General features: G+C 44.9%; 1 protein-coding gene across 2 annotated transcripts; it reads left to right on the top strand.

The window, feature by feature from the left end:
- The first annotated feature begins 37,051 nt into the window (after positions 1-37,051).
- Positions 37,052-70,710, top strand: TMEM273 (transmembrane protein 273). 2 transcript variants are annotated; one of them, XM_032432444.1, is made up of 6 exons: positions 37,052-37,284; positions 57,195-57,248; positions 58,109-58,249; positions 59,471-59,501; positions 63,506-63,529; positions 68,595-70,710. In XM_032432444.1, the coding sequence occupies exons 1-6, from the start codon at positions 37,239-37,241 to the stop codon at positions 68,617-68,619; spliced, it is 321 nt and encodes a 106-aa protein (XP_032288335.1). In that variant the 5' UTR covers positions 37,052-37,238; the 3' UTR covers positions 68,620-70,710. The 2 variants fall into 2 exon arrangements, with proteins under 2 accessions (XP_032288335.1, XP_032288336.1); XM_032432445.1 differs by lacking the exon at positions 63,506-63,529.
- Positions 70,711-71,606: the final 896 nt, after the last annotated feature.

The following is a 71,606-nucleotide window of genomic DNA, read 5'->3' as shown; positions in this document are numbered from 1 at the left end:
CAGCCCCCCTTCTGCATCTAGCATCACAAAGTCATCTCCAGTCCTTTTCTCAAATTACTCGCCACATTTCTTGTCTCCGAGCCTCAGATGCTCAGCAGTGTGGTAGGACAGGGGCAGGTGACAGGTCTTGGGCCAGCAGCCTGAGCTCGCTCTTATTTAGGGCTCTATTTGTCCACGTGGTCCCCGTGTCCTTCAAGGCAGGGCTCTGAGTTCTCGCCACCAAACGTCCTCCCAGAAAAAAAAAAAAAAGCAACAGCATCATTCCCACGTAAAGCCAGAGGATGTTTTTCCTGCAGACGTCTGGGGGCCCAAAGCCAGAGACACCCTAGGAGGCGTAAGGAGCGTCTCTTGGAAGGCAGAGGCCACCCGAAGCTCAGGCTCCTGGCTCCAGTGCGCATGCGTCTCCTTCCAAACGCCCCGCCCCCTGCCGGCAGCCCCGGGGCCCCGGGCACTTAGCGCGAAGCCTTGGGAAAGCAAGTGCATTTGAGCGAGCGTCAGGAACGCCGTCACCTTCCGGAATGGACGACGTGGAATTTGCACATGGGTGGTTTTATTTTTACCCCGCATTTCTAGAGAAAGCCTAATGGCTTCGAGTGCTCCTCTCAGATCGTGAAATTTAAAAGGGGGAAAAAAGAGAGCACATAATTATGATCCCACAGCAGGGCAATTGGCTTGCCTCTGACTATTAGGTCCCATTAAAGATGTAATATCTGTGGCGTCTCAGGAGAAATTCCTACTTATTTATGCTTAGTATTAGGGCAAATATTAGTTAGCATCAAAACAGGATGCAGTTAAGTCTAATCTGATGTCACCAGCAGAGCCTGCCTTATAAACAAAATAAGTGGCAATTACTTTCAAGCTGAACTAATAATTTTTTCAAGTGATTCCATTTGGTGTTCATCAGAAATGTCCACCAAAGGAAGGTGTGTTTCAGGGAAATGTGCAGGGCATGCTTTTTAATCACACTTTATTTAAATGTACAAATGAAGGCCATGGGGCTGGCTGCTTCTCTCTCCTTCTCACTAGGTTTTCCTCTGGGACAATAATTAGGAAATATGACCCAATATAGGAAATGAGCATTGCTGCTTTTATGGGGATTTTAAACAAAATGGCTCTGCTCCTATAACTGAAGGAGTTGCTCCCTCAGAAGCCCCACAGGCCGCTCCAAGGTACCTGGTACTTCATGCCTTTTGGAAAATGACTCCTTGGCCTCCTGGAAAGGCATTTCCTGAGGGAAAGGTGGGAAGGCCCAGTAGAGGGCCTGGGGCAGGACCTCTGGGTTAGGAGCAGGTCCCAGCACTCAGCCTGGCTGCAGATGACCAGGCTGGCCCTCCAAGGCGGCAGTGTGAAGGTAAATCCTCTCCCTTCCTTTCCACATTGTGCTTTTCCCTGGCAGCCGATGGCTGCACACCCTACTTCTTTACCTCAGACTTCAGCAGCTGGGTTTCTAGCACTTTCTCCTCAGGCAGAGGGTCCTTAGCTCAGGCTCGTTTGCCAAGAACTTTCTCAGGTTCCTAATGCTGCCTCCACCCAGGACTGTGGCTTGTTGAATGTGCCCTTGTGGCCTGAGCACATGCACACAGCAGCCAGGGATGCCCACATGACAGGCAGGTGGGGGTCCCACAGGACAGCTCCCAGTCCCAGGGCTGGAGCTCTAGTCACTCTTGACAGATGGGGCCATAAGTCCTTCATCCTCCTGGGAGGGACGGCTGCTCCGACTCTGCGGTCCCACCCATGGACATTTTCTCTGGAGTGGAGAGATGGCCCCCAGCCTACACTGGCAGGCACGGGGGCCGTTCGCAGAGCTGTACGTGGAACTGAGCACTGTCTCCCATGGGACACTGATTCTGCATCCACACCTCTGCCCAGCACTGGCCATATCCTCTCCTCATGTCCCATCCTCTCTCCATGTACCCATTCTGTTACACCAACACGGGGCGTTTTCTGTTGCAGGCCTGGCGAGGCCCAGTGGCAGACTCAGAGAAGGAGCCCGGATTCTGCCTACAGAGAACCCGCAATTCTAGTTGAGAGAGTTTGTAAAAGATAATTTCCTGAGACCACCAGACTGAATGAGGGAAGTGCCCTATAGTAGGTAGGAGGGGGAATGGGAGGTATCATATCCATTTGGGAATATCAGGAAGACCTTCAGGAAGGGGGCAGAATTTGAGACCTTAAAGATTGGATACAATTCCCCCATGAGGAGTTGGCTTCCAGGGATGACGTTCCAAGCAGAGGCAGCCTCAGGGCGTGGGGAGTGGGGGGAGGGTGGGCACTTGGACAATGTCACGGTGATGGCTGAGTTAGTTAGGTTTTTTCATTCAAGCAGCAGAAACTCAGTCTGGTTGTGGAAGCTACTGACACAGATTAGCACATCAGCCATCATGGGCAAAGGGTGGGGGACAGCAGCGTAGGCATTGCAGGGGGACAGAGGTCTAGGTCATGGGGCTGCCCTCAGAGGTCAGACCTTCAGGGGAACTGCTGGGCGTGGCTCTGAGCTGTCAGGGGTACAAACAGTCATGAGCACATTAGCGTGTCAAGTCTCTCTTCTGCCCAAACCCACCAGTGGCTCTTCATTGCACCCAGGAAAAGTCCAAATGTCTTTGCTTGGTGTGCCCCGAAAGTCTATCCCTGAGCCACCCTTTTTACCTTCCCCTGCTACTACCCTCTAGAAATTATTTCCTTTGACTATAACAGACCCTTCCTGGGGACTGAGGTAGGCATGATCACCAAGCTTATTACAATTCCTCCTTCTCTAGGAACACAGAGCTGATACTCCAGAGCAAGCCTGTCTCTGTGGTCCATGGGTAGGCACCTGACCAAGTGTGCCTAATCATATTCTTTTAGGAACTCAGAGAAGGACTGAGGCTGCTGCTGGGCCCACAGCCGGGCTCCAGGGGGAAGGCCATCGAGGTCCTGCTGAGTCCGTTCATGCTGCTGCTCTCCCAGTTCTTGCCTTCTGAGTCCTAGTTGTCTGCATCTTTCTCAGATTCCCTGATTTATATACAAATATGTATTTTACCCCCTGTGTTGAAAATAAGCATTTAAATGCTAATCACGTCACCCTAAACACTCTGCGACGTGTCTTCTAAGAATAAGAGTCTAGAACAATCTCATATGGTGAAAAGGGGCTGGGATAGTTGTAAAGGCCTGGACTCAGAAGCCGACCCACTGCTTCCTTGGGCCAGTCGCTGAGCCTCTGCTTACTGACCTATGAAGTGGGCTCCATATGTCTCCCTTAACCCCCAGAGTGTCATGGAACCCTACTAACCCTACCCTAACCCTACTGTTAAGGTCATATGGAGCTGTGGGCTGCCAAGTCCAAGCCCCACCAACTTTCTTCTGCAGACCAGAGGAGGGAGGCAGAATGTCACCAAGAGGGTAGCATCCTCTGCCATCAAAGAAAGAGAGTGACCTGGTTAGGTTAAGGAATATGCCCAGAAAAAAAAATCTCAGGAGAAGTTCTCATGCGGTCATGCATGTTTGGAAATACTTTTCATGCCACATTGGGTTGGTGAAAAGAGAATGTCATGAAACAGCAGAAATCCGCGGATTTCCACGAACGCATCACGGTGAGCAGGAAGAGCATGTCTTGGTCAGCAAGAGAGCAGGAGATGCAGTGCTGATAAAGAGGAAGGGACTCTCCGGATCTGACGTTCTCCCAGCCTCTATGGAGGGGGGCCTGGCCGCCAGGTTGGTGAGAGCATTGTAGGAGACAGATGGGCTCCCTCGGGCAGGGCGTGGGCGTGCACCGAGGTGGCACCGGGCCTGCCAGCTGGAGACAGCCCCGAGCAGGTGACTGGCCGGGCCTCAGCCACTGCGTGGGCCTCCATCAGGTGTGCGCATTACCTTTGCTGCACGGGAGGGTCCTGGTCGGGGGCTGGCGGCTCTCATTTCCCTGCGGCTGCTAGGAGCTGCTTTTCTTGTGGGCTGCAGGGGCGGCCCGCTGCCTCTCCTTCTCCTGGCTGGTCCTTTCCCGACAGAGCAGGACACAGAAGGAGGCCCCTGGTTATCCGGCTGTGTCACTCTCTTTACCCTTTGCCTTGACATGTTCGAAAGTCACAGCATCTACTTGAGAACTATTTTAGGAGCCGTGTGGTGTTATCAGAAAGCAACAATAACATAGTGGGCTGCCTGGAATTTGTCCCCGTGTCTGTCTGGGTGCTGACCTAGGAAGCTTTCCAATTGTAGTCAATTTGTCATAGCTCACGGGCAGGAAAGAGGACAAGGAAGCAGGCGACAGCTTTTAGGTTTGGTGCTCAAAGCTCTTTGGCTAGAGGAATAGAAGCATGATGTTTTCAAGGTGATATTTCATTGGTCACTTAATCTTAAGACTGGAAAGGCTTTCTTTTAGAAATCGCCTAATCACCGTGGGATCGGAGAGGGGCATTAGTCTTCCTGGAGCCACTCAGCAGGCAGTGAGGGTTCTGATCCCAGTCCTGCTTCCTGTGACCCCAGTCCATTGCCCACCTATGAGTTCATGGGTCTGGTGCTCGTCACGTCTCTCCAGGAGAGAAGTGATAGGGTCTCAGGAGCAAACATTATGTCAGATGTGGCTGGAAGGTCTGGCAGGGCGAATTGGCCACCTACTCCATTTTACAAATGAGGAGGCAGGTAAAAGCAGACACGCAGCCTGTCAGGGAGTCATTGCCTTAATGACAAGCAGAGGACACTCTTCTCATGAGAAATGAGGAACAGCACCCTGGGCCCAGGAGGACAGGCACCAGGTTGGGGAGAAAATGAAGACCTGCCCATGCACTCCAGATTGTCCTGAGTTGGCCTCTCTCATCTCCCCCCACCTCTCCAGGTCTGCATTCCCTTGGGGGCCCTGACTGAACCACGTGCCTGACCTTGGCCGTGTTGGTCTGACCCTCAAGCTCCACCCTCATTGGCTGTCCGATGCTCACTCTCAGCCTCCTGGGCCTGGGTGTTATGTGAGACAGCAGACAGACATTCCTATGCTGGAGGAAGGGTGTGGAGCATTGGATCCAGAAGGCATTTTGTATCACTATACAGGTGTCATGGGAGTGACCTGCACCAACTGACAGGAGGGCCCATGCTAGCTCCATCAGGGAGGCGGACACAAGTCAGAACAGTGACTGGCTGCCTCAGGAGAGGGCTGGGAAATGATGACCTACTGCTTCGCCCAAGATACAGTGTTTTGCAGTAGCTATGGGATGCGAAACCCTGCACCATCAAGGTTCTGGTCCTGGCTTCCCACTGGATCTCCCTGTAGCTACTCCGATGGGGAAGTGGGTGTGCAGGTGGGAGCTGCAGCCCATCCTTGGGCCAGCTGAAACCCCCCACCCCCCAGTTTGGCCAGAGTCTGTCCACAGCACCAGTCCCTCTGCCCATCCTATACCCTCTCTTCCTCCTAGGGAACCAAGCTTGTTGCTTTTGAGGTCCCAAAGCTGTATTTGTGCGTGTGTGTGTGTGGAGGAGGGAGGATGTAGGGTGGGGGCATGACTCTGACTGTGGGTTATAGCGTCACAAGGCCCTGGGTTCAAATCCTGGCCTGACTGTGTACCACTGTTTGACTTGGGCAATCAGTAAACCCAGAGCCTTGGCCCCCGGTGCACAAATGGTGTAATTAGAGGACACACTGCCCACAGTGTACTACCGTGGGGACTGAGCGGGGTGATGAGTGTGAAGCCTGTGTCACTGTCTGCTATGGAGTGCAGAGCTCAGTGACTACACCCATCTCCACTACTGGCTCCAGCCGTGCACCCGCAGTCATGCGGCAAGGGGCAAAGAGGCTTTAGAGTCCAGAAGACCTGAGATTGTGTCCCAGCTCTGCCAGCACACATTAGCCATGTGTCCTTGGGCAAGGCACCTTCCTCAACTTTCCTCACCAGCCTCAACTTTCCAACATAACCTGTCATTTAATTGTTGTCTAATAAGTACCTTACCTACTGCTACTTAGGAAAAATTTGGAGGGTTGATGATGATGATGATGTAAATACATAGTTGAAAACACCCCCTTATCTTCAATTTTGTGAAACTTGATGCTGATGTTAATATTAAGTAAGGTTTGGTTGACTAAAATCCAAATGATGAAGTAGACTCATTTGCCTCTTGTGTTTGGAGATACTCATTCAAGCTCATCAATGAAGCTTTTTAAACTCAGATGCATCATGAGTATGTTGAGATTTATTTATTTGTTTATTTTTAGTTCCTGACGTATGATAAAACAGGAATTTAAGGTTTGACCACCATAGAAAAAGAAGTATTACAAAGAGCTGGTGTAGTGTTGTGGTCATCATTTTGCAATATATACGTGCATCAAATCATCATGCTCTACACCTTCCACTTCTGCAGTGTTGTATGTCAGTTATCTCTCAATAAATCTGGAAAAAAAATCAAGTTTGAATTGTATACTAAGTGGATCCCATTAAAGGATTTAATGTGGGAAAGGACATGAGATGTTTTACGTCTGTGATGTGTTTATGCATCACTGTGGTTGCTGGGTGGAGGAGAGTAGGAGCTGGAAGACCAGTTGAGGGTATTGAAACAGTCCCAGCAAGAGGTGGTGGTGACTTGGACCAGGTTGGTCACAATGGAGGCGAGTGATGATGGCTCTGGGATCTGTTAGGATGCTTGGAGATAGTATGTTATGGAGAGGGAATCGACATGCGTACCTCCCACATGGGGTGGGTGTAGGGGTGGAGAAGCTGCGGGGATGGATGAGTCTCAGAGGCAGTCTGCGGGGAAGGCCGTGCCGAGAGTTCTATTTCTACCTTGCTAAAATTCAGATGTCAGCTGGAATCACAAGTGGAGATGTCGGGAAGGCAGTTGGATAGGGGAGTCTGCTGGTTGGGAGGGGGGGGACTTGTTTGGAGAGTGAATATAAGAACAATCATAGAAGAAAGACCAAAAAGGTCCTAAGGTGAAAATGTCCATGGATTGGGTATGATGGAGAGAGAAGCCAATGAACCTGAGAAGGAGTGCTAATGGGGAGAACAAAGGAGTGTGGTATACAGAGACCAAGAGAGGCACATGTGCCAGGAAAGAGGTGTGGCCCCCTGTGCTGTTCAGGGTTAACAAGAAGAAGAGGGAGGTGCCATCTTGGGATTTGACTCTGGGCTGGTCTTTGGTAACCTTGACAAGAGTAATTTCAATAAGGCAATGAATATGGATGCACACTTGGAGTGAGTTGAAGAGTCCAGGGCAGGTGAAGAGGAGTAGAGAGCCAGTGTAGATGGTCTTTTTGAGAGGTCTTGCTAATAAGGGGAGTGGAGAAATAAGACAGTAGCTGGAGAATAGGAGGAAAGTCAAGGAATTTTGGTTGGTTTTAAACTAAGCATTTGTATGCTGTTGGATGATCCAGTGGTGAGGGAGAGGCTGATGCTGTAGGAGAGAAAAGGGATGGCAGAAATACAACTCTTCAGAAGGTGAGGGGGGTGAGATTGAGAACATAAGGAGGGGACTGACTCTTCACAGGAACCAGAAGTTCACAGGAACTTCTTTACTTGTGAGGGAAACTCTCATGAGATACTTGCCATCTTTTTTTTTTTTCTGCTCCATAACTATGAGATAAGGGGCTGCCTTGAACCCCAGTGGGGCTTGTCAAATTGATACTATACATATTTGGTCTAGCTTGGACTCTAGGTCCAAAGGCTAGCTATGAGTATAAGCTAAAAACCTTTGAAAGGAGGCAATATGCAGTCTTCTGATTCTCTAGTTCCTTCCCCAAGACTATTCAAAGACCCTCCAAACTGAGGTAAGGAAGAGAGTTTAGAGTGGAAGATAGCAGGGCATGTTGGGGATGCTCTACCTCCACATCCCCCTAAGTTTGGGGGTTGGAGCGTAGAGAGAACTTGTATTACACTCTTGTAGTGTAACCTCGGAGTGAGCTCGTGATATCACGTGTGCTGTCCTGGGGCAACAGAAGAGAAGTGTGGCATATCTCGGTATGAGAGGGTCAAGGATACTCCCCCTTTCCCAATACATTCCCTAGTTTCCCAAGCCTCTGTATAGCATTTCAGTTGCTCAATGGGTCCCTGGTGGGACATGGAAGTTAAACAGAGACATGGATGGATTATGGTGGGTCTATACAGAATCTGGTGGCTGAGATGAAAGAATGCACACAGAATAACGTAGCTGGGACAATCCCCACTGTCTGGAGACATGGTGATGGACCAGAAGCCTGCCATATCCAGGGAGCTGCATGGGCAGATGAGCTGTCACTGAAGAGAGCATCACTCACTGGCTATGCCACAGATCAAGTGGGAAGTGTCCTATTGAAAGCAAGAGGCCACCTCAGACCTAATAGAGATCAACACCAAGCACAGGGCACCTTCCTCCTTTCTTCTCCTCTGCCGTATATACCCCAAAGTTCAGTGTCAACTCCTGAAGCAACAAGAAACCACGAGAAAGGGGGAAATCATGAAAAGGGAAAAATCTTCATGTAAGGTATTTTAAACCTTAAGTGGTAAGAATTACATGTGCCCTATAAACATGAGTTTATAGGAAAGCAAAAAGATTAGATGTCTGTAAAAGATAGAATTGGGGTAAGGAGTCAAAAATTAAACTGAGTCGTATAAAGTGCAAGCTTCATTTTTGCATATCTGTGCTGGATGTGTTTCTTTGTCCCCACCCCCAGCTGTGCCACTAACCCTTGTCCACCCTGCTGTCTGCCCAGGGAGGCCGATCTGTAGGGACTATATCGATGGTCTTCAGTTGCACTTGAACAGTGGGGAGCACTGCGAGATCAGAGGGAAGAGAGTGAAGTTGGACTGTTTACTGCCTCAGATCCCTCCTTGCACTTGCCTAGGGTTGTGTGTCTTGACTGAGGGTCATGTCCTGTCTCTCAAAGTGATCCTCTCTACAGGACTATCTACTTCTAGATTCTTGGAAGTACTCTGTTATCTCCTCCCTTGTAGCTTACAGTGGGTAACAGCCTTGAAATACGGGTGCCGTATTCTATTTTAGCCAATTGAGCAATTTTTAAAATCTGTTGTTCAATCTCCTCCTCCTTCTTTTTACTGACTTCATTTTCTGCTTGTTTTGTCAGTTACTTGGGGAGATGTTTTAAAATCTCCCACTATGATTGTGAATTTTCCTGTTTCCATTTGAATTCTGTCAATTCTTCTTGCGTATATTTTGAGGCAATGTTGTTAGATGTAAAATTTTAGGATTATTATATCTTCCTGGTGAGATTTTTCTTATTATGAAATGTTCCTCTTTATTTCTAATACTGCTTCTTCCCTCAGAATCTGATGTTAATATAGCCACCTTGGCGTTCTTTTGTTGGTGCTTATATTATATATCTTTTTTTATCTTTCCACTTTCAACCGTTGTGGATCATACAAAGTGTGTATTTTGTAAGCACTGTAGACCTCTCCAGTCTGATGATCTGTGTCTTTTAGTTGAAGTATTTCTTATATTTACACTTATTGCACTTACAAATGTATTTAGATTTATAACTATCCTTTTGCCACTTCTTCCAGCTTGTTCTGCCTGTTCCATGCTCCTTTGTCCTCTCCTTTCTTGTCTTCTTTTGGATTAAGTATTTTTAAAAATATTTTGCTCTTTCCCCTTTATTAGGTGGCTGATTACATATCATTTTACTAACTTTGATGGTTACCTTAGAGCTTGCAACACGTATCACTGATTTATTAATGTCTACTATAGATTGAGACCATTATCACTTCTCAGATAATGGAAGGATGTTACTCCCCCTCCTGCCTTATGTGTTTGTTGTCATGCATTTCAAGTCTATACCTATTCAAATCCCATAGGCATTATTGTTACGCTTTCCATAGTCAAGAGTCATTTATGTTTACTAACATTTTTTTTCTTTTTGTTGCTCATTATTCTTTTTTTCTTTTGCATCTCTGCTTCTATCTGGAATCATTTTTTTCTCTGTCTAAAGGAAACTTATCAATACTTCCTTTAGTGGGTAGTCTGCTGTGATTAATTCCCTATTTTTGTTTGCCTGAAAATATCTTTATTTTGCTTTTATTTTTGAAGGATATTTTTGCTGGATATAGAATTCTAGTTCTGCAGCTGATTTTCCTTCAGAACTTTGAAGATATAATTCCATCATCCTCTGGTTTCCATCATTTCTGTTGAGAAGTCAATGCTTGGTCTTATTATTGTACCCCTGAAGGTAATGTGTCTTTTTCCTCCTCTGGCTTCTTTAAATATTTTCTCTTTGTCTTTGATTTACTATAGATTTACATTGATGTGGGAGGGTGTGAGTTTCTTGGTATTTATCCTGCTCAAATTAACCCCCCTTTTGAGTCTATCCCTTTTGTTCCACTTTAGAGGTTGGGAAATTGATCCAGAGCAAGAGTGAAGGATAGTTGATGGATGATAGTTGTGTGGTATTTGCCAACCCCTAACTGGCAGCATCACACCCTTCTCCACCCTGTCCCCCTCCCCCACCATCACACCCCAAGAACTTCAATCTAAAACCAGGGGTTTTAGTAGAGAATGTAAATAGTTTATCAGATTGTGAACAGTTTGGGCTGAGAAACAGTCTTCCAGGTCATCATGCTCAGGCTGGTGTGATGATATCGGATATGGCACTCAGCCATTTGTTGATACCCGTTTTTTAGAGACAGTCTGGAATAGCAATTAAGATCCACCTTCTAGATCAGACTGCCTGATTTTACATCCCAGCTCTGCCACTCTTTCCCCCACTAGCTCTGTGTTAGGAGAGTAACTTCTCTGTCCCTCAGTGTTTCATCTGTAATCTAGAGGGTGCTAATAGGCCAGCTCACAATGGTACTACCTTCATAGTGATTTTTTGTTTTCCACTGAAGAAGCAAATTAATAGCAAAAACGTATCAGAATAGTGTCTGGGACAAAAGCTCTCTGTAGTTGTTCCTTATTGTGTTTGTTATGTGCAAGGACTGGTCCGTGCCTTTGGGGTACACAATGCCATGTGAACATAGGGGCTGGTAAACACATATAATGACAGACAGCACCACAATGCAGGAAGCCTACAGTGGCAAAGGTTCAAACTGGAGCATCCCCAGGGTTCTCTGTGACCTGAGTTTGGCAAAATAGTCTGCACCCTCCAGGCCACATATGTGTGCAGCATGTGTGGAAGGCCAGGCTCCTAAACTAGCTTGTCCAACAGGTTGATGACATACTGCCAAGGAAATGGAGTTCTGCTTTGTCCAAATGAAATCATGGGACCAGAGGTGTGAGCTACTCACTGTCTCAGCACTAATAGAGTTTCAATAGCCATTTGGCTTCATTTCTACATCCAGCAGACACTACAACTCTTGTTTTCCCCTCCAGCAATTAATAGAAGAGACATCTAGAGCTATTTTGGGGAATGTGAAGAGCCACTCAAAGTGGCCAAATTGTTAGCAGCTATGCTTGGAAACACAACATAGAAATAATGTTTCATTCCAGGGCACCCACCCTTCCTGAAACACCAGGAAACAGACATTATCCTCAGGCTAACCCTTTTGCTAACTTTATTAATCATATTTTTCCTTTGGAGAACCATGGTGTTGTGAAAAGCACTGGTTTTCGAGACAGACATGCTGAGATTTAGACTCTGGTTCCCCTTTGGGTTAACAGTGACAAATCCTCCAGTTCTCCCCACCGCACCCCTGAAATCTTCAATTTGTGCCTCCCAACACCATCGGAAGGACTTCAACTGGGCCATGTGGTGAACAAGAGCTCATTCCCCAATTCTATCTGCCAAGAAAGTTTCACATGGTTCCCGATCCTCTCTTTAAACTTGCAATGTTTCAGGAGGGAAAAATGAACAGAAAGGAGGGTCAGGATTATGCACAGCAAGGCAGGAAAGAGAGAGGGACACCTTGCAACAAGGATCCTGAAGGACAGGAAGGATGGTAAAGGGCAAAACTGAGAGCTATTTTGCATTGGTCCTTTCAGATACCTGAAAGCTTCTGGGTGTGACATCTATAGGGTGAAGTTGTGGGGAACAGGCTGATCATATGGAGGTCATAGGTAAGATTCATTTAACCTCATCATCTTTCACTTGTGACTGTTTATCTAGTATTCTAGACTTGACCCTAGGTGAATGTTAGCTCTTTTTCCCAAATCAAATTCACTTCTGGAATTTGCACCCTTTGAAGAGAAGCAGAGGAAGTCACCCAGGTATGGGATCAATAAGATAGGAGGCTAAGAGAAGGGAGGTCTGAGCCAAGCCACCTGCCAACACTGTGACATGGGCGGGTCCTTTCACACATTCAGGCCTCACCTGCTCCAGGTGGGTGGACTTATAATGATGTTTCTGCAAGGTACCTCCTGACTGATCAGTCCGTGCATCCTCACCTTGGAGGGTTTGCATGAATATGAATTGCCTGGGGGTTACACAGCCCATGGGCAATGTATCACAAGGAAGACACTCAAGGTGTGGTGACATGGTGGAAACCAAATCCTAGCAAGAAATACTTTTGGGGGCGCCTGGGGGGGCGCCTGGGTGGCGTTAAGTGTTGGCCTTTGGCTCAGGTCATGATCCCAGGGTCCTGGGATGGAGCCCCACATGGGGCTCCCTGCTCGGCGGGAGGCCTGCTTCTCCCTCTTCCACTACCCCCTGCTTGTGTTCCTTCCCTCGCTGTGTCTCTGTCAAATAAATAAATAAAATCTTAAAAAAAAAAAAAGAAATACTTTTGAAAGTGAAGGATGGAACACATATGAATAATCAAGAGCTTTCCCCTAATCCCACCCAGTCTTGGGACCTTGTCACCTCCACCCTAAAGTAGTGGGATCTTCATATTATGTTTTCCTGCAGAGCCACACCCAGAATCCCAGTTGTTCTAACTAGCACTTACAGAAACCAACTCATAGAAGGCTGGCTCCTAACTGCTGACTCTGACAGATGCGTTACTTCTGATGTCACTCTTTCTGTGCAGTGGCTCTTCAAATAAAATCAGAGCTAAAGAGATGTTAGACAGTCGAGATAAATCAATATGGTGGATACTATGCTGATTCCTTTGATGAACTGCCTTTGAAAATGCTAAATATCTTTCCAGTTGTGCTCCAAAAATCATTTGCTCCCAGTAACCCTGAGCCACACTAAAGATCATAGCTTATTCACTCTCTAGTCTAAATCTCATCCTGGGCTTTGGGCTAAAAGCAATAAAACTTGCCCCAAGGTGCAAGGGAAATGTACAGATACATTTCTTTTTTTCTTTTGTATAATTCTGTATATTCTGAAAAACAATATGATCAAACAAAATCCTTCTAAGCAGATGCTTGTATTAAGTCCATTCTGGAACTGTTATCAGTTTCCTTCCTAATGGGGAAAATTGATTCTCAGGAAGGGTGTGAGACTGTGCCTGATATTTGCCCTTGGTATAGAGAATTGAGCTCAGTTCTCTAGTTTTCTTGCTCAGACTAACATTTTGCCGAGCCTGAGATGATTGACTTTAAACCTACCAGACTGTCTCCTGCCTTTGAAATGGAAAGCAGTTTCTGCTGACCTGACTCAAAGGCCATTGGGTAAAGTGATAGCTGAGACAATTGTGTGGTAAGCTAGTAACCTCTCTTCTCCCCATTAGCAAATCAGGTTCACAGCCCCTGCCTCTGTACCACACCTCTTCCTGGGAAGAAAGGCACAGCAAAGTCCACACTGAAAACTCCTAACACAAGACCTATGCTGCAGTGAATGGCTTCAGACCCTGGCGGGTGCACAGGTGATCAAAGGAATTGCTGTAGGAGTTATATCCCCCGGTACTGCCCCCTCCAGGGTACTCTCCATTGCTGAGGGCCTGGCTCTTGCACTCAGGCTGAGTAGATTAGAGATTTTTCTTCCATGAGAGCTGTGTGGAGGATGATGGATGTGCCCCCAGGGGACTTCCTGTCCCCAAACAGCACCATTGGTGGCAGTGGCCATATGATATCTTTTAGTTTCTGTAGGTATTTTTATTTATTTATTTATTTATTTATTTATTTATTTATAAAAGATTTTATTTACTTATTTGACAGAGAGAGAGATCACAAGTAGGCAGACAGACAGGCAGAGGGGGAGAGGGAGAAGCAGGCTCCCTGCTGAGCACAGAGCCCGATGTGGGGCTCGATCCCAGGACCCTGGGCTCATGACCTGAGCCAAAGGCAGATGCTTAACCATCTGAGCCACCCAGGCGTCCCTCTGTAGGTATTTTTAATGTCTTACTGCCCCACCAGCGGGTATTTACATCAAAGTTGCCTAGGAGGAAAAACTCCCATGACAGACCAGAGGATGACATTTCCAATCCAGAGCACCAGAAAATTTTCTACAGTGGGAGGAGGAAGGGGTGCAGCACTAGCAAAATCCAGGGTTTTCTCCGGGGTGCAAAGCTGGGAGGGGAATCACTTTGCTCTTCAGTCACTCAGCTTAGGGATGAGGCTGGCCAGCGGCAGCCAGGGAGAGTCTGAGAGCCACTCCCCGTCCCCCAAACAGCATTCAGATGCCCTGCTTTAGTCCAAGTGGCCACTGCGGGCTGAAGGCTCTTAGAGTTCCTGGATCTGACTTCACGAATGAGCTCCAAACTCCCCTCCAGCAGCGGTGGGGACTTTTCTTGTGAGAAGAGCATGGGCTTGGGGGGTCAGCAGGCCAAGTTCCAGTCTTGTAGACCCTGGGCAAGCTGGTCTACTCTCTGAGAGTCAGTTTCCTTATCTGGAGAAGGGATAGCAGCGCCCAGGGTCTTCAGTCAGTACCTTGATAATAGCTATTATTTTAATGATGTTTCTGAAGAGAAGCAAAGACAGAGAAAATGTGGGGGCCCAAGGGAAACTGTTCTTGCCACCCAGGCCCTGAGGGATGGAGAATCCTCTCTGTTAGTTCCTGTGAAAGCTTTGAGGCCTGAGAGACAAATCTTTCTGGAAAGTTCACTTTCATCACAGCGGTTCTTACAGGAAGGGCTGTGGCTTTGTTGTGGTTCCTCTTGGAAGGCCGGGTCTGTCTATAATCATGGGATTCTACCTCCCTCCCTGGGCTGGACGTGTGCCAGGGGTCCCGCCGGGAGTCCTGTGCTGACACCAGGAGCAAAGATGGAGGAGATGCAGGCTCCGCCATCTTTCCTCAGGGAGGAGAGGAGTTCCGCTCCCGTGCCTCCTGGGGGTGGGCTGGGGTGGCCCCGAGAGCCGGCTGCAAGCCTCGTGTGTGGCTGGGACGACAAGCCCTGGCAGGGAGTGACACGAGGGAGGGTGTGGGGTAGCCGGCACACAGAGTGGCTCTGTCACCAGCACTTGGCTGTCTGTGTCTAGAGAGGAGGTGGAGCCAGCCTTGGGGCAGGGCGGGGGTGAACCCCCTGTTTCTGGCCACTGAGGGGTGGTGGGGAGGGGGGTGGAGATGAGAGCGAGGCCAGGCAGTTGCAGGCGGGCCATCACGGAGCTGGAGCTGCCCAGCTTGGGAAGGTGGGAGCACATGAGCGGGCCCGAACCAGGCACAGCTGGATGTGGGACCCGAAGGAACCCGGAAGAGAGAAGCCCAGATGTTCCCTGCTTCTGCGGCAGCTGGAAGCCAGTGAGGCCTGAGGTCAGGGAGACTTGGTGCGAGGTGTTCCTTCCATGTGCCAGACACTGTCCTGGTTTAGTGAGTGAGCATCGATGCGTGGCAGGTGCAGTCCTCATTGCTCTCGTGTCAGCTCACTGTGACCATCATCCTGACGTTACAGATGAAGAAACTGAGGCCCAGGGACGTTATGTGACTTGCCTCAGATGACACCGTGTGTACATGGGGATGTGGAGACTGGGCCTCAGGCAGCTTGGCTCCAGGGCGGAACTCCTCACCGTGCGCGCGGCTGCCTCCCCTTTTGGGCTGGCACTGCTCCTAACAGCGCTGTGGGACAGCCATGACTCGTCCTGCTTCAGCTAGACGCAGCTGGTACAGAGCGAGCCAGAGCTCAGAGCCAGCACTGAAGGCTCCCAAGCCTAGGACCCCTCTCTGGGCCCCAAGAACAGCCTGGACTCCCAGGGTCTCAGCCCCAGACACTTAGGTCATGGCTCAGCTTTCCCTCTCTCTCTCTCTCTTTTTTCTTCCAGAGAGCTGTTTCTCCAACCCAACAGTGCTCACTTCTTCCTGCCTGTGTAGTTTTGAGTGTGGGCTCTGCATCCTCCCTTAGTGTCCCCCCAACCCCCAACTTTAATTAGCGCTCACAATTGACTCACAGTCTTGTTCCTTCTATTGGCTCCCCTGGTACCCACTGCTTCTGTCTCTCCGTTCCTCACAGAGGAAAGGGCCCGAGGAGAGGGTCCGCGGCTCGGAGCTCAGGTAACTGGTGAGGCAAACCTCTGAGCAGAGTGAAGGATAGGCAGCCCCTGGAAGCACCGGAGCTGAGCTGGAAGACGATGTCTGACACTGGAGAAAGCTCTTCCCAGCTGCTCAGAAGCAGGCGAAGCTCGGAACAGGATGTGATGAGAACACTAAATTCCAGTGGAAATGATAGAAGGATGCAGATAAGTGGTAGATAATTGTCCCGATTGGGACCTAAGGCAGAAGTTTGACACAAATGGAGCCTTGGTGACTTGAATGAAGTAAAATGGAATAAAATCTTGAAAGGAAGGGGAAAATGCATAAAGCTTCATTCAGCTCCGTGACTTCGAGCTGCTGTACATTTTCAACAGGGCTGGATTTAGGTTTTTGTGAGCAGACGTCACCAGATGGGGGTCGGGGTAGGGGTTGCCGAGCTCAGGAGACAACTCTCCTGTGAAAATCTCACTAGAAATTCCCCTGGGAAACTCTCCCCCTGGAAGAGCCTGCTTGTCGGCTGGGCCTGCGGGTTGGCAGGCATTTGGGGGCTACTGATGTGGATGGGGCTGAGGGCTCTTTTAGAAGTGGGACCACTGCTGTGGCATTAATGAAAGTTTGGAAAATGCAGAAAAGTTGGGAGGAGGAGACATTGATTCTCCCGTAGGCTTATAGTCCAAACACAGCTATTCCTGTCATTTTGATATGTTTCGTGACAGTCTTTTCTTCTGTGTGTTTTTGTAATCATGCTGTTTAAACAAATTTTGTATACTGTTTTCTCCTCAAATGGGCTTTTCCATATTATCACTTTGTAAAAATTATTCTTATTAGTTGCCCTATATCCTATATCCCATCAAGTGTGTGTGTCCTGGTTTGGTATGTTCCTCTTTGAGCATTTGGGTTATTTCTAATTTTTCATTGTTAGAGGTATATTGGTGCATAGGGCTATTTTCCATCTTTGAGGTTGTTTTCTTAGAAAAGAACTCTAACAGTGCAGTTTGCATGTCAAAGAGCATATCCATTGTGAACGTTTTTGTTAAGACTTACCAACCCACCTTCTGGAGGAAGGCCCCCATGTACCTCGTTTACTGTCTAAGGGCAAACGCTGAGCCTCCATCAGATCCCACTTACAACAGAGGCTTTGGCTTCCCTTGGCTACATTCTGATCCTGTTCATTTGTTTATTCATTCATTCACTCATTCATTCAACAGTTATTGAAATTCTGCTGTTTTCTGGGAATTGCTGTGTGTGTGTGTCATGGAAACCAAAAAGGATCTGAAACATCCCTGTTGCTCAGAGAACTCACGATCTAGAAGAGAAGGCAGGAAATGGACCAGCATGGTTTGTGTGGGTGGAGTTGGCACCTGGTGCCATGTTTTCCTGGGTCTGCCGCTGCCCAGTCCATCTCAATTCTGCTGCTCTGCTCCCACCAGGCCTAGGTTTCCATTCTCTCACCCCAGTGTCTCCTGGACCTGCTCCCATGGCTCTCCTTTCAACAGAATCCCTCTCCTCTTTCTTTCATCCCAGTGCCCCTTGAACCCTCCTATTCATACCATGGAAATCTCAGCTCCCCTGAGTCCGTAACTATGCCTTCAGCTTCCCAGCCAAACAGTCCCACCTTCTTCAGACTGACTGTAGTTGGATTGTCTGACCCATTTTATCTCTTAGTGCTTCTGACTTTATTTTTTCTGTAACCCAAGGACTCCTACATGAACTCCCAGAGCCTCCGGGCTGTTTTCTCTATACATTTCAGTCTGTACCAAATTTCTCAGCCCCCAGCTGAGGATATTTGGATAGAGGTAGCAGCAGAGTGGCAGAGATATGCAGAAGCCCTTAGTGCATTTCTGCCATCAACCTGCCACTTGGATGGCCTTTGGGAAAAGATGTGGGCAACAGCCCTTCAGAGAATTCAACAAATGAGGACATTTCAGGGAACAGAAGATTGCTTCCTTGCAGCTTCGTTAGGTGCAAGCTGTTGGCTTGAAGTTTTCATGTTCTTTTCATTTTTTTCTGTGTCATAACCTGTTTTGAGGTAAGAACTATTCATTCACTTTGATTCCTTCTTTTTTTTTTTTTTTTTGCCAACTCTTGCACAGAGGCAAAGTTGATAAGAAGGAAGTAGTTTCTCCCCAGTCCCAGAGGACTGTAACAGTAGCGCTTTAGCTTGCCTCTAATTACAGCCACCATGACAGTTCATATGTTGTAGCAATAAAAATAACCATAAACCTTACATAATCATTAAAGTTAAGCAAACAGCCCCTCACTGCATCATAATGTACAGGTAGTTGCTAATAATCCAGGAACAGCATTGGGGCATTCAAGGAACATCTTTCCTATCTCCACAGTTTCTTAAACAACTTTAGAGACATATTTTTATTAAGTATATGCAAGGCAGATGATCTTAAACCTCAAGAAGAGTGTGTATAATAATTGTGTACTCTTCTAATGCTCTCTAAAGACCTATTCAGAGTCCATTCTGAAAGACAATAATATATCAAGAAGTTCTGCAAACTTCCTCCTAATGAAGACATGCCAATTTGAGACCAAGAATGTGGCCTCAAAGGACAAAATAACCACCGCTCTCAGTCTCTCGGTGTTTTGCTACTTTATTTCAGAGTGATTCAAAATCTAATTAAATTTCTAAACTCTAATGAAATTACAGAAGAAAAATCATTTAGGATTATATTATGTACAATTACTCACAGCTGAAAATTACAGTTACCCTTTTTCACCAGGACGGAGTCTCCCGGGAAAATCCTTGTTATTTATCCACCATATAAATCTGACACTTCTTCCGCTATTTACAGGTTGGAGGTAAAGCTGAATTAATTAAATGTATATATCCTGACCTGCAGCAGATAGGTGGGGAGGGAGTCAAGGAGAGAGAGAGAGAACAAGTTGGCTGATATTCCCTTACGCAAGAAAGTCTAAGATTGGATGAATGAAGACTGCAGTAGATTCTTTCTAGCAGGTGAGGTGCTCAGAGTCTGGGCTCTCTTGAGAGCAGAAGCATTGCCCATTGAAGAGGAGGTCAAAGCCTTAGATGATGAGCTTAGTGTGTGCTACGTTCATCTCAAGTTCTGTTTGTCTTTGAGAATCCTAGCTTATTTTTCTGTGGATAAGAGAAGACCTTGCCACCAGAAATTTGCTTAGGAATGGTGGCCTGAATTTCTATTTTAAAAGAATTCAATAACTTAGTCAATCAATGCTAATATAAATAGTAAGATTCTTTTGAATCTCCAGCAGTTGGTTAGCAATTTCATGAAATCCATCTGCTCAAAGTCTTTAGTTTCTATGAATAGAGAGCTTTGAGGGGCGGGTCTCCATACTCACAACTTTTGTCTTGCACGGCAACAAGTTTGGCTTTGGAGGAGTTGAACTTCTGGGAATATAGACTAAGTAATTTGGATCTTTCCTCTCATTAAGAATGAGTGGAAAAGCTAGACAAGATATGTATTTTTAAACATCTGTTGAAATTTATCAGAGAGCTATCAAGGCATAAGAACATAAGAAGAAACATAAGAACGTAGGAACAAAATACGGGAGAAGAAACTCCAAATGAACCTGGAATTTGAAAAGGTTTTCTTCTAGAGGCATCTTTCCATCCCAGAAGAGGTGGCTGACAGGCAAGAAGTGGGAAAAGCTATCAATAGCTTTGAGGGGATAGAACTCAGAATGTACTAAGGAAAAGGAAACTTAGTAACCCTCCTCACTTTGAGTCAGGATTTTGAAAGGCTAATCCCTGGGAGAAATGGTAAACCAGAAATAAACTGGCTGTCAAAAGGACTGAAGTCCAGCCTTCTTTCATCTTAATCTCTGGCATTGTATTTAAGTGTTGCATTTTTTTGCTAGTGAATCCTGGAAGATTTTCAAAAGCAATATAAATCCATGTGTAGGAAGATAAGATTATCCTAGGCTTAAAATTATTCTATTTCTCTAATTTTTCATAATATCAAGGACTCAGTAAAAAAATGAGCATATAACAAGATAATAAAGCTCAGTGGGGAAAAAAAAAAAAGCAAGAGAAGCAATAGACAGTAGAAACAGACCCATAGTTAATCCAGGAAATTGAGCTATCAGATTATAGACTCTGAAAGAACTTTACTTACTCTGCTCAAAGAAATAACAGATAAGATTGTGAATTTTGTCAGAGAACTAGAAATTATAAAAAAGATTCAAGTAAAAATTCTAGAACTGAAAAGTACAATAACCAAAATTAACTCATCAGATTACACACATCTGAAGAGAAAATTGGTGAACTGGAAGATAGGTTAGAAGAAAGTATCTATACCGAAGCATGGAAAGATGAAAGGATGAAAAGCACAGAAGATATTATAACAAACATAGTGGCTACACTGAGATATTCTAAAATATGCATAATTAGAGTACCAGAAGGAGAGCATAGGGAGAATGAAACAGGAATAATATTTGAAGAGATAATGGCTGAGGGTTTTCTAAAACTAATGAAAAACATCAAGCCACATATTTAAGAAGTCCTAAAATCTCTAAGCAGGATAAATATAAATAAAAACAAAAACAAAAACCACACTTAGGCACAATAGAGTAAAACTGGTAGAAAGAAAAAACAAAGGAAAAGCTTCTAAGCAGCAAGAAAAAGAAGGAAGGAGCAACAATAAAACAGACTGCCAGGGATGGATTTCTGTGACACCAATGAAGTTGAAATTCCAGGCTCCTCACTCACATGGGGCCCTTCTGAGGCAACTGTTTACATGGTCATAAGTTTTAAAAAACATACTAGTAAGATATCTTAATGTGAATTGATTGCTCTTTTTTCTTTTTTTTCACTCCAATTTCCCAATATATATTAGCTACTATGATGGATAGTGTTAGAGTCGTTCCAGGATTTTTGGAGATCACATCAAAGGAAAGTTGAGGGGGCGCTTGGGGGGCTCAGTCGGTTAAGCATCTGCCTTCTGCTTGGGTCATGATCTCAGGGTCCTGGGATTGAGCCCCGAGTCAGGCTCCCTGCTTAGTGGGGAGCCTGCTTCTCCCTCTCCCCTGCCCCTGCTCATGCTCTCTTTTACTATCACTCTCTCTCTCTCAAATAAATAAATAAAATCTTTTTTTTTTTTTAAAGGGAAGTTGACTTAGGAATTCATCTTGTTTGGTTTAATAGAATATAATTAGGTGGTTCTTGGTCACTTTCACATATACCATTGTAATACATGAACAGTTTTCAGTAGTACCCTTTCCTACTGATTATGAGGACTTGCCATGACACAAGGTGTAAGGTTAAAGGTAGCATCTTAGCATAAGTATGCTTATGGTGGCCATGCTGGAAGTGTGTGGGTAGTAGAGAAAAACAAGCAAGCAAGCAGACAAACAAAAGATTTGAAACATACAGAAGCCGGAAGCAAGTCTATAGAATATTCTTCCAAATCTTATAGCTCATACATGAAAGAAACTTGATATGGATTTTCCCAATTTTGACAACATTCATAAACTTTTTTTTATTGCATTACTAATAAAAGATGATGCGAAAAAAATTTTTATAAACAATCGGTAACAAAAAATAAATTTCAAACGTGCTAGAGAAAACTTTACTCTTAAAAAATAGTTACCATATGAAGAGACACCAAAGAACTTATTGCAAAAAAAGGGGGGGGGAAGTATTACAAGGTTTTGTTAGGTAGTTAAGTAATAATATAATTTTGTTTCTCTAGATTTCTGATGCTTGTATTTTTATGTTTATAAATTTGTATTTTTTGTGATTTCTTCTCTTATTCTAAATAAATATTCAATTTTGAACCTTACTTCGTATTAATAATTTGTATTCTTTTTAAAATAAGCACTCTTAAATTTTATAAGCTTCAGATAACAAAAAACCTGGGTCTTCTACTGCTGATGGCCGACTTATAAAAAAAATAGTGAAAATCAGTAAAATAATATATTTCAAATGGTAAAGAAAGAATTATTATTTATTTTAAATTCCAGCAATATAAAAAATAACCTATAAAAATGAAAGTGACATAAAGGTCTTTTCAGAAAAAACAGAGCATTTGTCATTAGCTGACCACATCCGAAAGTATACAAAGGATGTTCTTCCAAAAGGAAAATAATCCCAGGTAGAAGCTAAGAGATGCAGTAAGGAGTGAAGGGTAATGAAAAGGATGTTTGACTATGTAAAAAAATCATCATCATCATCATCATCATTTCATCACTATCATTGCCACTTAGTAAGTATTAATATCTGTTAGGGCAAGTTTCCCTCCACCAACAGCCCTCATCCCTGCTCTGTCCTCATGCTGTCCTTTTTTGAAAACCCTCTAGCTATTTTTTATCTTGTATTTTTCCACATATGTTTTAAGATCAGTATGTGAGGCTCCTAAAAATTTATCTGGCATTTTTGTCATCTTATTAAATCTATATGTTAATGTGCAGGTAATCGTCATATTTATAATGTTAACTTGTGCCACATACAACTGTGGTGTTCTTTGCATTTATTTGGCCTTCTTTAATGTCCTTTACCAGAGATCTATGTCTCCATAAATGATTTGTGCATTCTTCATTAAGAAGACTTCCAGATAATCTATAATTTATGTTGCCACTGTGAATGGTATCTTAATATTTGAACATATTTTTGAATTTATTTTTGCTGCTATAAAAGAAAGCTGTTGCTTTGTATTCTAATACCTACCTTAGCTCCTTTATTAATTTCCGCAATTGTACCTTCTGTTGAGGTTTCTATTCAGGTAATCATTTCATTTGGAAGGAATACAGCTTTGGTTTTTCTTTTTCAACACCACTTTTTTGGTCATTGTTTTAAAAACCATAGCTAGATATTGGACCTAATTAAATGCATTCTCTGTATCTACTCAGATGATCCCGTAAGTTTTTCTCCCTTGATCCACAAATACAGAGAATTGCATTGATAGATTTTTCTGATTGAAATCATTCTTAAATTTCTTGAATAAAAACCTGTTTGGTCAGAGTTTATCAGTTTTTTTAAGTAAGCAGTTGAATTTTATTTGTGAATATTTTATGTACAAAGATTTATCTATATTTATATATGAATGCTCTTTTTGTACTGCCCTTATCTGATTTGAGCATCCAGGTAATATGAGCTTTTATTAAAATGAGCAGGATAGGTGTTATTCATTTTTTTCTGTAAAAATGTATAAAAGAATTATTTATTCTTGTAAAATTTGGTGAAGCTCACTTACAAGGCCATGTAAATATGGGTTTTTAAAAGGACGAATGTTTTTGATTTCCTTTTCAATTTTTTGAAAGCTATTGGTTTCTTTAATTTATATATTTCTTCTTATGCTAATTTCAGCATTTTGAATTTTTACTGATTTTTGTCCATTTTTTGAGGTTTTTAATTTTGATCATTAGGTCTTTATACAATTCTTTTTAAAAACTATCAATTATATGATAGTATTTTATTTATTTTGATGTTCTGCCTCTTTTCCATTTGATAAATCTTGCTAGAGGTTTATTGTATTAGTATTTGTAAAAAACCAGCTTTGTTAATCATTTGTCTTGTGTGGGTTTTTTTCCTTAGTAATAAATCCCTCAATTTTATGCAGGGCCCATGCATGAAAGACTGTATTTCTCAGCCTCTTTGCTGTTAGTTTTGGTCATTTAATTAAGATCTTGCCAATGGGATGTGAGCAGAAATGATGCATCACAAAATTTATATTGCCTCTTTGTTGAGTATAAATGTGTTAGTATGAGCTTATTTATAATGTTACTCAAATTGTTTACTTCTTGCTTATTTTCGTCTACTTGATCTCTTAGTTTCCAAAATAGACATGTGACATTCTCCAACTATAACTGTTTATCTCAGTTGTTGCTCTATATATTTTGAGACTACATTTTTAGGGGCCTGCATGTGTATTATCATTGTATTTTCTTACCTTATTTTTTTAACCAAGATATGTAATATCCACCTTTCCTTCTCATGTTATTTGGCACCTTAAATTGTTTTATTCAATATTGAAATTGATACCCTGCTTTTAGTATTTATCTGCTATTTTTTTGTTTCTTATTTTCAACTTTTATGAATTTCTTTTTAAAATATGTCTTTATTTAACAACACATGGACAACACATGCAGAATTTTTTAAAAATCCAATGTTCGTGTTTCTGTCTTATAATTAGTGAGTTATCTTTATTTATATATTTAAATTTTTACTGAAGTTCAATATACATACAGAAAATGTATATAACAAAATTAAGAACTCAGAGAATTTCACAAAAAAGATCACATCCATGTAAAGCCCCCAGTTCATTATCAGCACCCCGGAAGTTCTCTTGTGCTCTCTCTCAGTCATTATCCCCCAAGGGAAGCCACTATCCTGACTTATAAGAGTAGGAATTAATTTGACCTGTTTTTGTGCTTTATTCAGTTGGATCCGTCTTTTGTTTATATTATGTTTGTGAGATCAGTCAACATTGTTGTGTAAATATTTTGACTGTTCATGTTCATTACTGTATAGACTTTCATTGTATAAATATACAGTGTATTTATTTCCTTAGTTGTTGGGCATTTTGATGATTTCCTGATTTGTGCTATTATTATTTGGACTGCTATGAACATTCTAGTGCATGTCTTCTGGGGCACACATGTAGACACTTTTTTACATTTCTCTTGGATTATATACCTAGAAACAGAATTGCTGGGTCATAGGGTATATTCAACCTTAGTAGATACCACTAAGAATTTTTTAGTTGTACAGATTTGTGCTCCTATCAGCAATATATGAGGGATCTGGTGCCTCTACATTTTCACCAACTCTTGGCATTTTCCGCTTTTATAATTTTAGCTGGGTGGTGTGTAGTGGAATTATACTGACATTTTACTTTGTATTTCTCTGCTAATAAATTTAATTAAGCATCTCTTCATATAATTCTTGGCCATTAGTATTTTGTGTGTGTGTGAAGTGCATCTTCGAGTCTTTTGTCCACTTTTTAACTGAGTGTTAGTCTAGTTTTATTGATGTATAAAAATATTAAGGCCTAGAAATGAGGCCTGGGTCAAATACATGCATTATCAATATCTTTTCCCTTTCTATAAGTTGCATTTGCACTCTGTTAAATGATGTCTTTTGATGCATGGAAGTTCTTAATTTTAATAAATTATAATATATAAATTTTCTCTACTATGTTTTGTGTCTCATTTAAGAAATCTTTGTTGGGGCGCCTGGGTGGCTCAAGTCATGATCCCAGGTCTTGGGGTTGGGCTTCCTGCTCAACGGGGAGTCTGCTTGTCCCTCTCCCTCTGCCCTTTCCCCCTAACCCCCCTCCCCTTAGCTCTCTCTCTCTCTCAAATAAGTAAATAAAATCTTTTAAAAAAAAGACTTAAAAAAAATAGGAAACCTTCGTTTTACTTCAAAGTCACAATGTTATTTTTGCACATACATTTATTTTACTTATTTGTAATTATTTTAGGTTACAATTTATTTCTATGATATATTTTTTTACCATTTCCCTTCACTTTACTTTTTGTTTTTATTTGTTCACTTTCTCCTCTTGCATGTTCCACTGGAATAATTTTTCTTTTGTTCATTTAAAATTTACAGTCTAGGGGCACTTGGGTGGCTCAGTCGGTTAAGCATCTGCCTTGGGCTCAGGTCATGATCCCAGGGTCCTGGGATCGAGCTCTGCATCGGGCTCCCTGCTCAACGGGAAGCCTGCTTCTCCCTCTCCCACTCCCCCTGCTTGTGGTCCCTCTCTCGCTCTCTGTCTCTCTCTCTGTCAAAAATAAATAAATAAAATCTTTAAAAAATTTTACAGTCTATTTTTATTATTCTGATGTTTATCCTTAACCTCATGTGATTATTCCTATGATTTTTCTCCCTGTCAATTTCTTGAGCTTGCCAATACTTACAACTTCCTTGGAATAGGTAATTACTTTAGCATATGTTTACTTCCATCTGATATTCTCCCAGTCTTTATCTTCACTCCCCCACTCCCACCCCATGAGTATCATCAGGAATTTTAATTAGGAAAACAATGTGTGCGTGTCTGTGTGTGTGCATAGGTGTATGTGTATCCTGAATTAGCTTACAAATAAAAAGATACGGAAAATGAAGAAAGAAGAAAAGACAGATTTAAATATATATATTTCTTTCCATTGTTTTGATTAATTCCACATTTGGGTAATAGACTTTAAAAATTTTTTTAACCCTAACTTCCTGTATCTTTTGTTGACTTCGTAACTATTTCTTTTTGCTGGAGTATTTCTTGCAAGTGTTTTGACAGAGATTATGAAGTTTTACATTCCTGATACTATCTTTGTTTTATCTTTGCATTTAAATGAGAGTTTAGCTGGATATAAAATTCTTGATTTGAAGTCCCCATTTTATGGAGCATCCACTGTTTCTGTTGAGATATTGGATATAACCTGATCTGTTTTCCTTTGTCAGTGATGTACATTTATTCCTCTTGAAGCTCTTAGATTTTTTTCTTTTTCTGTGATGTTATTTAATTTCAACAAAACATACCTGAGTCTTTTTTTTCCTCCCTTAAGACATCCTTCTTAACATTCCTTGAGCCATCTCAGTCTGAAATCTTTAATCTCTGTATCTGAGAAATTTAATGTATCATTTCTCCAAATATCCCCACTGTTTTTTTCTCTTCTTTCGATACTCCAATTATATCAATGCTGACACTCTCACTTCTGTCCTCCAAGCTTCTTAACATCCACCTTATTATTCTTTTTCCTCTTTCTGATGTTTTCAGAGAGAGAGTTCCTAAACCTGATCTTTCAAAGCTCACTGATTAATTTTCCTGCTGTATTTTCCTTCTATTCATCTCCTCTCTAGTGTTCCTTAATTACCAACTTTCATACCCAGTGATTCCATTTTTCTTCTTTTTAATAACTGCTTGTTTCTGCTTAATGTTTCCAATATCCTCTCTTATCTCTTTGGGTATGGTTTTTTTTTATCCTTATGTTAAATTATTGTGTTTTTTCCTGTTCCATTAACACTAATTCTTATGTCATCATATGTTTAGCTTTTCTGCTTTTCATACTTGTGCTTGTGCTCTTCAGATATCTCATTCTTTTTCCCTGTGAACTCATGACCTTGGGACGATCGGCTTCTCCTGGCTGGTGATGAGAGCCAGAGTTGCAGCATGATCACGGCTCTATGGGGGCCTCACTCAGAGAGTCAGGGCATGTTGGGTAGAGGCTGCTTGGCTTTATGACCTGGGTTCAAGCACTTGTTTACATGCCTTCCACTATTCCCCAGCCCCCGGGCTTAGCAGCCATCATGGGACCGCTCAGTAACTTGGACTTCCTCTCAGTTCTGAGAATCAAGTGACCTCCATGAGGAGGGCCTTTGTGTGTAGAGGGTGAGGAAGGGTAGAAGCAGTGTTAGAATGTGCTCTGGGGGTGCCCAGTCAACATCCACTGCTGTCACTGGCACCCTTCCCTTCAATGCTGTCCTGATGACAACTCATGACTCCAGCTGACCCTGCTGTTCTTTTGTTTCATCTGGGCAATTCACGTGAAAGTAGGTCAAGTAGAAAGCTCCCCACCAGCCTAAACCTAAACCTGGTCTGGAGTGCCCAGGCCTTTCAGCTCCAGACTGCCATTTCCTACACGTACACATTGAGACCCAACCACCTTCTATCTCCATGAGGTTTTCCCACAATTTTCATTTAGACCCTAGGGAGTCCCCAGTCTTCTCACTTTCCTTTTCCATTTTTTTTTAAAAGATTTTATTTACTTACTTGTCAGAGAGAGAGAGAGAGCACAAGCAGGGGGAGCGGCAGGCAGAAGGAGAAGGCTGAGCAGGGAGCCTGACGCAGGACTTGATCTGGGGACCTTGGGATCATGACCTGAGCCAAAGGCAGATGCTTAGCTGACTGAGCCACCCAGGTGTCCCTTCTCCCTTTTCTTCGAGAAGCCCTGTGCTGGTCTGTGAGGACCCTATGCTAGTCTATGAGGGAATGTGGTAAGTCTCCATTTTTTTTAAGTCACCCATTGTACAGATTTGTAATATTTATTTTATAGGTCATTTGCAATTGAGTTTACTTTTGTAAATCAACATTACAAAAAATAACAATAACATCAACCGCTTACATTTACACTTAACAATGTGGTGATCATTTTTTAGGAGGCTCACATGTATTAATTCACTTACTCCTCATAACAACCCTCACTCCTCTAACAACCCTCGTAACATTTTTATTTCTCTTTTACAAATGAAGAAACTAGATGGAGAGAGGTTAAGTTTAGGGTCAAGGCCATCTGGCCCTGAGTCTGTGCTCTTAATCACTACATTATAGCTGACTCTAAATTTATTTTCTAATTTTAAAAAAAGATTTATTTATTTATTTATCTTAAAGGGGATGGGGAGGGGCAGAGGGAGAGAGAGAGAATCTCAAGCAGATCCCCTGCTGCAGAGCCCGACCTGGAGCTCGATCTCATGACCCTGAGATCATGATCTGAGCCAAAACCAAGAGTCTGACACTTAACTGACTGAGTCACCCAGGCACCCTCTAAATTTCTTTTTTAAAAGGCTGACTCAACCCCAGCACTCTTTCTCCAAAATTTTTATCTTCTTCTCCATCCCAAGTCTTACTGCTTTAATTAGCAATATCCTGTTGGGAATATTCCCCAAGTAGTTAGATCTTTGGGTTTATGTTGGTAAGAACAGATTTTTCATGTAGGTCCCATTTTTGGAATCTTTACTTATCTGACAACATTTGTTAATACAAAGAAAATGGTGTTTATGCTAAGCTCTTGTGATTCTAGGGCAGAATCCTGTTTGCAAATTGAGACTCTGTGGATACCTCAAGGCTCATTTCTCAGGCAGAGAAGCCAGGAAAAATTTTAATTCCTTCTGAGAAAATGAGGCAGAGTTTGCTAGTGTTCTCCAAGAAGCTTCCTGCATCATCACCTGAGATGCCAGATAGTAGACAATCCTTTACTAAAGGTTGAAGTCAAGAAACAGAGCATCTCGGTAGTTTGCATTTTTGTTGATTTTCAACTCGATAAATGCCAACTTTTGCACGAGGTATGGGCTGAGAATGAAGTTCTTCTTTTCAAGAGTGTGGGAAATACTACATATGCTGAAGTGTCCTAAATCTCCAACATTCTGTGCATGGCTGAGTGTGGATGAGGTTAGAGGCCCAGCCTGAGAAAGATGCTCTGTCCCCAGAGCTTCCTTTGAGAGTGGCACCTAACAGGCAATTCCTAGTTTCTTTGGCTATGAAGCCCCTGAGCCAAAGGGGCTTTGTACTGGTGAACTCGCCCTTATTCCCCGAAGTCGCTTTGGTGATTGTGCAGCTCCTTGGCTCCAGTGGGGCACTAGAGAAAAATTTAAAGTGAAAGTTGCTTTTAGTTTTGGTAGTTTCATTATTTCAAGATCGATTACTTTAATAATGAAATTTGCATTAGTACCTTAATGGACTTTATACTTTTTATCCTGACCTGGCCATATTTGAGAAAATTTAGAATCACAATATTATTCTTGGGTCAGCAGCAGAGCTATGTACAGCCATGCAAAAATTGGGAAAGAAATGAAGTCATATGTATGTAAAGGCATAAATATAATTTTTATAATCAGGAAATAATATTAAAATGACAATACATATGGGGCGCCTGGGTGGCTCAGTTGGTTAAGCGACTGCCTTCGGCTCAGGTCATGATCCTGGAGTCCCGGGATCGAGCCCCACATCGGGCTCCCTGCTCAGTGGGAAGCCTGCTTCTCCCTCTCCCACTCCCCCTGCTTGTGTTCCCTCTCTCGCTGTCTCTCTCTCTGTCAAATAAATAAATAAAATCTTTAAAAAAAAAAAATGACAATACATATGTATTTATGGCAAATGAGATCACATTTATGTATATGATTCCCTGGAGCCAACCTCCAAATGCACACATACCTTGCTTTACTTTATTATTTCTGCTAACCATAGTCAAAGGTCACACTGTTCTTTATTTGCAAAAGGTTTTGGACAAGTGGGCTGCACCACTGACCATGTTTACCTACATTCTTTACCTTTCTTCTTTCCCTGGAAACAGATGTATACACTAATTTGCTTATTGAAACTCAAGCTAGTTGAGGAAGGTAAAGGTACACATTTACTGGTATACACTATCCTGTCAGTTATTTCAGTATATACGTGGGCCAGCTTAGGTTGGTTCCTGCCTTTACTTGCCCTTTGATTTTTAATTTTTTAAAAATTGCATAGTGAGCGTCTTTATACATCCTTCTACATTTGCTCAATTAATTCCTTAAATATGTTTTTTTTAAGTGGGATTAGTGTTTCAAATCTTGTGTAAATTTTTAAATCTATTGATACTTATGACTAGAATGATACAAATAATTTGAATCTCTATCAAAACAATTCTGCTAGTATTAATATTTGCTTTAATTACATTTAAATTATGGAATCTTTAATAAGGAGTTATGAATAAAGAGACCATATAATTTATGATCCAAACTTTTTGGCCTTTGTCAAACCTTTGGGAATGAAAGGGGATGCTATTATAACTGCACCGATATAATGCACATAAACTAGGACTTATCTGGGAAAAACTCAGCATGTAATCTTCCTATTAGTGAATCATCATAATAACACAAATACCAATGTACCCACTCACAATTGAAGAACTAGAACGTGACCTCTGTGTCCTGCTGCACGTTCTTTCCTTATCTACCCCTTCTCCTGAATTATGTGTTTATCATTCTAATGATTTAAAAATAGTATTTAATGAAAAAAATATATGTATTCCCTAGACTCTTTATGTTTAGTTTTGCTTATTTCTGTGTTTTGTGAAAACAGTATCATTCTGATTGTCATCTTTTGCAATTTGATTTTTTTTTAAGATTTTTTTATTTATTTGTCAGAGAGAGAGAGAGAGAGAGCACAAGCAGGGGGAGGGGCAGGCAGTGGGAGAAGCAGGCTTCGCACTGAGCAGGGAACCTGATGTGGGGCTCGATCCCAGGACCCTGGGATCATGATCTGAGCCGAAGGCAGATGCTTGACCGACTGAGCCACCCAGACATCCCTGCAATTTGATTTTTCACACAATACTATATTTCTAAAATTTATCCAAGTTGTCTGTGTTGCTATAGAGTATTCATTTTTATAGCTATATAATAGTATATATTTGTTCGTTCTTCTGTTGATGTGTTTCATGGTTTTTTCAAGGTCTTTTTTGCTATTATAAACCATACTCTATGAATGTTTTGTTCTGTATCTCTGAATGTACAGGTCTAAGAGAGTCCCTGGTTAAATCTCCAGGAGTAGAATACTATGATAAACAAGCCTTCAAATTTCCCAGAGAGTAGAAAATTGTTTACAAAGATGTTATACCCAATTTTCCCCCCACACTCTCAATTTAACTTTAGCATTCCCCAAGATCGCTTCCCCTATCTTTACTGAGGTATAATTGACAAATAAAAATTTTGTACCTCTCAGGTATACAACTTGATGTTTTGATATATGTGAAATCATTGCCACAATCAAGCTTATTAACACTCCTATCACCTCACATAGTTAACCATTTTCTTTTCTTTTTTCTTTTCTTGTGGTGAGAACACTTAAGATTTACCCTCGTAGCAGATTTTAAGCATATAATACAGTATTGTTAAGTACATTCACATCACTGGTCTTCAGAATTTATTCATCATGCATAACGGAAACTTTGTATCCCTTGACCATCATCCCCGATTTTCCCTTCTCTCCAGTCCAGGGAAACAACCAATCTACTCTCTGCTTCTGTGAGTTTGGCTATTTAGATTCTACATGTAAGTGAGATCATGCAGTATTTGTCTTTTTATATCTGGTTTATTTCACTTAGCATAATGTCCTCCAGGTTCTTCTATGTTGTTCCAAATGTATTACTTAAGATTTTTATTCTTAACAATCTTAAAAGTGTAAAATGGTATCACGTTGTGGTCCTGATTTTCATTTTTCTGATTATTAATGAGCTTGAGCATAATAAGACTGCACTGATACTATAGATCAGTTTGAGAAGAACTGATATCTTTAAGATTTTTGAGTTTTCTTATACATGATGACACACTTTGCTTGTTTAAGCCTTCTTTAATTCTGTTAACTAAAGTTTTCTCCATGTAAATCTTGAGTAACTTTGCTTAGATTTATAACATATATTACATATGACATTTAATACATGTCTATATTATATAAGATATATTTATACTATATAAAATATAAATATTTCTACAATACATTACTTATAATATATTTATATTAAATATATATAATATATACATTTATATATTTAAATGTATTTATTATTTTTCATACATGATTTATTATTTTCCATATATATTTGTGTATATACACACATATTATTGGTGGTGGTATAATTTTAATTTTTTAAAAATATGTTCTCTGTTCATTACTGGTGTATAGCAATCCAGTGGATTTTAAAAATATTGGCCGTGGGACACCTGGGTGGCTCAGTCAGTTAAACATTTGGCTCTTGGTCTTAAGTCAGGTCTTGATCTCAGGGTCGTGAGTTCAAGTCCGGCATTGGGCTCCATGCTGAGTGTGGAGCCTATTTAAAAAAAATTGACCTTATATTCAGCCATATTATTGTTTTTGACAAATAGTCTTTGACTCTTAGAGGCTTTCTATATAGACAAACATATCACCTGAGAATATAGGTTTTTTTCTTCCTTCTCAATGCTTATTCTTCATAGTCCCCCTTTAAAAAAAAACCAAAAACCTGCACTAACCAGACCTCCAGACAATAATGAATAGAAATGGTGATATAGGGCATCCCTTTTTATCCCCAATTTTAAAGGGATTGCATCTCTGTGGCTCACCATAATAATGTTTGTTGGTTTTTTTGCGGTAGATACATTTTATTAGGTAAAGAATGTTCCTGTTCATTCCTAGTTGATTAGATGTTTTTATCATGAAAGGGTGATGAATTTTATTAAATACTTTTCTACATCAATTGAGATAATTATATGGTTTTTCTATTTTAACTCATTAAAATGGTATTTACCACCCCTTTTTATTCTTAATATTATTATTTGTGTCTTCTCTCTTTTCTATTCTATGAGAAGTTTGTCATATTATTAGCTTTTCATTTTTTATTTTTTTCATATTATTAGCTTTTTAAAGACAAACTTTAGGACTTGTTGACCCTCCCTATCGAATCTTTGCTTTCTGTTTTTTTCATTTCTGCTTTCATATTTATTATTGCCTTTCTTCTGCCTTTTCTTAGGCTTGTTCTTTCTAAACCTCTCCAATTGGTTGCTTAGCTCATTCCTTCTCAGCCCTTCTTTTCTAAGTACTATATCCTTTCCTTCTAATTATTACTTTACTTTCAATCCACACAATCAGGTATGAAACATTTTCATTATCTTTAGGTTCTGGTTATTTTTAATTTTTACTGTTATTTTTTTACTGACTTTTAAGTTACCTAGAAATGTGTTTTAAAGCTTCCAAACACATGGAAACTGAATGTACTTTTTGTTACTGTCATCTGATTCGATGGCACTGTGGTAAAAAATATAATCTGTATGTCAGCCATTCTTTGAAATTTTTGAGAGTTACTTCATGGCCCAGATGTAGTATTTTTTTTTTTTTTTTTTTTGTAAATATTGCATGCATGCTTGAGAGGAATAGTTATCTTCTAATTGTTGGGTGCAGAGTCCTATTTAAGTCCGATAGATCGATGTGTGTTTCAAATCTTCCTTATCTCTCATTTTTAAAAACCTTCCGTAATGATGGTGGATCTGACAGATTTCCTGACCTGCACTACAGGCACATGGGGTATGAGTCTGTGAGCTCTGTGGCTGGTGCTGAGGTGCTGGGGGAAGAGAGGAGCTCCTGAGGCCAGATGGTGACCATGCTGGACAAGGGGCAGCCCCCTGTGGAGTATCAGAGCTGTGGGCTCCTTCTCTTTGGATTGGCAGAGCGGGTTACCTCCAGATCACAGCAGAGTCCACAGCCTTCCCGCTCACAGGCTGGAGGCTGGAGGCTGGGCTGGCTCCGCCTGGGTGTGAGCTAAGCAAGTAAACTGCTTCCTTGATGCAGCCACTGAGATCATGAGCTGTGTCAGGCACAGGACTAGGCTTCAGCCCCTGCCTTCACAGGCTCCCAACCGCTGTGGCAGGAGCAGACTCAGGTTAAGAAGCAGACGTCGTAAAACGAAGAGGCGTTTGTTACAGGGGCCAGGGGGTGGGGCACCCATTCTGGCTGGGGGGCATCACACCACACGGAGGCCCCCCATCTCACCCAGGTGCATGGCCTAGGTGTCAGGTTATCTTTTCAGATTCTAGCTTATGGGACGATTTTGAGCACCTGTATTCCTCTCTTCTCTACTCAAGTAGGGGGCAGACGCTGACTTTTCCGGTCTCAGGAGGTCTCAGGAGGTTGTGGCAGGGTTAAAAACAGAAGTTGCTGCAGGAACCTCCCTTCCTGGGTTTATATCTGAAAGGAACCTCCCTTCCTGGGTTTATATCTGAAAGGTTGAGCCCTAGAAGAGGTCTCCAGAGGTATTTTAGAGCAGAAGTTACATACTGCTGTCTGGTTTGAGCTGCCCCATGTAAGAACATTTTAAAATTAGGTGCTGACATTTAAAAATGTGATTTCACAAAACATGAGACCTCTTTGTGCACCTGGCAGCCCTGGGCCCACTTGCGGCTCCCCTGATGCACTTCGCACATCCCCCAGCCACTGCTGATGACTTACCGTGCCTGCTCTGGCATTCTCTTACAGTTTGCTCAGGAAGTGAAATATTTCTCCTATAAACATCTCCATTAAGTGGGGTTAAAAACTCAACACCCAAAAAACAAAGAATCCAGTCAAGAAATGGGCAGAAGACATGAACAGACACTTCTCCAAAGAAGACATACAAATGGCCAACAGACACATGAAAAAGTGCTCAACATCGCTCAGCATCAGGGAAATCCAAATCAAAACCTCAGTGAGATACCACCTCACACTGGTCAGAATGGCTAAAATTAACAAGACAGGAAACAACAGATGTTGGCAGGGATGTGGAGAAAGGCCTTGGGTCAACCTACACTGTTGGTGGGAAGGCAAGCTGGTGCAGTCACTCTGGAAAACAGTATGGAGGTTCCTCCAAAAGTTGAAAATAGAGCTACCCTATGACCCGGCAATTGCACTACTGGGTATCTACCCCAAAGATACAAATGTAGGGATCCGAAGGGGTACGTGCACCCCAATGTTTATAGCAGCAATGTCCACAATAACCAAATTGTGGAAGGAGCCGAGATGCCCTTCAACAGATGAATGGATAATGTGGTCCATATATACAATGGAATATTACTCAGCCATCAGAAAGGATGAATACCTATCATTTACATTGACATGGATGGAACTGGAGGGGATTATGTTAAGTGAAGTAAGTCAATCAGAGAAAGACAATTATCATATGGTTTCACTCATATGTGGAGTATAAGAAATAATGCAAAAGGACCATAGGGGAAGGGAGAGAAAACTGAATGGGAAGAAATCAGAGAGGGAGACAAACCATGAGAGACCCTTGACTCCGGGAAACAAACTGAGGGTTGCTGGAGGGGAGGTGGGGGGGATGGGGTAACTGGGTGATGGACATTAAGGAGGGCACGTGATGTGATGGGCACTGGGTGTTATATGCGACTGATTAATCACTGAACACTACATCTGAAACTAATGATGTACTCTATGTTGGCTAATTGAATTTAAGTTAAAAAAAGAAAAAGAAAGAGGGGTAAAAGTTTTAAAAGTTCACTCGTATCAGGAGAAGCAAGAGGGAGTCCGTTTCCTGGTGTAGGTGAAGACTGACCCAAAGTGTTTAGTATGAAATAAAGTGTGTCTGGATAGAAGGCTGGAACCCTAAGGCACCAAAACGAAGCAAACGGCTTTTCTCACGAACATCCTGCTCCGCTCACGTCCATCATTTGCGTGAGGCTCAGAGGGACAAATGTGCTCAGTGAGTTAGCTGTGTTAGGGACTTGGCTGAGGAAGCTTGAGAATGAAAAGAGGCTCACTGTTGTCCATTTGGATGGGGCTCAACACTTGTCATTAAGTGGCTGTACATTTTTAAAAGCGAGATTTCTTGCACATTTGAGGTGGTGGCTCGACAGTCAGGCAGGTGTCAAGAAGTATGGAAATGTATGGCCCCAAATCTGTTGGTTTGAGCCTATTGAGAACCAAGGATCTTCCAACATAAGGGGCTTCTTGTGGGGTCTGGGAATGTGGATGGGAAAAAAATCACATCCCTGTCCTCTAATCTCTAATGGAAACTTAACATGTCTTTCCTACGTGAGGGTAAGCAATAAGCCACCGCGATATTACCACGCAGGTTACTTTATTGCTGGTAGCAACTGTAGGTTTTTTAATCCACATTCCAGCTGGTACAGACGTCTCTAAATATTGTTTCTGTTTGTCACGATGTCAGGATTGTGGACTTACTGTATCTGTGCTAGATCTTGCTGTTCACTGGGTAGAGAAAGAAGCACATCTATTTCTATATCATAAGTCTCCTTTCTAAATATTTTGATAACTGTATTTCAATATAACTGGTTTCTTTTATGATCCTAGCTAATTTATTTTGGACATTAAAAATGTTATTCTGAGAAGAGAGTCAGCCTCCCCAGACTGAGAGGAGTGCATGGCACAAAAAAACAGTGACTGGGGTGCACTGTGGGCTGGTGGGGGACTTCCTGTCCCTGACCCAAGGCCATGGGCGTTGCTGCAGGACCTAGAAATCCACGTTGACCAGCTTCGCCCACACCCCCACCTCTGAGACTTATCAGCCTGGGTCTTTGAGCAAGAATCTGCACCCAGGGGCACTTCTGTTCCCATGCTGGTGTGTGTGTGGTGGTGGTGGGGGGCGGGTTATAGGAGATAGGTGGGGTGATAACCAGTACCCAGAAAGCCTCGAGGAGCCCTCCTCGTGGGCTAGCTCCCTTCCACCGATGGCAGGGCCAGGACAACAGGGGCTTCCCTCAGCCCTGCCCTTTGACAGAGCCGAGAGGAACTGAGCAACCTCCTAGCCGTGGAGGCAGCTTCCTCCTTGTCTGTCACGTGGAGCTTGGCTCCCGTTCCTCACAGCCTTGTGTCGCACAGCCCGCCGTGCCTGTTCGGAGAGGAGCCAGGAGCACAGAGCCAACATGGGCTCGGGGGCCAGCATGCTGAGAGCCTTCCTCCTCCTCCTGGGTAAGTGAGGAATGCAGAAATGGGGTGGACGGGACTCTGCTATGGCAGGGCTGCCTCAGTGAGTGGGAAGCCGGGGGAGCAGTAGCCCCCTGGGGCTCAGTCCCTTAAGCACAGATGTGTCCCTTTGGATAGACAGCTTTTCCACATTTTGAGACAGGAGACAGTGAGCAATGATTTTGTCTGTTTCATTCCAGCTGCAACTTACAAACGCTTCTGGGCCAGAGGAGAACAGGAAAGGGTCATGTGGTAGAGAGAGTTGTGGGCTCAGGACCCAGACAAATCTGGCTTTAAATTGTGGCTCCATTGCTTACAAACTGCAGCAAGCTTCCTAGACCCTCTCTCAGTTTCTGAACCCATAAAAGGGGGGATAATAATGCATCTCTTCTAGGATTGTATGAAAATTAAGTTCAATTTAATTAAGTCAAACCAAAATAATTACATAAAATGGGAAAATGTAGGTATATAGATGCTTCTCTATAGTTAGTGGTGAATCAGTCTTATTATGGAGTGGAGTAGGCTCTCAGTCACCCAGAGGTATCCTGGCTTTTTATTTTTTTATTTTTTTAATTTTTTTTAAAGATTTTATTTATTCATTCGAGGCACAGAGATAGAGAGAGAGAGAGCACGAGCAGGGGGAGAGGCAGAGGGAGAAGCAGAGGGAGAAGCAGGCTCCCCGCTGAGCCAGGAGCCAGACGTGGGGCTCGATCCTAGGACCCTGGGATCATGACCCAAGCCGAAGGCAGATGCTTAACCATCTGAGCCACCCAGGTGCCCCGTATCCTGGCTTTTTAAAGTCATTTTTAATTCTGTGCATCAAAAGAAGGAAGAAGGGAGAAAGGCAGGGACTCATAGAAAAGTAGTGCCAGATATAGAGGGAGAAATGTAAGACCAGAGAAGCAGACAGAGAGGAAAATCAGGAGAGATAAAGATCGAGGCACAGAATGATGGTTAGAATGATATGTATAGACAGAGATAAACAGAGGTGAAAGAGCCATGCACTTTGCAAAATCTGCTTTGACATTAGCTGTTATTTCTTAAAAAGGCAACAAATGTTCCTCATCTGCACAAAGATGCTTTTTCTCAGAACTTGCACTGGGTCAAGACTCAAAGGCAGGCAGTCTATCTCCAGATCTAATCTTCTGTCTGAGGAAGCAATAATTCTGTATCCCGGACATGGGCAATGTTATTCCCGTGGGCAGGACTCTGTCCGAAGCCTGCACCCAGCCCAGGAGTGAACAAAGACCTTGGCTTTCTGGGAGTTAGCATGTCAGGCAGAGAGCCTCGGCATCTAGCAGTTTACACGTGGAAATGGGCATGTATAATGAGTGGCGGTGGATGAGGGGTGGTTAGAACGAGCAAGCAAGAACGAGGTGTGTGCAGGGCAGAAAATGCAAAGCGTGCTCAGTAACGTGGCAGAAGGTGGCAGGCGTCTTAACTTGTTTCTCCTTTTGACCTATCTAGATATACAGACCAGTCTGTCCTGGGGGGAAAATAAAGGAAGTTAAATTTAAGAAATCCAATGAAAAAAATGTGCATATGATACGAACAGGCAGCTTGCTGAAGAATTACAAACAAATGATAAGCCTTGAAAATGCTCAAGGTCCCAAATAATAAAAGAAATAGTAACATGTAACCTTTTTGAGTGCGTCCATCGTGCTGCATACTCCCTTCAGCACTTTACAGTAGCTCATTCCATCCCTACAACTTCATAAATAGGTCCCACCATTGTTTGCCTTTTAAGGATGAGGTTTTAATTAGTTGGTCAAGGTATCACAGCCGGTTAGTGTTTTCGGATACTATTGGGTAGAGACAGTAGTGTTTAGGAGTGTGTGCCTCGCTCTAAACAACCCGAATGTAAATCCTCTTTGGCTGTTTACCAGCCCCGGGAGTTTGGGAGATTGTCCATCCTCTCCTTGCTCAGTTTTCTCATCTGTAACTTGGGGATAATGATTGTACCAACCTCACAGGGCTGTTGAGAGAACTCCGTCTGTGACCACATTTAAAGCACGGGGCCAGTATGTGACGTGAGGTGAGCACTCATCCTTGGATATTTGGAACACTGATTGACCCAATCTTCTCAGGAGGCAATCTGACAATATGCAGCGAAGTGCCCACTGTTCACAACCTTTTACCCAGAAATTCCACCTTCGGGAACTTATCCTGATGAAATAATAGGGTAACAGCTCCCCAAAATATTTAATAGGATGTTATTCAGCACTGCAGACCCCAGTAGAAACCAGAAAGAAATGATTTTCAGTCAGAATCTGGCTAAATCCAATACGCTTACATGAAAGACATAACTTTCTCGAAGGACAGAGGACAGGTGACATGGACAGAGGACAGGTGACAAAGTGATAGTTACAGAGTTATAGGTACAGAATTATATTTTGCATATGTTTGCTTGCTTATCCAAAAATTGACTAGAAGGAAATACAGCACATTGTTAATAGTTTTCTTTTACTTTTTCTAGGAAATAGATAATGAGGCATCTTTTGATTTCTTTATATTGACATTTTTCATAATGATCATATATATTCTTAATACCAAATAAATAAATTTCTATGCACCAAAAAATAGCATGATAGCCTGTTGAAAGTTGTAAGAAGTAATTGAGCTTTTCCTTTATGAACTGGTGAAAGGAACCTGGGAGATTCTCTAGTGATGCCTACTAATACACGGCAGGTGACCAGGCCAGTCACCCTGGGGCATAGGAGAGAGCTGTGCATGAGGGCTTTTGGGAACATGGGAGGAACAAGGACATCTCTCCCTACTCCTGTGACTTCAAGGCTTGCATGAGCCACTATTTTCCACATACAGAGTAGTTGGAGAGTTTTGGGAAACCCAGTTTTCCAATCTTCTAAAACTATTTTTAAGAGTGAGATCAATATAACAAACATTCGTGGACCCAACACCTTGATTAATGCATTTTAAAATTTGGCTGGTTTTTTAGATACATGTATTCGAAAGTAGATAGATAAATCAACATATCCATCAAAGAAATAGAATGTCAGAAATGGAGTTAATGCCCTCTGGGCTCCCCTCTTCTGTCTTGTTTTCCTCTCTCCTCCGGAGGAAACAGCACCCCTGCTTTGCGCTTCCTTCCTGTATTGCTTTCTAGAGGTTCAACATGTGACATGAATGTCCCCACAGCATACTCAACATGCTGCCTTAGGTCCCCATGCTGATCGCATAGATCAAACGTATTTGTTTCAACTACCTATACGATTCTTTTGAAACACTACGTCATAATTCAGTTGTACCTTCCAGTATTGATCAAATTTAGGTTGTTTCTTAGTTCTTGTATGGTCGCTGATGCTGCAATGAGCCATCTTCTAGAAGCCCCGTGCGGCTGTTTTCTGGGAGACGATCGAGAAGAGGTGTTGCTGTCACGGGTATGGGCAATTCTCCCCTCATTGGATATTGCCAAATTGCTCTCCAATGGCGAGGCCTGGACCTCTCTGTCCCCCTACAGGTTTAGTGACACTCAATAGTGTGAGACTTCTCATTTTTTTGCCAGAGTTGTAAAATATTATCTCCAAGTTTTTAGGTTGCACGTTTCTGATTACTAGTCAGAATAACCATTTTCCCTGTATTTATCAGACAGCCAGGTTTCTTTTTCTGTACATTTCCTGTGGTTTTCTTTGATTATTGGTCTTTTATGTATTTTTTCTGGGTATTAATTATTTGGCTCTGTCATGTGTTGAGATATCCTGTCTCAGTATATCACTTATCTTTTATCTTTGTGGCATTCTTTGCTCTGCAGAAGTCTTTAAAATGAGATACAATCACATTTATTATCCTTTGACTTTTGGTGTGTCTGTTTTTTTTCCCTTGTCTAAGAAACTTTTTTTTTTAATTTAAAGTGGTCGCATTTTCCATGATTGTACCTTTAATTTATTTGGAATTTATTTTTGTGTATGGCCTAAGCAAAGGATCTAATTTTAGTTTTTTCTATATGAAACATCACTTGTCTTCATATCATTTATTTCACAATCTTTCCTTTCTCCCCTCTCCTTCCTTTCTCTCCTCTTTTTTAAAGAAAAATTGCAAGAATAATAATACAAAGAACCCCTGTATGATTTGCCGATTTCTTAATCAAATCACATCATTTGCTTTATCTTATGTTATCTCTCTAGAGAGATATGTTTATACAAAACAAATGAGGATATAAATATATATACTTCTATATATAGAAAGAGAGAGACGTCTTTTTTTCAGAGCCATTTGAGAGTAAGTTGTATATATCATGGGGTTTTTTTTCAATCCCTAAATACATTAGTGTGTATTTCTTAAGAATAGAGACAATCTCTTGCATAACCTCAGCACAGTTAGCAACATCAGGAAAGTTAACATTGACAAAATACTTTCACATGATCTATCACAGTCCAATATTTTCACTGGACCCACCAATGCCCTTTGTAACCTTCGCTGTGGTCCAGCAAAGGAGCCAATGGAGGGGCAGATGTTGCATTTGGTAACTTTGTTTCTTTAACCTTCTTTACCTGGAACATCTCCTCAGCCTTTGCCTTTTATGACATTGGTATTTTAGAGGCTTCCATCTCCTTTTCTTTCAAAGAACATCCCTCATTTTGGAGTTGGCCTGATATTCTAGTGATTTCATTTATCCATTCTGTACTAGACAATGCATAACTGCTCTTGGGTCCTTCTCAGGGTTTCACATTTGGAAGCAGAAGATACCTATGTGAGAAAGGCTCATGTTCTTTTGACATGATGATAAAAGACTTGAAGCTAGATTTTGGATTACGGTTGTCACAATTCTAAATAAATTATTTGCCGCTTAACTACCAACCGATCAATATTGTTAAATTTTGCTAAAATATTGCTCTAAGAATAGCTATTGAAAATATCTGGTGAAATTTCTAGGCATTTTCTTAGAGGCTAAGAAAAGGCTGCCAGATAAAATATTCCTATGGACTCTTAATGCCAACCAAAATGTCAGCCATCTGTCTCCGTTTTAATTCTGTTAGAAAGCACCCACTGAAATCTATGTATTATTATAATCATGATAATAAAAGAAATACAATATCACTTTAATTATGTTTCAGTGCCTAAAACATTCTTCATTGAATGAGCCAGAGTTATTGAAGAGAGCAGAGGCTTTCTTCCCGCCCTTAATTTATAATGAAAAGATGGCAGAGGCCGGGGTAAAGAGAATTAAATTCGTTTTTATCTTACAAGTCAAAGTCATCACTTTATTCCTTGGCTCTTAGTCCCTGAGATCTTTGTAAAAAATCTTTCCTGACAGCTTTTCCCCTGTTTCAGATTCCTGCCAGGACAATGGTTCACAATCATGCAGTGAGTGGATTCCTGGAAGAAAGAATTCTTGACATGTTAGTTTTCTTTTGCTGTGCAACAATTTATCACAAATGTAACAAAATAAAACAATACAGTAGGGTCACTCAGAAAATCAGTGGAACATAAAGGAAAAAGGGAGGACCCCAGGAAGGTGAGGAGAAATGTCCTGATCAAGCCAGCATTCTCTTCATGACTGCCCATTTTCTAATTGGTTTGCTTGGTTTTTCCTTTACTATTGGATTTTAAGAGTTCTTAATATCTTCTGAATGTGAGTCCTTTGTCAAATATGTGATCTGAAAATACTTTCTCCCAGTCTCTAGCTGGTCTTTTCATCCTCTTCACAGGGTTTTTCACAGAACAAAAGTACTTAATTTTATTTATTTATTTATTTATTTTAGATTTATTTATTTATTTATTTGACAGAGAGAGATACAGCGAGAGAGGGAACACAAGCAGGGGGAGTGGGAGAGAGAGAAGCAGGCTTCCTGCCGAACAGGGAGCCCGATGTGGGGCTCAATCCCAGGACTCTGGGATCATGACCTGAGCCGAAGGCAGATGCTTACCGACTGAGCCACTCAGGCGCCCCCAAAAGTACTTAATTTTAAATATACTGATATTTTTTTCTCTTATGGATCATGCTTTTGATAGAACATCTGAGAAGTTTTCACTACTCAATTGCCTAAGTCTCCAAGATTTTATCTTATATTTTCTCCTAAAAATTGTCAACTGAAAAAAAAAAAAAAGAGACTGAGCTAAAATAAAAACAAAATCATTGACTGGGGACCTCACAATTGTAATTCAGGAACACAGAAGATTTGGGCAGCAACACAAATAGTTTGCCTCTCCCTTCCCCGCCCACCGCCCCCCCAGGAGACAAAAGTCAAGGATTTCTAAAGACAAAGGGAATACTTGTTTGTTGTTTACAAAGAATTTTGATTGGTGTTGGCAGCAGAAAAGTAATCTTGATTGCATATAATTGGTTGCCAAGACTATCACTAAGCCTTCTCTTAACTTCTCTTAGCAAGTCCCAGGTGTTCTGGCTGAATCCTTGCAATATTTGCAGTTTGAATCAGTTCAAAAGTTTATGGTTCTACCCACTGAGGACGTGCATAAGGTCCATCTCCTTAATGGCCTCCTGGTTCCCTTTTAAACACCCTATTTCTATTTCACCTTTCACAAAGTTATATAGTTTTATATTTTACATTTGAATCTATGATACACTTAGAGTTCATTTGTGAATTTAGCTCAGCATACTTTATTGTTGTTGCTGCTTATAGATATCCAGTCACTCCAGCACCATTGGTGGAAAAAACTATTCTTCCTCTATTGAATTGATTTTGCTCCCTTGTCCAAAATCAATTGGTCATACTTGTATGGACTATTTCTGGGTCATCTTTTCTTTTCTATAGATCTGTCCCTCTGCCAATACCACAGAGTTTTGATTTCTGTAGGTATGTAAGTTTCAAGATGGTAGAGTGATCCCTCCTACTTTATTCTTCATTTTCAAAAAAAGGTTTTTAGCAATTCTGTTTCCTTTACCTTTCCATGTAAATTTTAAAATAATCTTATCTACATCAACAAAAAAATCTTGCAAGGATTTTGATAGGAATTACATTAAATCTATAGATCAATTTGGGGAGATTTGACATCTTTATTATGCTGACTTTTCGGTAAACTTGGTTTGTATTTCCATTTAATAAGATTCTTTTTTTAGGGGCGCCTGGGTGGCTCAGTCGTTAAGCGTCTGCCTTCGGCTCAGGTCATGGTCCCAGGGTCCTGGGATCGAGCCCCATATCGGGCTCCCTGCTCAGCGGGAAGCCTACTTCTCCCTCTCCCACTCCCCCTGCTTGTGTTCCCTCTCTCGCTGTGTCTCTGTCAAAAAAATAAATAAAATCTTTAAAAAAAAAAAAAAAAAAGATTCTTTTTTTATTTCTCTCATCACCACTGTGGATTTTTTAATATATGAGACCTGTATATGTATTATTAGGTTTACATCTAAGTATTTTTTGGGGGGTGATAGTAAATTGTATTGTATTTAAATTTTCTCTTTCTCTGTGTAACTGTTTGTATATAGTAATATCATTGATTTATGTATGTAGATCTTCTATTCTGCCATTTTAATGAACTCACTTATTAATTCTAGGAGTTTTTTTTTAGATCCCTTGGGATTTTCTACGTGGACCATGATCTGCAAATGGTTGTATTTTTCCCTTTCTGAATGGTATGCCATTTTAATTTCCTTTTCTTGCCTTATTGGACTGGCAGGAACTTCCAGTACTATGTTGAACAGGTAGGGCGATGGCAAATAGCTTTGCCTTGTCTTTGATCTTAGTGGGAAAACATCTTGTTTCTTATGACTAAGTATGATATTAGTTGTAGGATTTTTTCATAGATTCTTTATTAAGTTGATGATGTTTCCCTCTTTTCCTAGTTTTCTGAGAATTTTTCTCATAAGTGGGTTTAGAATCTTGTTGAAAATGCTTTTCCTGCATCACTCAATATGATATGTGATTTTATTCTTCTGTTGTTTGTTAATGTGGTGGATTGCACAGATGGATTTTTGAATATCAAACCAGCCTTGCATCCTTGAATAGACTCCATTTGGTCATGATGTGTAATTCTTTTATTTTGCTGAATTCTACTTGATAACATTTTGGTAAGGATTTTTGAGTTTGTATTCATGAGGGACACTGGTCTGTAGTTGTCTTTTTTTGCACCATTTTTTCTCTGGTTCTAATGTCATGGTAATGTTGGTTTCATAAAATGAATTAGGAAGTGTTCCCTTCTTTTTTATTTTCTGGATGGAGTTGTGCATAATTCGTGTTAATTTTTCTTTAAACATATGTTAGAATTCTCCCCTGAAACTGTCTGGGCCTGAGGATTTCTTCCTTGGGGTTTGTAGATTATGAGTTCAATTTCTTTAATAGTTATAGGGCTATTCAAAGAATCTATTTCATATTGGGTGAGTTGTGACAGTTTGTACTTTTTGAGGAATTGGCCCATTTTATCTAAGTCATCAGGTTTTTTTTTAAGATTTATTTATTTCTGAGAGAGAGAGAGAGATTGAGAGTGCACACATGGGGAGGAGGGGCAGATGGGGAGGGAGAGAGAATCTCAAGCAGGCTTCCTACTGAGTGTGGAGCCCATCATGGGGCTCAATCTCAGGACCCTGAGATCATGACCTGAGAGCTGAAACCAAGAATTAGATGTTTAACAGACTGCATCACTCAGGTGTCCATAAGTCACCAGGTTTTTATGTGTAGAGCTGTTCATAATATTCCCTTATTACCCTTCTGATGTCTATAGGATCTGTAGTGATGTTCCTGTTTCACTTCTGATATGGTGTCATCTCTCTTGTTTCCCTTGTCAGTCTCATTAGAGGTTTGTCAGATTGATCTTTTCAAAGAATTGGATTTTTGTTTCACTCATTTTCCCTATTATTTTTTCTGTTTTCAACCCTATTGATTTCTGCTCTTGTCTTTATTACTTATTTCTTTCTGTGTGTTCTGGCTTTATTCTGATGTTCTTCTGGTTTCTTCAAGTGAGATATTAGATTATTGTTCTAAGACTTTACCTCTTTCCTAATGTAAGCATTTAGTACTATAAATTGCCCTCTCAGCACCACTTTAGCTATGCCCCACAAATTCTGATATGTGTGTTTTCATTTTCATTTAGTTAATAAATATTTTGAATTCTCTTGGGACTTCCTCTTTGACCCATGAATTTTGTAGAAGTATCGTTAGTTTCCAAGTGTGGAAAATTTCCTGTTATCTTTCTATTGTTGATTTCTAGTTGAGTCCATTGTGATCCCACTTTGTATGAGTGAAATTATTCTAATTTTGTTGATGTTTGATGCAGAATATAGTCTAGATACCTTGATATATCTTATATAAGAGCTTGAAGAGAATGCATATTCTGCTGGTGTTGGGTCCTGTTGCTTGATAGTATGGTTGAAATTTTTTATATTATTACTGATTTTCTGTCTAGTTGTTATATCAATTGTTGAGAGAGGGCTATTGAAGCCTTTAACTATAGTTGTGCATCAGTCTATTTTTCCTTTCAGTGTTACCGGTTTCTGCTTCACATATTTTACAGCTCTGTTGTTTGATTATAGAGATTTATGATTACTGTGTCTATTTGGTGGATTGACTCTTTTATCATTATGTAATATAATACAATGTCATGTAATATCTCTGGCCCTAATAATTTTCTGTGCTCTAAAATGTATCTGATATAAATATAACCATTCTTCTTTCTTTTTGTTAATGTCTGATTGGTTTTCTTTCTTCATTCTTTTACTTTGTACCTATCTATATCATATTTGGGGTGAGTTTCTTGTAGACAGCATATGGTTTGATCATTTTTTAAGTAAACTTTGCAAATCTGTTTTTTAATTGGTAGATATAAGCAATTTACATTTAATGTAGTTCTTGATATATTGGAGCTTTCAGTCTGCCACTTTATATTTTGGTTTCTCCTTGTTCTCTATTTTTCATTTCTCTTTTTCCTACCTTCCTGTGTGTTACTGGAACATTTTTTAGAATTCCATTTGATTTGTCTCTAGTGTTTTTGAACATATTTCTTTTCATACCCTTTTCAGTGGTTGCTGTAGGTATTACATTATATATATATATATATATATATACATAACATATCACCATCTACTGTTGTCAACATTATAACAGTTCTAGTGAAAAGTGGAAATTGTGTCTCTATGTCCTTTTCCTCTCTTAAATATTTCCTCTACATATATTGAGACCTATTTTAGACATGTTATTTTTTAGCCTAAACTGTCAAACAGAATTTAGAAATCTTAGAGGAGAATGAAAGTCTGTTTTGTTGACTCATATGTTTATGAGCTGTGACAGCCACACTTCGACCTCAGGCCACATGCTGCATCCAGTGGGGATTCCAGGGTCCTCAGCCCATTTGCCTTCCTCTCTCCATCTTTCAGGATCTTCTTATGTTTGTTTGTTTGTTTTTGTATAATATCTAGGTTTTATGCTATATTTATTGAGAAGAATAGGGAAAAGTAAGCCTGGTCTCTCTCTCCAGAAATGGAGTTCTGAAATGAGTTTTTAAGAGCCTGGCGGATGGGTGATTGGGAGGAAGCTCTTTGGGGAGGGGGGCCTGGGCTCCTCTCAGACACACAGCACTGATCCTGGGGGATCCTGAGGGAAGAAAATGCCCTCAGGTAAGGGCAGCGCCGTGACCTCGGCAAAGTGCCTGCTGGGAATTCCCGGTGGTCCTTGAACCCTGGACGGGAGCTGGTGTGGCCATCACAGAGATCAGCAGACTTTTTCACTCACTTCCAAATTAAACCACTTGTGCTTCCTCTTGAAAGTCACTGTAAGCATCTCTGTCACATCCAGACCCTCATTTATTCTCCAGAATTGCCCGAACTGCTCCTTTTATTAAATTTGATTCCATTAAATAACGGGCTAATGGTTCTCAGTAAGATGAACTGGCTTGCTCTCTCCTGCTCGTCTGAACAAAACAGATGAGCAGCTGGGGAATTTCTGCCTGGAACCTGGCTGCAGCCCCTCAGAAACTTATGTAAACCTTTGGGCCATGTTGTCAAGGAGCTGCTGTCCAGGGGATGAGGTGAAGGGCCTGGAGCTGGGCACAAGGACGTCAGAGTTTTCGCTTACAGTAAGCAAATAATGATTTTTATCAGGCTCTGCGGTGACACAGAGTTAAGCCCCGATTGAAGGAGTTGAAAATCTACCGGAAGAACAGTTGCAATGTGGTATCTTAGGTGCTGAGATGTAGGAAACATGGAGGGAGACAGAGAAAAAGCCCCTGATCTGAACTAGGGTGTCTGGGAGGGCTTCCTGGAGGGGGAGTCCTATTGAAACTGTGGTCAACTTGGAGCCACTGTCCAGCCTATGTGCCAATGTGAGGCCCTTTCCTGGAACCAGGCTGACCCAGGTTCCAACCCCAGGACCCTCCTATTCAGGAGTGTGAATGTATGTGTGCCCCCATATCATACATACGTTCAAATGCAAGGAGTTTTTTTCTTTCTGGTCTTGTCATAAAGTGTTTTCAAAGTTCAGGAACTGGGTCAGCATGCACCCATAAGGGAGGGGGGCTTGTTTGTGCACTGGGCCACCAATAGTGAGGGTGGTGTGTCCAGGGAGGAAACCCAGCCTTGTGGGGGCCTGGGAATTAGACAGCAACAGGGGGACTGCTTTTATTTCAGTGACCAACAGGCATTTCTTGGCAGATAACCAGAAAATCTCACTTCCTTCCTCCACTTGGCAAGCTAGTTTGGGAGGCACGCCTCAGCGCTGGCCAGAAGTCCAGGGGGGGAAGGCGAGGTGTTGGGTAGAAGGCCGGGTGGGAAGGCTGACGGGGCCAGGCCCTGCCCTGATTCCCGCAGCATCCTGGCATTCCAGGAGACCCCAGCCAGCCTCCAATTCCTCCTGCTCTGCCCAGAAGACCAGCCAGCCAGCCTTCAGGCCCTCGGCAGGGCTGAGCTTCCCCCTCAGAAAGATGACCCCTGGAGAGTGGACTGCAGGGCCCTGAGGGGCAAGCGGGCTGGGTCATGTGTGGATAGATCTCTAACTTTTAAATATTTAGACTGCGGCACGCCCTGGACTCTGCGAATGTTAGGAGCTGCCTTGAAAAAGAAGTGTCCAGCGCAGACCCTGGCACACAGTAGGGCTCAGACAACCTTGGTCCTGGTAGATGGAGGCAGGTGGTGGGGTGTTGCCAAGGCCCCGGGGCTCTCATGTTGGCTGGGTGTTGCCGTTTCCGCCGCAGTGTCATGGGCCTTTCGCCCGTGGGCCAGGCCAGCAGTCATCCCGCAGCCCCGCCCCCGGGGCTCATGCTTCCCTCAGCCGGTCCCCGAGGACTGCGGAGCGGAGCTTCTCAGAGGCTGAAGAGCACAGTATGAATATTGCATGAATAATAAGCACGCCACCACTTAGCGGTTACGCAGCGCTTTCCCCCTTCCACAACACTTTACCATCATTAATTAGTTATTCTGCGCTGCTTCCAGCTGCCTTAGCTCTCTCTGCAAAGGCACTCTTGCAAACGGGCCTTCCCTGGTCCGAAGCCCCGAGGTTGAGTGGGTGGGCTGCCCCCCACCTGGCCTCACAAGCCTTCTGGAGGCCTCTGCCCGGCTCTGCGACTTCCGGTAATGTTGACGGGGAGGACAATCTTTCTGACCTGAGTTCCTGCCCAGAGCCGCTTCCTGGCATGCAATGCTCCCCGCATCTCCCGTGGCCTCTGGAAAGCTGAGGACACCATCTCAAGTGGGTGGCTGAGGGCCTGTGGAGGAGAGTTCCCTCCTGCACCTCGGTCCATGCCCGCACACCTTCAGGGGATCCTCACAGCACTCTGTGTGTGGTGAGGAGGCTTCCTGGTCAGTCGCGTTGCAGAGTGGCTACCGAGGTGCGAGTCATGTCCTGTCTGGCCCCAGGCCACTGGATGAGCAGTGGCAGAATGGAGATTCAGATGCTCTGGTTCCAAGTGTCATTCCTTTCTACTCACCATGGATTCAGTCATATGAAGCATTCATGCCCCCCTGGAGACAGTCAAAGATGGACCAACCCCCTTAACCAGTGTGTGCAGGGTTAGCTGGGTGGCCCCATGGTGGGTCCTCTGGTCTTGCCCTCCTTGGACACCACCATGCACCCCACCAGGGCAGCCTCAAGCTCCCCTTGGCTTCCAGCACCTCCGGCTCCCTCAAGGTTTCAGCAGCTCCCCTGCTAGGTGTGACAGCATTTGATGTCACCGCCTGCTGGCCAGCATGGGCCTGGGACGCCCTGGGGGGCCCTGCCCCTTTGGGACTGCTCCCCATCCCTGGAGTGCCCTTGGTTCTACCTTGGGCCGAAGCCGGCTCCCTGCCTTCAGCTCCTCCATTAGCCTGGAAAGGTATTGATCAGTTTGGCTTCTGTAGCTGAGTGTTTTAATCCCCGTGTGTGAATCTTTAAGAATTAATTAGCAAAGACTGCGCAGGAAAAACAAAGTGGGCACAAGTTTTGGTACTGTCTGGTCACCCACCAGTATTATTTTCCTCTTAATTATGATGCTATTTCTGGAGGCTGGAGGCATTTTCCCCTGCGTTTGGGAGCCTCGGGTCAGCCTCTCTTTCCTCCTGGTGGCCTCCGGACTCTGGTTCCTGCTCAGGGCAGCTGTGTCCTGGCTAGCTGTCCCGTCCTCATCTTCTGGAAAGCCCCGAGAGCCTCAGTTTACCGGTGCCCCCTCGCTGCTCTGACTCACTGAGCTGCCTTTTTTATTCCCAAGCCCTTGTTCCCCCTCCGACCTCTTGGCCTTTGCTGCTGCCTTTTCCTCTGCCTGGACACCTGCCCTGCCTGGCCCCACTACCCGGCCCCCCCCCATCTTCACTAGGTCCTACTTGTCTTTTTGTTTTTAATTTAAATAATGCTTACTCCAGGGGCCCTTCTCTGACTCCCCCAGGCTGGGGGAGGCCCCCCTCCGTCCTCCCAGATGGCTGATGGCTGCGTACTTCCATGTGTGACAGGGACCCTGTGCAAAGAATTCCCTCTCAGTGGGCAGGTTCAAGCGGGCATCAGGGCGCACGGCTGGCTGAGCTGGGTTTGCGGAGCTGGTGGTCTGACTCCTCGTGCCCTCTGGCCGTGGACCGAGGCCCCTCGGAGCCGTCTTTGCTCTGCTGTCCTTTGTCCTCAGTTTTCCTTTCACTTTCTATCTCTGGACTGTGCATGGCTCCGGCAGGTGCGGGCTCTGCTCCAGGTCTAGGAGCTCTGCCGGGAAGCGGGGAACACCGCGGCCCTGGGAGAGGAGCAGCAAGGTCTGTTCACTCCGAGCTGGCCGCTGCCGTTCGGCCAATGAGACCGGAAGGTGAGATGGAGCAAGAGCAGTTTCGGGAGCTTCCCGGGCTTGGGGATGGGGAGCCTGAGGTTTCTGCAAGTCACAGCTGTGTCAGACCCCAGCGCACCCCCAGCAGCGGCCGGGAGCCGGAGCGCTCCGTCACCCAGGCCAGCCCAGGAGAGGACTGAGGCGGGATGCTCGCTGCGCTGTACTTGATCCGGGACCTCAGGCCACGGAGACAGAAGCATCCACAGCAATGGCAGCCACGTGTGGGCCACATGTGTTCCGTGGGGGTGCCACGAGAGTTTCCCATCTCAGAGTTACAGCAGCAATGGTCCCTCGCTTCTCCTTGGCTGAACTTCACCTCCCTCCCGAGCCTGCAGTATCACTCACTACTGGATACTCAGTCTCATCACTTGAAGCCACTTCTGGTTTCATGTTCAGTGGTTTTGGGATCACTTCCCAGTTAGTTCAAGGTTCTCCCCTTCCAGCTTCTCTCTGCATCTCACAGGAAGAGAAACTGAGTTCCAAGGAATCTCACCTCTCATCCTGGTCCTGGAGAGAAGCTGCTTATCCTGAAGCGTGTCCTTTGTGCCGTAGAACAGCCTGCCGGACGGTGTACACGGAGTGGGGGCAGAGGAGCGACAAGGTGGCGGGGGTGATCCTGAACAAACCCAGAAAAAGGGGACTTCCAGAGGAGGTGGCTTTGTGCTAGGCCTTGAAGGATAAGAAAGTAAGAACTTTCCACGGGAACAAGGAAGGCGTTGCATCAAAGACAGCAGCATGTGCCAGGCAGAGGGGCAATGGTGGCTTAGCCTGTGGATCCTAGCTGGATTTATCAGAGGCTGTATTGTGAGCAGCTTGTTTCCAGCCAGCATTCTCTGCTTCCCTCCCCGCCTCGCCAACCTGATTTCCAGTGATGCTTTATGAAGGACCTGCCACCCAAGTCATCAGGACTCCTCTGATTGCGGATGACAGTGACTTAGCTCAGATCAGATTAAGCTAAAGAAAGTGTTTCCTTACTAAGGTGACTGGTAAGTCAGGAAGAGGTGTTTCAGGCACAGCTGGATTCAGGCACTCAAAATCTATCTTTAAGACTTGGTCTCGGCTTGACGCTCTTCTGTGGGGGCTTCAGTCCCAGCAGGTTCTCTCCATCCAGTGGGCCTCCCTCAGCCCCACTGTTACCAATTCCAGAAGACACTCCTGTTTCTCCAAATTTCCCTCAAAGTCCCTGAGTTGAATCTTACTGGCCTGAATTGGATCATCTGCCCCACCCCTCAACCAATCACTGCCGACAGGAAGCTGGAATATGTTAATTAATCAGGTATTCATGTATTCGTCCTGGAGCAAGCCCTGGGGGAATCCTATGGAAGTGGTTCCCCAAAGGAAAGCCAAGGGACTGCTGGCAGCCAAGGGGCCCGGGGAGGCGTGCAGGCCACACAGCAAGCGTCCATCCTACATGTCCCCATTCAGACTTCCTCTACCTGGTGGAGACGGAGGTTTGCAGGAAGGTGCTGGACATTGCCCATGACACTGAGTTTTCTTTCTGTCTCCCTTGTCACTGCATGAGCTCCTTTATCCGGGCCAGGGGTCTTGGGTTGCTCTTGGATGCCCTATCCAGAGCACACGGCAGGCACTTCCTGACAGCGTTAGGAGAGGACGGATGCCTGTCTAGACACTTGAAGCCCCTTTCTCTGGCTGGAAACATTAGAATCCATGAGATCTAAAGTTAGGAGCCATTCTGCAATATTTAAGTTCCAAGATGAAAATGACCAGGCATCAGGTGACAAACACTTAGGGCGGCTTCTCCTTATTTTTAGTTCAGACACTTATAGAACGACATCTGAGTGCTCGCACACCCACTAGCCCACAATTGGAACCGCATAGCCGGATTCCGCCCAAATAAGGGTGGTGAAGAGTTCCAGCCCCCATTGAGGGTGGGCCCAACAGGTGTCATGGACAGCACAGGAGGTCTGGACGTCAGGGATGGGCTCTCGGTGGGTTAGATTCCAACTGAGATGGGGCAAGGCCACACTGCACCCTCAGCTCCGTCTCAGAGAGCAACCCCATTGCTGCCTTCCCCTGAAGGCTGCCCTCTTGTGTCTCAGGCGAGGGGAACCAGCAAGCCTCAAGGCCTCAGGACCATTTACTCTTGCAGGAGGCTCCTTTCTGTTTGGAAATCACTTGCAGAAGCAGGCGGTGTTCTACATGACTGGGGTGGGAGGGGCTGCAGAGAGGAGGGCTGGAGACTGGCTATTTCGGCAGGGAGGGGTGGAATAGCGTCCTTGGGCAGCAGCATGTTCAAAGGGGGCACGAAGGGGAAGCAGGGACTCTAGACTCAGAGCCATAAGTGCCTTTGTGCACCTGAGGGAAAGGCACCATCCCTCGGCAGGTGTGTGACTTGGTGGGAGCTCCTGGGCACACAGGGAGACTGAGGGTGGAGACCCATCTCGAGGCAGCTCTCCGTACTAGGTAGCAGCCAGGGCTGGGCTCTGAGGTCTCTGCTCCTGTCCCCCGTGCCTGGTTCAGCCTGAGGAGTGCCGACGGCCAAGTCAGAGCTGGCCAGCACTGCGCCTGCTACTGCCTGATGAACCAGTCCGCACAGTCCCTCCCTGCCCCCCAGGGAGACGAGCCTTGGTACAGCCAGCCCTTGCCCGGCCCCCCTGGACTCTCCCCTGGGTTGCAGAGTCTGTCCTCTGGATGCCAAGCTTCCTCCTCCTGTTTGCAAAGAGAACCCAGAGAATTCCAGCAAAGAACGTGCCCTGCGACTTGCTCCTGGGGCTCTCACAGATCTGAATGCAGGAGCGTGCTGGAGGCTTCTGGCTGTGCTGCTGGGCCATCCATCCTCCAGCTAGTTTGCAGAACCAGGGGAAATGAGCCCTGGGGCCTCGAAGGGGGTCTATGGCCCAGGAGGGACTTCTCCTGTTCAAGACCCTGGCAGGAGGCGGGGCTAGGGTTGGCTGGGCTAGTGTGCTTATGATGGATCCTCACCCGGGGCCTTGTTAGAGCGCAGGGCAGAGACACGGAGTGCAGGGGGAAGGCTGTAAGGAGGGAGTTCCCTCCCCAAGGAGGGGAAAGGCTGCCGCCGAGTGGCCATCTGGCTGGCTAGCAGGAATTACTGGGACCGATGTGTCCACGGCCCCGTTTTGTCTGCCTGCAGCTGGAAGGGTACTCACTCAGTCCCTGACCCCAGACGTGGTAGGGGAGCCTGAAGCCCCGAGAGCCTGCTTGGGGCCAGGGACTAGGGGCCGCCTCAGGGCTTGGGGCCAATACAAAATGGAACGTGGAGAGTGGTGTCTCAGTGCGGGTTGGGGTGAGGAGTGAGGGCTGAGCTGAACCCCAGCCATGGAGTCTCTGACAGGGGGTGCAGAAAGAGCCAAGGTTGAGGACAGTGTCACTGGTGGGCCAGGCAGATGAGGGAGGCTGGGCTGCCTGCTGAGCACTGGGACCCAGTGCTCTCAGGGAGGGCAGGACCTGGCAGGTTTTTGACAATGTTCTTTCTCCTCTTTCCTTCTCAGCCCTGCCGCCAGAGGTCTGAGCTCCTATGGCCCAGCCTCCATTCGTCCCTGTGTGACCAAGTCTCTTTGTGTTTCTTTCTCTCTGGCTCTCCGACATTTTCCATCTCGCTTTTCCTGACCTGTGTTCTTTCTTCTTTCTCCATTTAAGTTTCATCTCGGGCTCATATAAAGTTTTTACACTGCATGCATCACAATGCATCACATGGAGAGTGATGGTCACCAGCAGAAGACACAGGAAAGATGTTTGTGTATGAAGGGGCCAGGGGAGAGACTGTCCGTCTGTGTGCCTGGCCCCACTTGCTGATGCTCTGCCCTGCCCTGTCCCCAGCCTGCTGCCCAGTAATGGCAGAGACGGGCCAGACTCGTGTCAGGAAAGGAGCCAGGGTGAGCACAGGGCATATGCAGCTCTGAATTTTGGGCATCAGTCTGGAAGTCAGCTCCTAGCCCAGCTACTCATAACAGCCCAGTCCAACCATGTGCAAAACAGAAGATTTTGTCCCATCCCTGGAGTGGTTTTCAACCTAGCTGGAGCAGCAGGTTTAATGTAAAGAATGTGAAGAAACAATGGAGCTCAGCAGGGGCTTGGGAGAACCCACAAGACCAAGGTCATATTGTATGTGGGGGTGTCTGTGTGAGTGGATAGAAAGACAGAAATCATTGAATTTCTAAGAGGACTTGTGATTAGAACAAGGTTGTGTGCTTTTGCTGCATAACTCCCCAGCTTTATCCATCGACTAAGTGAAGCCACCAGAAAAATCCCAAAGTCCATTATGATGATCCCTTCCCCGTCAAACACATGCAGAGCAAGATGTCCTCTGTAGAGTGTCGACCCAACACGTCACCCCGGGCAGCATTGTCTGTAGTCAGCAGACGTGGCCCTTGGCCATCATTCAAGCTCCGATAGGTAGGGAATTGGGAGGCGAACTTCTCTTGGAGCTAAGCTGGGGAAGATTCGGCCTCTCCCAATGAAGTCACCTGCTTCCTTTGAGAAGCGGGGGTCATGGCACTTCTTGCTTCTGCCTTTGCCTGGAAGCTTGTACCTAGAACCAGGCTTGGGTCTCATCATCCGCTCACCCCAGCCCAAGCCCCTCCAGCCCTTGACCTTGTGGTTTGTGGCATCATTCCATTAGTTCCCTGGGATTCGAGTTTGCAGGGCATCACAGGCTCCCAGTGCAAGTGTCATGGCTCAGACCCTGGCCCTGCCACGTTCCACTTCCCTTGGACTTTGGGCCCATTATCGAGTCTTCAGTGCCTCTGGTTCCTCATTCATCACACAGAGATAATCGCACCTAGCTCCCAGCGATGTTGCTGCGAGTACTAAGTGCATTCCTGCAAGTGCCTCACCTGGTTTCGCCTCGAAGTAAGTGGCCAATTACTGGACGCCTTCCCCTGCAAGGCCTACAGCTCTGCTGTGGGTCTTTGAGGGCCGGTCTGCAGGGACCGTGGCCCCAGCCTGAGCCCCGTCTCCTGATGGAAGCTTTCAAGCTCTGGCCGGAAGCATGAGGCATCTCTGCAGTGTGATCTGTCACCACCATTCATTCAGCAAACGTCTGTTAATTCCTCCTCAGTGCCAGATGCTGTGTCAAGTGCTGGGGTAGAACATTCCACAGGGCACAGACAGCACAGAGGGGCGACTGGCGAGAAGGCGCAGCCAGTGGATTCATAGCTGAGCAGCTCTCAGGACACAGCAGTGCTCCGTAACATCGTTAAATAAACGATGTGGTCACTTACGGTGGCTGAGAACAGCCCCCGTGGAGCACACAGCTGAGCCAGGCGTGGGGGCTCAGGAGGAAGCAACATGGGAACCGAGACGAGGGGAAGGAGGAGAGGCGAGAAGACGGGGCCGGGCAGAGGGAAGGGCCCAGAGGCAGCAGAGCCCCCAGCCTGGGTGGGGAACTAGAAGCAGTGCGGTCTGGCTGGGATGAGAGGCTTCGTGGGAATGACAGAAGGGGCTAAAGAAGCAGGCAGGGGTCAGAGTGTGGGTCTGGGAGGCCATGTGGAAGAGCCGGCTGAACGGAGCTCAATGGAACCGTGCTCCCGGCATGGGGTGGGAGGAGGGCGCTGACGTCCCTGCCAGGCTCCAGGACGCTCCATGGCAACCAGCAGCCCCCCTCTGTGTTCCGGAGGCTGGACGCCAAGCAGCAGAGGTACCTGTGCCAGGCCTTCCCGGACCTGTGGGACACAGTGGTTGGGGACAGGGCTTTGGCCCTCCACCCCTGGTCTGATCATGGCCACCAGTTTGGTTCTAACCAGACTCTGGGTTTTCTTTCTTTGCAGATGTTGGAGGAGCTCCAGTGTTAGCAACGGGCAAGTCTGCTGGGGCCGAAATCGGTGGGTGGCTGCCCAGCTTCCTCTTTGTGCAGGGCTGGGGGGGGAGGGGCAGGGGTGGGGTGTGCTGGGAGCGTGGCTGGTTTCCTGCCAGTCTTCACCGAACAGGGGCAGCACTCACTTCCACATCTGCCCGAGGAGCTAACACAGTTTTACCCCAGGGGCAGGGACCTGCTTGAGAGCCTGTCTCCAAAGGGCACGGGAGTCACCAGGGCCGCCCTTCTCTGCTCTCTGTAGGATGAGCGGCTCCAGCCCCCACAGCGCCCTGCACTCTGCCATGCCTCCCCCTCCTCCCTCCACCTGCACGGTCCCAGCTCCTCTCCACCTCAGGGGCTCCCCTCAGCAGGCACGGTGCAGTCTGCAGACTGTGATCTAGAATCTTCACCCCTTTTCCTCCGGGAAGGCTCTCGGCTTCCACACCAGCCCAGGCCAGCCCGTTACCCTGGCGTTAGGGCGAGTTCCCATCCACCCCCGCTGACTGCAGGCCTCTCAAGACGGAGTCACATCTTTTCCTTTGCCTTCCATGCTCACCACAGAGCAGGCAGCCAATTAACACGTGCTCGATAAATGAATTAACGCAAAGGCAAGTGAGGTAGGGCTAGGGGAGGCCGGAGAAGGGAGCCATCAGCTGCTGGGGAATGACTCCCATGGCTGAAGAGAGCCGGATGGGGTTCCAGGAGGAGGGGATGGGGGGTGGGTGAGGGGCGGGGGGAGGATGTGGCCTTGGGCTTCAGCCGATTGGAATGTAGAGTTTTCGGGTGACTTTGGACTTCACCCCGAATGTGAAGGGAGCTGTAGATGAAAGACCTTTGCAGGCTGGTGCCTGATGGATACCCATTGGTCAATTCCTCCCTGCCCTGCAGACATCAAGTACGCCATCATCGGGACGGCTCTGGGCGTCGCCATATCAGCTGTCTTCCTGGTCTTGAAGATCTGCATGATCAGGAAACATTTGTTTGATATTGACTCCTCGGACTTGAGAAGCACCAACCCAGGCTTCAACGGTAAGGGAGCAGCGACCTCTGGCCCGGATCTGCCCTGCCCAGACCAGGATCGGTCCCGGCAGCCTGAGGCCCCGAGAGCCCCTCCAAAACTTGGCTAGAGAAAGACTGACAGACTGGGTTGAAAAGAAATGCAGTGACCTCTCTGTGTCTCTGTCCATCTCTCCCCTTCCTCACTTCTCTCTCTCTCTCTGTACTTTTCCATTTCTAAGAATCAGATTTCTTGGAGAAAGGGTGGGGGAATGGAGGTGAGCAGGCTTCGGACAGAAATGTCTATTTCTGTATCCAAAAATGTGACCAGATAAAATGGATCCCAGGAGGTGATGAGGCTGGGAGGGTGGTGGACGTGCTGCTGAGTTTTTTTTTTTCCATAAACTGGGCAGGTCCTACTCGGAGCCGTGCTGTGTCCTCTTGGTCCAAACAGGGCTGGGCTGATGTGAACCCTGGCGTGGTTCTCAGTGTCCTTGTGGCACCTGCCGGGAAGCTCAACCCACAGACCCAGCAGTCAGTTTGTGAGTTTTGATAGCAAAATACAGCACTGATCTGCATCCCCTTTCTCTCAAGATGGGACTTGCAAAAATCATTCCCAGTCCTGTCAGCCTGCTTAATGGGATCATCATGCAGTTTTCCAGGACATTTTCCAGAGGATGAGGAGGAAGGAGCCTCACTGTGTCTCTGGAAAATGTGATTATTATCCACGAAGATATGCAGAAGGGGGAGTCTGGGCCAGGGGGAGGAACCACAGCCCTCCAGGGCTTCCTGGGATGCCAGCATGCTCGACTGCACGAGGGGTTTAACTGGTCATAGGTGTTTATTTGCCATTATTTTTGTATCCCTATGATTAGGAAGGGAGAAGAAACAGCCTCTTCATCACATAGTGGGAGATGTGCTAGATCCCTTTAGACCAAGAGGGTCTGGGAGCAGCAAGCGAAGGGGGTGATGAGGAGTGATGGGGGTAGGAAGGCTCCAGGGAAGGTTCAGTTAAGTGCCCAGCTAAGGGGGGCTCAGTGATGGGACCTGGATAGAGAAGCTCCAACAGAGCCAAAGGAGAAGGATGAAGAGCACTCAGCCCAAGACCACCATCCCCAGTGGCCCCAACCCAGGGAACCTTTTGGAGCTGCCCGAGTCAGCTTGGCTTTGCCTCGCTCCTGCTTGCCTGACACTGAGTGAGCCGTGCCGCTGATCACAGTGTCCCCTTCCTAATGCCCTGCTTTCTCTCTTTAGACACCATCACACTAAAGAAGAGAGTCCCAAGGTAAGGTCACTATCGTGGTAAGTGCGGGGTATCATTTTCCCTCCTGTTTTATTCATTGTGCTTCTTTGCCTGTCATCCTAGCTCTTCTCTCCACTCCAAAATGCTTCCTAGGAGACTAGACTGCACCCCATGCCCCCTTTTCCCTTCTTTGCTTCAGTGGGCAGAAGTCATGAGAGTGCGGGGCCACAGGGTACAGTAGCCAAAGGGGGCTTGAGCTTGCCTCTGCGTACTCTCAGTTACATTCTGCCCCACCTCCCATACAGAACCCCTCAGTACATTCCCCCCAGAACTCAGAATGAGGTCCCTAGCCCTTGCCATGACCTACTTGGGAAGCCCATATAGCCTGCTCCAGGTTACTTGGCTTCCCTGCTGCCATGAGCCACACTGCTCTTCTGCACAGAGACTATATGTCCTCTGAGGACAGCCCTGCCTCAGGACCTTTGCACTTGCTGTTTTCTGTTACATGGAATGCTCTTCTCCCAGATACCTATAAACTTTGCCCTTCATTTCCTTCGTATCTCTGCTTCAAGGCCACCATTTCATTTTGGATGGCCTGTTTAAAATAGAAACCCCTTCCCCTGATCATTATCTTTCCCTCACCTAGCTTTATTTTTCTTCATATTACTTTCCCTTCACTGACATTATGTGATATATTTCTTCGTCTATTTCTTTTGATGGTTTTCCCCCTGAAGTGTAAGGTTCTTGAGGGTGGGGTCTTTCTCTTCATCTTTGTGGCTCTGGCATTTAGCACCATGCCTGGAACAGAGCGGGTACTTGTATATGTGTTGAATGAATGAATGAATGGGCGTTCAGGCATGGGCTAGGTGCTGAGGAATAAGGGAAGACAGGCTCCCTTTCCATCTGCAGGGGACACAGGCACATCCTGGGTGCTCTTTTCAGGGTGTTGGGACCAGGGGGGTGTTGTGACACAGCTAAGTATGCGTTGCCTTGTGCCTGGGGGATGCAGAGGGGTCCAGCTGGGAAGCAGGACGTCTAGGAGTGCAGGCAGCACTGGGATTGCATATGGAAGGATGAGAAGAAGTTTCCCTGGGGGAAGCAAGAGAAGTGTACACAGGCAGAAGGCACGCTGAGGTGTGTCAGTGTGCACACCCAGGGAACAAATGTTCCGTGTGACAGGAGCCAATGCTTCACACGAAGGTCTGCAGAGAAAAGGTTGGAGAGAGGGGTGGTTTCACTCAGGGTCTTACATGCTAAGTGAATGAGTCTGCACCCTATCCTGAAACTTCTGCTCAATCCCTGATGGATTCTAGGCAGGAGAGGGATGGAAGAGCGTTTCTGCTGTAGTGGCATGGGGGGGGGGGGGGGGAGGGCGCTGGGGACAGGGACACCTGCTGGGAAGCCCTTTGAGGGCTTCAGACCTGCTGCAAAGCCCTGCTGGGCAAGGATCGGAGCGATACTGAGGCACTGAGTGAAGGTGCAGCCACCAAGACGGAAGAATCCAGAACAGTACAGAGTTTGTGGGGGTGGAGAGGCCCCAGGGGGGTGGTGCCCTTGGGAAGTAGGTGGCGGAGCAGGTTTGGGCAATGGACTTGGGGGCTGAGATGGGGACTCCTTTTTTAAACACAGTGAACCTGAGGCTTCTGGAGACTTCCATGTAGAGGGGGTGCTCAAGAAGGGCTGGCATGCAGACAGAGGTCTGGGCTGGGTGGGGTGGTGGGTTTTAGAGGGGACCTGGGCTCCCCTCGGTTCTTCCCCGGAGCCTGGCACTCAGTAAGTGCTATGGCATGTGTATGGGAGGAGGGGTGGACGTGAGAGGGAAGAGAGAGACGGATGCGTGGCACGCTGTCGTCAGGGTGATGGCCCGGGGCTGAACTGGAAACAGATTTTCTTGAGAAGTTCACTTTCCTGAGGATCTCCCCTCCTTCAGATATTCTGGTTTCCGGGCCCTTACTGAAGAGTGTTTCATCAGCTCTGCCTGCAAGCATTGCCCCTCTTCTTCTCTGACTCTCACTGTCTCTCTCTGTTCCATCCTCCCCAATCCCCACCCAGCCCGAGCTGTTTGGCCCTCCCACAAAGGGCTTGGACAGGGGGAGAGGAGTGTGATCATTTTCCTTATCATCCAAACCAGGACTTTGGGAGAGTGAAGAGGCATTGCTAATAACCGTGTTAGGATCTAGGTGTAAACCTGGATAGTTCTAGGAAAACTGGAGCATGCGGCCAGCCTGGGGTTAGTGGGGCCATGAGACAGTGCTCTCCAGGCCCCTCTGTGGCCACCCAGTTCTCCTCTTGCTGGCAAGGTCACCTCCTCTGCACCTGGGGTTCTCGCGCAGGGGAGGGTTGGGTGACCCGTCCCAGGGAGCTTTTGGAAACGTGTCATGGAATTGGGGGCATTTACAGGCGGACCACCCTGTCACCCACACTGGCTAAGTTGTCCCATTCGTCCTTATAGAAGAAACATGCTAAACATGCTAAACAGCTCTCAAGTGCCACCAAATCCATGAGACCACTTACAGGGGAAAGTCGAATTCCAAGTTGCTGGCTCCTACTGGCCCTCTCTTTCCCAGCCCTGCGGGGCCTTCTCGCCCGGGGAGCTCTGTCTCCTGGCAGCCCTTGGGGCATTGGCATGGTGCTAGTTTCCACTGAGGCTGCAGCTGGGTCCCCTTGCCAGGAGGACACCCAGGGGCAGCACTCCTACTGCTCTGGGCTGGGTGCTGACTCAGGCTCTCCCACTATAGAATCTAGGCAGCCTGACCTCCATCAGGGGTTCAAACAGGGCTTTGGGCAGACGGGGCTATGGGAGGCCACGGACTGAGTCTGGTAGGATGAGAAGGATTAACTCCCGATGTGCAGGAAGAGGGGACCTGGACATGAATAGATGAACCCCAGACCTAGAGCCTGCATTGCCTTTTGGGGGTCCAGCTGGTGTCTGTGGTGGGCAGTACAAGATGGGAGTCAGTCCTGCGTAGATGGGGGATGTCTGTGATGGTGGACTCTACCCACCGCGTGGCCTCCGGGGCCCTCTGCTGGGTGGCGGAGGCGCCCACGCCCGTGGCTGCAGACCTTTGCGGCAGGCTGTGGCCCTCTGTCACCAGTCAGTGGTCGTAGTGATCTCACCACGGGGCGTGGGCTGGGTGTGCTCCCCTGGCCAAACCACCCCCACACATGGAAGGGCACTTGGAGTTAGGGTACTTTGCCTTGGAAACTCCAGTGCCCCCCAGAAGTCTCTGCGGACACTGTGTCAGGGCTCTCTTAGCCATGGAATTCAAAAAAAAGGAAGAGTTCCCAAATCCTAATTTCCAATCCCGTGCATGTGTTTTGGGGGGTGGGGGGGATGGAGAAGCTGTGATGGTTTGTAGCAAGTGACTGACACACGTGTGTGTGTGTGTGTGTGTGTGTGTGTGTGTGTGTGTGCGCGTGCGCAGATGCCGCTGTGTGCAGTACAACCGACCACTTTAAAAGCATTGTTGAAGCAACGGTCGCTGCGGATTTATGTTCCCATGTATAAGCATGTCAGAACATGTCCCGATTTTGTGTGCGTTTGGAAGTTCTGAATTCTTTTGAAACATCAGAACCAGAGGAGGCAATTTCCATCGTCCATCCGGATGGGGTGGCTGCGCAGGTCACTCATAGACGACCATGGTGAAAGTGAAGTCCCAGAAAGGGAACACGGGCAGGGCGCAGGTGGCTGGAGGGAGGGAAGGGAGAGATGCAGGGCAGGGGTGCGGCGGGCGGCTGGGTGGGAGCCCTCCCGCCCACCCCCCCCCCCCCCCCCGCATTTAGCCCCCCACCACGTGCGGGGAGCTGTTCTCGGCACAGATCACACCAGAGCTCCTCCGCAAACAGGGACTGTGGAAGAGAAGGGAGGCACACTCCAAGTTTCCAAAAGTAACACTAGATGGAGTCAGGCTGAGTCAGGAAGAAGTTAGACCCGAAAGGAAAATTTAAGGACAGGCAAGCAAGCCATTCTCCTGGAGCAAAACTTCGCATGTGCTTTTTGTCACGTAGGAATGATTTAATGAACATCCGATTCTCCTGTTTTGCAGGTCAAACCTCAGTTTCTCCAAAAGGTGAGTTGTGAGAGCGATCACTGGTTCTGAAAGGGAGAAAGGCGGTGGCTGTCCCCAGGCGGCCACCATGCAGGACGGGAGGGGATTGCTAACCACGAGCCACGACTCCTCGTGCCTTGGCTGGGACACCAGGAGTCCACATCTTCTTCTTCTTTCTTTCTTTTTTTTTTCCCTCCAGAAAGTCTTAATTTAGTGGTACTTCAGGATGATTTAAAATGAAGCCGTGGGACCTTTGCCTGCTTAGAGCTGAGAAAATGGGATTTTAGAAACAGGATAGTTAACTTTCTTCTTTTGTCAAATTTTTCCCTAAAGGTCAATCAAACCATGAACTCTCCAACTTAGTCCACGTGATTACAAAAAAAAAAATTCCAAAACTTTGCGTCCTCAAGCTATCGATTTGGCTGAAGTGTCTGTTTCCCCTGTTGCTTTCGGGTCTCGCAGTGGACGAGGTCTGAGCGTGCGGGATTGGTCACAGGTCACGCTCCCTAGGCCCACTTGCCTGCGCCTCATGCATTGCCCACGTCCCCTCACCTTCCTTCTTTTTGAAAACTCTTCAAATCCACCAGAGTTGAAAGAACAGTGCAACAAAATCATACACATCTTTCACCTAGATTCCCAAGTTAATATTTCCCTCCATTTGCTTTATTCTGTATACATGCAGTTTTTTCTGATCTACTTAAAAATTAGTAGGAATATCACCCCTAAGTTAGTAGAGATATTTCATCCCTAATTACGTAACCAAGTGTCTCCTGCATAATCACTATATGATGACCACACCTAAGAAAATGACCAATATTTCAGGAATGTCATTTATTACACAGCCCATATTCAAATCTCTCTGATTGTTTCAAAAGTATCTTTATAGCTTCAGTCTTCCAAACCCAGATCCATGGTATTTGATTTTTGTCTCTGTTTCGTCTCTTTTTGTGTTGGACAACTTCTCTGCTTTCTTTCCCTGCGGCATTATCAATTTTGAAGTACTTTTGTATGATGTCCCGTCTTCAGGACTGGTCTGATTGTTTCCTCCTGAGTAGATGCCGATTGAGACTTTTGTCAAGAACACCACGGAGGTGACACTGCGTGTCTGACACTGTACTGTGTCAGGAAGCGCATGACGCCAGGCCCTGTCACTGTGGGTGATGCTGCCTTTGATCACTTTTTTTTAAATTTTATTTATTTGTCAGAAAGAGAGAGTGAGCACAAGCAGGGAGAGCGGCAGGCAGAGAAGAAGCAGGCTCCCCGCTGAGCAAGAAGCCCGAGGCGGGGCTCGATCCCAGGACCCTGAGATCATGACCTGAGCCGAAAGCAGATGCTTAACTGACTGAGCCACCCAGGTGTCCCTGCCTTTGATCACTTGAATAAAGAAGTGACTGCTAGATCTCTGTGTCAGGGAGACAAATTTTCCTCTTTGTAATTAGTCAGTAATCTGAAGGGTGATACTTTGAGACCACGTGAACATCCTGACTCCCCAATGATTCTTCACCCAATGATTTTACATCTGTTCATGATCCATGTTTGATTCAGTTATTGCATTGGGGGGTTACAAAACACTGAGTTTCTAACTCTAGCATCCCTTCTGCATTTAATAGCTGGTATTCTTCTGGATAAAATGACCTTTTCCTTCCCCCTTTTCTCTCTTACTTGTTGAATACCATTACTGTGGACTTCAACATATTATATAATTCATTGCCATCATGGATCTTTGTGATGCTCAAATTGTCCCCAGTTTGTCCAGTACCAGTCACTTCTTGGTAGCTTTTGAGCATTTCCTAGATTTCTGGGTTTTTTTTGTTTTTTTTTTCCCCACACAACACAGTATCCCAGGCTCACCTTGTACTATCCCTGCTCGTACCTGGAATCACCCATGTACCCTTTAGATCCTTGGTTTTTCTTTTTTCTTTTTTTATGTGGAATAGCTTTTAGAAGCCAAGATGTGGGCACAATGTGTGCTCATGGCTTCTGAGACATCATTGCTTCTAGGCCCTCTCAATGGGCAGAGTCAGGAAATGTGTATTTAAATCACAAACTCAATACCATAAGGTTCTACTTAAGCTTTCCTCACTGGGTATTTCTGTTTTGCTTCCTCCAAAGTGAAAACCCTGTTCCATATAAATATTTTTACCCTTTTGCTCTATCCTCTAGTACTACCCACAATACTTCCACAATCAGAGCACTCTACAACTACAAACTTGCTTAGTAACTTGAAGATTTCTTTGCAGTTCTTTTTCTTCTTAGAATTTAGCCCTCTGTGTGTATCAAGTATTATATTCAAATTGAACTAATTATTTTCTCTGTGTGGTTATGCTATCAATTTGATATAGGGTTTGTTTCCATGTGTGTGCTATTTTAATGTTTCCTTCCTTATTTCTTTTACTTTAATTCTATTTTCTTGAGTTTGTAAAACATGTATATGGTTCAAAGATAAAAAATATGTAAACAGGCAAACTCAGAGAAGTCTCACTCCCATACCTGTCTACTCTATCCTGTCCCCACCCACTGCGTGGAGGTAACTATTTTCAAGAGTCTGCTTTATCTTCCCATATTCCTTTTAAAAAATATATTTAATTAAAATTATATATATATAATTTCCATAAAATTAAAAAATGTTTACATACGTACATATATATATTTTTTCTAGTTCTTGTAAGGCTTTATTTTTTATTTGGATCTCTGATCCATTTAATATTTATTGTGGTGTGTGGGATGCAATTTTGTCTTTTTCCCAATTTTATCTTTTTCCCAAATGGCAATCTATTTCAGTATTATTATTGAAAATATTATTTTCCCCAGTTTTATTTGCAATCTTTATTGTGTTCTAAATTTCCATGTGTACTTGGACTATTCCTAGACTTTATATTATTTTCCATGGTATTTGTGAGTATTCATGTGTTAGTACCATGCTCTTACTCGTGCGTGCTTCATGGTTCGCTCCACTATCTGGCGCACTCCCATTGTGCTTTCTATTCAGGGACACGTTCTTGCTATTCTCTTCTAGCTATTCTTGAACATTTGTGTTTCCATATGAACTTCAGAACCAACTCCAGAATCTACCCATGGAACAAACACCTTTGTATTTTTGTTGGGGTTGCATTACGTTCATGTATGAGGCTCAAGACGATTGACTTCTTTATGATGTTAAGCAGTCCTTCCTGGAAAGGTGAATTTTTTTTGCAAGTCTGTGTTTATGTGTCTGAAGAGAGTTTTTGGCTTTTACCTTATGGGTTTTTCACATTTCTTGTTAAGTTTATTCCTAAATATTTTTATGTTTTTGTTGCTTTTATGAATGGAGTTTCCCATTATGTCTCCTACTTGGTCATTGATTGCTTATGGATTATTTTTGTATGTTAATGTTATCGTGACAGCCTTACTGAATGCTTTAATTGTATGTGTGTTCTTCTGGATTTCCTTGAGTTTTCATAATATTATGTCATCTGCCAAATTGTAGATCTCCTTTCCCAGTTCTTATGCCTCTGTTTTCTCCTCTGTGATTGCATTGGCTAAAACCACCAGTATTAAATAATAGTGGGAACAGTGCAGATACAGTCTCCAAAAGTCTTTTTCTTTTTCTCTTAATCCCAAGCCCGGGTCTGCAGCCTGATTCACCTGCTAGTCCAGCCAGCAGCTAATATTCCAGCCTCTGTCCTGCCTATCTTTTCTTGTATATTGTGCCTGTCTGTCTAGGGGCTGGTGAAACACCTGTATGCAAAGGAATGACTGCTTCGTCAGAGAACAACTTCCTCCTTGGAGGAGCTCACAGGTGCCACTTCCTCAGCTCAGGGCCATCAGGAGTGGGAGGAGGCTGCCCTCTTGGTTTTCCCATCTTCTGTAGACATCAGTATTTCAAGAGCAAACGCTGCATAGGCCCAGCCACTTTGGATCCTCTTAACAACACCTGAAAGGGCCATTTGAACTCAGAATTTGTTAAAGATGATAGAAGGGATGAAATTTCTGTTGAGCTCCTGGACCTCAAGACCATCCAACTTAAACTCTGATTTTTGGGCCTACCATATTTTAAAGGAGAAGCACAAAAATCTGACAGCCTTTAGACTCTCTTGGAATCCCTTTAGACTTCTCTGTCACCATCCTTGCTTGTTTCCAACTTGCTTATCTTCCATGTTGCCTCTGTGGCCATCAAGCTCTGTAACCCTGACCTCAATGTGTGTCCTTGGTCCTCCACACATGGGATAGGTAGGTACTGTCTCTTTTATGGCCTTTGGCTTGGCTTATCAAATCCATGCTTCACTCTGCCCCATCTTTCTATTGTTGTACTTTCTCCCATGTTAGATATCAAGACATTGAGACAGCATGCACAATCGAACGGCATAAACAAGTATGCAACATTCAATGTAAACATAAATATGCCATTCTGTTAAAATTAGGACTGTTATGAGAAACTGCAGTGAAGTGTTGGTGTGAATTCAGTCTCTGTGCATGGAGGTGTCGGCGAGGCCTGTAGTTGAAATTGGCCACAGCAGGGTCTGCGCCCTACTTTCAGCCTGAGCTCTACTGTATTAGGGTCTGGTTTGGTGACCTCATCTTTTCTTCTGTGATCCCAATTTTATGTAGATATAGAGATAGAGATAGATACGCTATGTGTGGACAAGTCTCACGCTCTGTAACAGCCCAAGTTCAGACTTGAATGTATCAGTTTCTAGTTACATTTGCACAGGTCTGTCTACCTGGTCCCTTGTAGCATCTTCCCAGATCAGGGCAATCTCTTCAAGTACAGAAAGTGGCATTTTCCTGCAGATATGCCTTTTAACCCTGGGGAATGACTTCTTCCCTTTCTGCCACCAAAGTGGATGAGGTTTTGTGGCTCGAGGTTCGGCAGGCAGAAAACAACCTCTCAGTTGAGCTCTATCTGAAAAACTCCCCCTTTTATCTAGAAGCCACTGGTCTTCACGTACTTTCTATGTTGCACAAGGAAATGTCTCACCTTGCTAAGATATGCTGATGAATTCCTTCATACCTACTTAATTGTGTGGCAGCATAAGCATATGCCATGATTAGTGAGAGCATAATCACTCTGTCGATAAGTCTTCCTGATGGTTCTCTTCCTTTCCAGAGGTGAACAAGTGATTGAGCTCTGAATGAGTGGCCTCTTCAGGAGAGGTTGGGCAGTCTGGACAGTTTCAGCCTCAGGGATGTCATGAATTTGAGCTTCCAAAGCTGGTGATGGACCTTCACGTGGAACTCAATGCCCAGGGCACGTGAGAGATGGAATAGAGTCTACAGTGTTTCTGTCCTGAAGGAAAATATCAATCCTCTTCCACGAGAAGCTGACTGCATAGAGGGAGGCATGAGCACATTATCCAGCAGTAAGAAAAGATGGAAACCAATAAATCCACACTGTCTATCCTGGTCCTCCATGATGGCGCTGTTCATGATTCTATGATAGCATTGTGTCCATATCAATGGAACCTACCCATAGCAAATGGCTCATGGAAATGGGGACCAAAGTCAAGACACAGCCTCCTTAGCACCACCATTTATCAACAGGTAAGCGTCATTTTCTAGAACTGATGGCCTCACCATCTCCATTGCCATAAGAATCCCCCTGCGAATATTCAGGGTCCTTGAGACATGAAGACCATGGAGTAGTCTCTGGTCTCATGAATGAAAGACTGACCTTCCACGGGAAGAAATGGAGGCTGGGCCGGAGTGAGAGGAAGGGGTCTCAATGGCCACGGAATGGCCTGCAGCTCTGCAAATGATGGAGCCAACAAAGGATTAAATGAAAAAGCCGATGGTGTACTTTATAGGGACCTACACAGATGTAAGGGATTATTGTTATGTTATAGCATTATTTTGTGGTTATTAGTACAAATGTGAATGGCTTTTGCCTGGAGGACATGACTAGCAGAGGCTTAGGAAACCCCCATCTTCTTATTATTGCCATCAACCTAAGGCTGTGTGGCACAAGCCCCATTAACATTTCTCTCCCCCATACTATTAACCCTGTATTTCTGGGGCTGCATTATGGAATACTCTTTGGCTTTCCAGTTCAACAGAAATCCAGGTGGTTGCGTGGGCTGGTTCTCCTCCGATTGGGTTACTCTCCTTGTGTGTGATGAAAGATGAGCAATATTTCAAAACAAAGTGCTGTGTTATAATAATTTGCCTGGATTCCCAGGGCGTCTTTTATCTGACTTGATAACAACGTAGTTCATTAGCAGCCTTTGTTAGCTGATAACCTAAAGCAGTAACATGATACTCATAAGGAATTTTCTGTGTGTAAGATAGAATAAACCATCTTGTAAGGTATCTGTTAATTGATTTGCTTCTTTTAGCAGCATTTTAATTAAGACTTCTGGTTTGTGAATGGCAGAGACACTTACAACCTGAAGGTGAATGCTTCAGGATTCTCAGTAATCATTTTTCTATAGACACAGCAAAACCGTGGGGTCATCTCCTCCATCCCACACCATGATGTATTTTCCTAGCACCATTCCTGGGCTCTGGTTCTGTTTTAGCCCCACACAAGTCTTCCTGGGTAAAGAACAGAGAAGTATGCTGAAGGCCAATGCTCTCTCCTTGGGTTATAAAGGCTGACATGCCCTGGGAGACAGCATGGGACTCTTTGTAATGGGTCCCCTTGGCTTCCACCCCAAATTCAAGCTCAGTGTCTTCCTTCTGTGGCAGTTCTCCTGGAAGCTCTCTGACTCCCTTCTTGACAGCCCTTCTCCCTGGTAGCAGTTCCTGGGGATGGAGGTTCCAATGGGCAAGAGCTCTGGAAAGTGTTTGGAAGCAGCCACAAGAAGTCATTGTGTGTGAAAGTGCAATGTCATGAGTGAAGGCCATTCTGAATACCTCACACAGTGGTTTGGGAGTATGGTAGCAGAGGCCGAGGGTTAGGGGAAACCCTCCCTTCTCAGCCCATAGGCCCTGGGGCCCCCGGAACACATGCAGGTCCCACACAGCCCACCTTGGCAGGCAGAACACCCTGCCCCAAGTGGGGGGGACCAATGACACTCAGACACTAGGAGGGAGAGCCATTCCTACAAGGGCGGAGCAGGCTGCCGACAGTAGCCAGCCAGCATCTACGGGCATAACTGTGGCTTGCTGCCTCCAGGACTTGGTGTCCAGAGGAGGAGAAGGTAAGACATGAAAGGGTTATCTGGCGAGACCAACAAATAAAAAATGTGCATCCATCTCTATGTCTATAAATTAAAAATATACTTACATGGAATCTATAAATTAAAATCAATACATAGGGGCGCCTGGGTGGCTCAGTCGGTTAAGCGACTGCCTTCGGCTCAGGTCATGATCCCGGGGTCCTGGGATCGAGTCCCGCATCGGGCTCCCTGCTCTGCGGGGAGCCTGCTTCTCCCTCTGCCACTCCCCCTGCTTGTGTTCCCTCTCTCGCTGTGTCTCTGTCAAATAAATAAATAAAATCTTTAAAAAAATAATAATAAATAAAAAAATAAATAAATAAAATCAATACATAAAAAGCAAATGCATATGCGTATATGTATTCTTTTATGTGTGTTTTTAAGGTATACATATCATAGAATTTTAAGATATATGGGGGTTTGAATAAGTTAATAAATGATACTCTTTTTCATCATCCAAGTTTGGAAATAGCTGAGAGTAGACAAACAAGCGGGTGGAGATTAAAGTATGAGAGTTATTGTGATTTTCAAATGAGTCATGACATGCCAGTATCACTCTGGCGTCTTTGCCCCTCCAAGTAAGAGGGGAGTGTGGCTTGGGCTGGGGTGCTGGTAGCAAGGATGCAGAGGGTGGATATGTTGGGATGGGGATTAGAGGCGAAGACGTCAAGAGTTACTGGTGGGTAGATTAGATCAAGAGGGAGGATGCAACTCCGCATCACTCATAGGATTTGGTGCTACTGATTAGGGTGTGGAGGACCTGGGGAGTGCTAGCCTCAGGAAGGCTCTGCTGCTGGTCTTGGGTCTCTTGTATCAACCATTAGGGCACCGAAGTGTGGGCTACCTTTGGGGAGAGTAAACCCCATGTTCCTGCAAGTGTTCAAGCTTGGGGACTGGGGTTAAAAACACACGTGTTGGAGATTGCTTCAGAATGTGCTCTGGGATCCACGAGAGAAAGCTGGGGA

This window comes from Phoca vitulina, unplaced genomic scaffold (genome assembly GCF_004348235.1).
Source record: "Phoca vitulina isolate PV1807 unplaced genomic scaffold, GSC_HSeal_1.0 scaffold48, whole genome shotgun sequence".
Classification (NCBI taxonomy): domain Eukaryota; kingdom Metazoa; phylum Chordata; class Mammalia; order Carnivora; family Phocidae; genus Phoca; species Phoca vitulina.
This window is presented reverse-complemented; position numbering and strand designations above follow the sequence as displayed.

What these genes read in the sequence shown, in the direction of transcription:
- TMEM273 (XM_032432444.1), top strand. Translation starts at nt 37,239, where the DNA reads ATGGGCTCGGGGGCCAGCATGCTGAGAGCCTTCCTCCTCCTCCTGG. An exon ending in AGCCTTCCTCCTCCTCCTGG is followed by an intron (nt 37,285 to 57,194) that starts GTAAGTGAGGAA and finishes CTTTCTTTGCAG; the next exon opens with ATGTTGGAGGAGCTCCAGTG. An exon ending in GTCTGCTGGGGCCGAAATCG is followed by an intron (nt 57,249 to 58,108) that starts GTGGGTGGCTGC and finishes CCTGCCCTGCAG; the next exon opens with ACATCAAGTACGCCATCATC.